General features: G+C 54.8%; 4 protein-coding genes across 7 annotated transcripts in view; 1 reads left to right on the plus strand and 3 right to left on the minus strand.

Moving 5' to 3' along the window:
* Positions 1 to 701: 701 nt before the first annotated feature.
* On the plus strand, positions 702 to 22,549 carry VANGL2 (VANGL planar cell polarity protein 2). Of its 2 annotated transcripts, none has more exons than XM_090051596.1 (9): positions 702 to 873; positions 11,478 to 11,684; positions 13,442 to 13,716; positions 14,222 to 14,342; positions 15,324 to 15,931; positions 17,260 to 17,396; positions 18,569 to 18,704; positions 18,859 to 19,090; positions 19,625 to 22,549. In XM_090051596.1, exons 3-9 carry the CDS (start codon positions 13,646 to 13,648, stop codon positions 19,883 to 19,885), a joined length of 1,566 nt encoding a protein of 521 aa, XP_089907722.1. In that variant the 5' UTR covers positions 702 to 873; positions 11,478 to 11,684; positions 13,442 to 13,645; the 3' UTR covers positions 19,886 to 22,549. The 2 variants fall into 2 exon arrangements, with proteins under 2 accessions (XP_089907722.1, XP_089907721.1); XM_090051595.1 differs by lacking the exon at positions 702 to 873 and adding an exon at positions 904 to 1,100.
* Positions 22,550 to 25,872: 3,323 nt separating this feature from the next.
* LOC149861100 (uncharacterized) lies at positions 25,873 to 35,006 on the minus strand. Its single transcript, XM_090053691.1, has 7 exons — positions 34,877 to 35,006; positions 31,467 to 31,655; positions 28,757 to 28,858; positions 28,267 to 28,305; positions 27,559 to 27,641; positions 26,988 to 27,083; positions 25,873 to 26,630 (listed from the first exon to the last, which is right to left on the minus strand). Exons 1-7 carry the CDS (start codon positions 34,935 to 34,937, stop codon positions 26,568 to 26,570), a joined length of 633 nt encoding a protein of 210 aa, XP_089909817.1. The 5' UTR covers positions 34,938 to 35,006; the 3' UTR covers positions 25,873 to 26,567.
* Positions 35,007 to 38,250: 3,244 nt separating this feature from the next.
* On the minus strand, positions 38,251 to 58,345 carry LOC149861101 (SLAM family member 9-like). Of its 3 annotated transcripts, XM_090053582.1 has the most exons (10): positions 58,233 to 58,343; positions 52,170 to 52,505; positions 51,250 to 51,504; positions 49,450 to 49,479; positions 47,885 to 47,989; positions 47,165 to 47,200; positions 44,256 to 44,308; positions 43,671 to 43,760; positions 42,829 to 42,930; positions 38,251 to 41,229 (listed from the first exon to the last, which is right to left on the minus strand). In XM_090053582.1, the coding sequence occupies exons 1-10, from the start codon at positions 58,279 to 58,281 to the stop codon at positions 41,206 to 41,208; spliced, it is 1,080 nt and encodes a 359-aa protein (XP_089909708.1). In that variant the 5' UTR covers positions 58,282 to 58,343; the 3' UTR covers positions 38,251 to 41,205. The 3 variants fall into 3 exon arrangements, with proteins under 3 accessions (XP_089909708.1, XP_089909709.1, XP_089909710.1); XM_090053583.1 differs by lacking the exon at positions 49,450 to 49,479; XM_090053584.1 differs by lacking the exons at positions 38,251 to 41,229; positions 42,829 to 42,930; positions 43,671 to 43,760; positions 44,256 to 44,308 and adding an exon at positions 46,313 to 46,638 and having other exon boundaries at positions 58,233 to 58,345.
* A 6,281-nt stretch (positions 58,346 to 64,626) lies between these two features.
* Positions 64,627 to 68,049, minus strand: part of LOC149861102 (signaling lymphocytic activation molecule-like) — a 16,961-nt gene continuing 13,538 nt past the window's right edge. Inside the window, exons 6-7 of the mRNA XM_090051928.1 lie at positions 67,677 to 67,772; positions 64,627 to 66,370 (exon numbers count right to left, since the gene is read on the minus strand). Of these exons, the coding sequence (XP_089908054.1) occupies positions 66,314 to 66,370; positions 67,677 to 67,772 (153 nt within the window). The 3' untranslated portion in view covers positions 64,627 to 66,313. The remainder of the gene's footprint in view (positions 66,371 to 67,676; positions 67,773 to 68,049) is intronic.

A 68,049-nucleotide genomic window follows, 5' to 3' on the forward strand; every position in this document is an offset into this window, starting at 1 on the left:
ACTGGGTCATAAATCCATAAAGTTTGCCTATGATCCAATGGAGAGGTCATGGTTGGTCTCTCGGCCCAGAACAAGGCACCGGGGCCATTATAAATCGATAAAATTTGCCTATGATCGAATGGAGAGGTGGTGGTCAGTGTCCTGGTTTGGAGCAAGGTCTCTGGATCATAAATCCATAATATTTGCCTATGATCGAAGGGAGAGCTGGTGGTCAGTCTCTCGGCCCAGAATAAGTTTTTGGATCATAAATCGATAAAATTTGCTTATGATCGAATGCAGAGGTCGTGGTCGGTGTGGGGCGTTAGCACAAGGGACCTGGGTCAGACATCAGCGACATTTTCCTACGATCGAAAGGAGAGGTGGTGGTCAGCCTCTCGGCCCAGAACAAGGTCTCCGGGTCATAAACGGATCAAATCTGCCTACAATCCAATGGAGAGGTTGCGGTCGGTCTCCAAGGTTTTCGGCTCATAAATCCATTCAGTTCGCCTGCGATCGGACGGAGAGGTCGCGGTCGGTTCGGGGGTTTGGCACACGGTACCTGGGTCAAAAATGAATCAAGTTTGCCCGTGATCAGATGGAGAGCTGGCGGTCCAGAACAAGGTTTCTGGCTGGTGAGTCGCTCCAGCCGCCCCCGAGGGAAGGGGAAGGCGGCGGTGGGTTTGGCACAAGTACCTGGGTCATAAATCAGTACCATTTGCCTGTGCCCGAGAGGAGAGGTGGTGGTCGGCCTACCGGCCCGGAACAAGGGGCGGCATCGACCGGGCGGCGGGGCCGGCGTCCCGTCACGCCGCCGGGAGCAGGCGCCTGGGTCGCCCGCGGGCGGCCGGGCCGGGCCGGGGGCCGGGCCGGGCCGGGCCGGCGGGGCGGGGGCAGGTAGGCGCCGCGGGGCCGCCCCCTCGGCCGGCCGGGCTCGGGGCGGAGGGCCCGGCGCGGCGCGGCGCGGCGCGGCGCGGAGCAGACAATGGGAGGCGGGCGGGAGGCGGCGGCGGCGGCCGCCGGGAGGAGCCGGGGAGCGCTCGGGCTCGGGGCGGCGGGCGCGCAGGCGGCGGCGGGCGGACAATAGCCGGGCCCGGCCCGCGGCGGCGCCGCCCGGAGCTGAGGTGAGTGGCGGGACAAAGGGGCCGCCCAGGCCCGGGACTCTGCTGGGAGGGCGGCCTGGCAGCGCCCGGGGTCCCCTGAGGGGCAGGCTCGGGGTGGCGTGGCCACGGCCCCCCCTCGGGACGAGGACCCACCAGGTGTCGGGGACCGCGCCGGCGGGGATGCCTTGCCAGCGGGCACCGGGCGAGGTCTTCGTGGCCCGGCGGTGGAGGAGGACAGCTGGACGCGTCCAACAAAGCCGTCCCTCGGGGCGCCGCGGCGGGTTTCCACGCCGGAGAAGTTGCACCGTGCCGGGCGGCTGTGCCACCTGGAGCCGCGCGGCGTGGCCCGGGCAGGTGGCAGGGGTGCGGCATCAGCCCTGGGCCAGGCCGCCTTTCGCAGGAGAGGGCGTGCGTGCGAGGCCGCAGGCCCCGGGGGAATCGCTGAAGAGGCGGCGGGGAAGGTGGCGTCCCTGGGGTGGGCGATTGCTTCATTGCAGCCAGGCTGGGTTGGGTTGGGACCCGCTCGGCGCAGAGGCAGACGGGGCCCGGCCTGCGCTCGGCGCACGGGCACGGTTTCTCCCCGCCCGGGGCCGGGGCGAGCGCGCTGGGGATCGTACCCGCTGACTTAATTAGCAGATGACTTCATTTCAAGCAGGAGATGGCTCCGTGCCTGGCTGCCATGCGGTGGGGGCCTGGCGTGGCGGGGGCGTGGTGCCTCGGCCCAGCAAGGCCAGCGGCTTTCTCTTTCCAACCCTCTTCCTGACGGGGCTTGACTCGGTGCCCTTGGCCTTGGCACAGGACCACAGGCCCGTGGCGACCGTCTGACCCTGTGCCCTGCCCGGGCCTGGGAACATCCCTCCAGGCCTGTTGCGTGGCTCTTGCCGGCAAGATCTGGTTTCGAGTCCGTCATTTTTAGGCTCTGTGTGGTCTCTTCCCCTTGCAAAACACAGCTCGCTCTGGGGTGGGCTGCTGGGCCAGACCCTCGCTTTGCTGGGTGTTTGGGCTCAAGTGAGGGGCACAAGGCTGCCAGGGGCCTTGCCTTGGAAAGGGGACGTGTCTGAGTTGCCTCTGCTGGGATTTGAACTGGGGAAGCTAGGGAACTGTCATGCACCAGACTTGAATGCTGGGGTTGTGTGGGAGGCCCCAAACTCAGGAAAGAAAGCGGGTGGCAGGTCGCTCCCCTCTCTCCCTCTCCATCTCTTCTCCCCCTGCCTCAGTTGCCAGCTCAGTTGAGTGGGGCAAGCTCTTTGGGGCAGAGGCCTGTCTCAGCTGGGAGCCCCGAGCGCTGTGATCTTGCTAGCAATACAGAAGAGTTGGGGACAGGCATCGATTTGGGGCCAGAATGACCTAGGCCAGGCCGTGCTGAGGCTGGTGGACACCAGGCTGGGAGGGGGTTGTGGCTGTGGGAGGCTGGAGAAGGTCTGTTGCAAGGGTGCTGAATGGCGATCAGACCCGGCGAGCCTGATTTTTGCCTTCTCCGGAGCTGGAAGCGTTTGGCCAGGTGCTTGCTGTAGATGCCCCGGTCTGCCCTGGCTGTGCCCCTCCAACGGGATGCTGCAGGCAGGAGGGGCCTGGCAGGTCTGGCCCGGTGCTGGACAGAAGTGGGGCTGGAGCTGCTTTCATTGTGGTGTCGGGCATTTGGCCCTGGGCCTGTCCCTTATCCCCCCACCACTGGCTCCCTGCGTGACCTCAGTCATGTCACTTCAGTCCTCTGGGCCTCCATTCTACCGGTAGGGACGGTAGCTTAGCCCCGGTCTGGGGGCTGTGATGCTGGGAGCCAGGTCGGTACACTGAAGTTATTCCCAGTTCAACAGGCGAAGTGACTTATCCAGCGTCCCGTGGTGACAGAGAGGCAGAGCTGGGAGGGGACCCCAGAAATTCTGGCTGCTCTGGGGTTTGCTGCTCAAATGTGCTTGTTGGGGCCAGCAGCCAGAGACCTGATGGGGCACCTTGGGTGCACCGAGGTCGCACCATTTGCACCATCTCTGCTCCTTTCCTGCCAGGAGTCCCCCTCATGCTGCCTTAGCCCTGTGTTTTGATCTCCTCGGAGGCAGGAAGGCAGGCAGGGGTGGAGAAGATGCACACAAAGGGCCAGGGGCTGTGGGTGGTGGGGGAGGAGTCAGGACACTGCTGACACTTCAGGAAGGCCTTTGACACGGTATCCCACCCCATACTGGTGAACAAGTTAAGGGGCTGTGACTTGGATGACTGCACAGTCCGGTGGGTGGAGAATGGCTGGAGGGTCGCACCCAGAGAGTTGTGGTGGATGGGTCGGTTTCGACCTGGAAGAGTGTGGGCAGTGGGGTCCCGCAGGGCTCGGTGCTTGGACCGATACTCTTTAATGTCTTCATCAGCGACTTGGACGAGGGGGTGAAATGTACTCTGTCCAAGTTTGCAGATGACACTAAGCTATGGGGCGAAGTGGACACGCCGGAGGGCAGGGAACAGCTGCAAGCAGACCTGGACAGGTTAGACAAGTGGGCAGAAAACAACAGAATGCAGTTCAACAAGGAGAAATGCAAAGTGCTGCATCTAGGGAGGAAAAATGTCCAGCACACCTACAGCCTAGGAAATGACCTGCTGGGTGGCACGGAAGTGGAAAGGGATCTTGGAGTCCTAGTGGACTCCAAGATGAACATGAGTCGGCAGTGTGACGAAACCATCAGAAAAGCCAATGGCACTTTATCGTGCATCAGCAGATGCATGACAAATAGGTCCAAGGAGGTGATACTTCCCCTCTATCGGGTGCTGGTCAGACCGCAGCTGGAGTACTGCGTGCAATTCTGGGCGCCGCACTTCAAGAAAGATGCGGATAACCTGGAGAGGGTCCAGAGAAGGGCCACTCGTATGGTTAAGGGCCTGCAGGCCAAGCCCTATGAGGAGAGATTAGAGAAACTGGACCTTTTCAGCCTCCGCAAGAGAAGGTTGAGAGGCGACCTGGTGGCCGCCTATAAGTTCGTCAGGGGGGCACAGAAAGGAATTGGTGAGTATTTATTCACCAAGGCGCCCCCGGGGGTTACAAGAAATAATGGCCACAAGCTGGAGGAGAGCAGATTTAGATTAGATATTAGGAGGAACTTCTTCACAGTTCGAGTGGCCAAGGTCTGGAACGGGCTCCCAAGGGAGGTGGTGCTCTCCCCTACCCTGGGGGTATTCAAGAGAAGGTTGGATGTGTATCTAGCTGGGGTAATGTAGGCCCAGCACTCTTTCCTGCTTATGCAGGGGGTCGGACTCGATGATCTATTGAGGTCCCTTCCGACCCTAGCGTCTATGAATCTATGAATCTATGAAAGTGGGGGAATTTAGGGGCCAAGATCCCAGGGCAGGGGGCAGGGAGGAGCCAGCTCAGGACCTGGGGCTTTCCTGCCCTGCCCTGCCAGGCCTTGGAGCATGGCTCTGCCTGGTAGGATAGGTGGGACTGGGCCATGCTCTGTGGCTGAGAGCACTCCCCAGCTCAGATACCAGGGCCTAGGATCCCTGTGCAGAGCCAGGGACTGGGCATCACGGGTCCCCAGCGATGCTGGGTGTAGGTAGGGACTCGGCACTGTGGGTCCCCAGCGATGCTTTGGCAGGGATCCCCCACCAAAGCTTCAGGCTTTGCACACCTCTGGGTGGTCAAGGCCTGATGGGGAGGCCGGAACGGGCCTGTGTGCCTGCATGGGAGGTTAGATGCTTTTCTGCAGTATCTGGCGGCTGTCAGAGTTGGGATCTGCCCCGGCTGGGCTGTGCAGAAAGCCCCTAAACACCCCAGGATTGTGACCAGACTTTTATCAGCCTTTCCTCCCCGGTGCACCGTGCGTCAGAGCCTGAGCTGGGGGCTTGGTTTCAAAGCCGTGCTCTCTGGACTGCACCCTGAAAGCTGGCTTGTATGAAGGTGCAGGAAGTCTCCCCCCATACTGGCCATGGTATGAGCCCCGTCTTCTTCCTGAACTCCTCCAAGCACTGAGCTCAGCTCCCCAGAGGAGACCCAGGGGGTGGGGAAGAAAATGTCAGTGTTTGCACTTGGAGGAGGGAGCTTGCAAACAATAGCTGCTCGGCAGATTGCCTTGGTGGCCTCTTCGCAGCGTCTCAGCTGTCGAGGGGGTGAGGACGCTGCTTTCCAGGGTAGGGGCAAGCTTCTCCGTGACCTAGTTCCCACTGGTCTTACCTGGAAAGAGCTGGAGGGGGTCTGGCCTCCCCCCTCATCCCATCTCTCCTGGGATTGCTGGGCTGGAGCAGGCAATCTCAGCACCCTTGCAGCTCATCACGGTGGGTGCATGCGTGTGCGTAGTTGAATGGGCTCTGTATGGCCTTGCAGCAGGCCATGGCTTGGCTCTACAGGCACTGGAGCTCAGCCCCTGGCACCGCTGCAGCATTGGGCACATCCCGGCCTGTGTATCCCATGCACACCCCCTCTTTCCTCCACCCCGGCGTCTCCTGGTTCAGCTTCCAGGCCCTGGGGTTGGGGGTGGAGGCAGCACCCATGGGCTCCCTCCTCTTGTCAAGACCTATTTGCTGATCAATGGATCAGCTTCGGCAGGGGCCTCTTGCTCCAGGTGAACTGGGCGCCTGTTCCTGAAAAGCCTTTGTCAGACACTCTACGCAGGGATCCCCAGGCAAGATCCTTTGCTCTTGCTCCTGGCCCCTACCAAAGACCTACATACCTCAGCAGCTGCTGCTGGTCACTGGACTGGGAGGGAGGAGAGGCCAGTGGTTAGGGCCTTAAGAAACTGGGGTTTGGTTACCTGCTTTGCCCCATACAGCCCGCCTGGCACATGGTGGCTTCCTGCCTCAGTTTCCCCATCTGTCTCGTGGAAAGAGAGAAGCACATCCCTGCTTTCTGGGGCTGACCATTAGGGTAAATGCATGTACTGGGGTGCTGTGGTTATGGGCACGTGTGGTCCTTCCTGAACAGTGTCGCTCAGATGAGAATGCAGCTTGCCTTATCCCTCCCCCCAAAACCACCCTCAAGCCCCAATTTATGGGATTGAGCTGGTAGCATTCGCCTGCTGGGACAGGATACCCTGGCTGGGGTTTCTGAGGAAGCAAAGGGCCCAGATTCATGGAGATCTGGGCACCTTGGCCCTTGGGAAATCCTGGCTTGAATACCTGGTGGCTGCAGCATGTAACGGGGACTGGTATCAACTTGCTGTGGTGCATGCCCAAGGGAGACAGTCCTGGCTCCCAGGGTTCAGGACATGAATAGAGGAGACCAATGTAGCCCCACAACTGGCTTTGAGCAGACAAGGGGCAGGAGGTGATGGGAAGAAGTGTGGCACCCAGCTCCTCCTGCCTCCCAGCCTGATGCCATCCTTGCATTCGCATCCCACCGCCTTTCCCAGGCTGCCTGGCCATGCACTTCCCGACTGACCCCCTGAGCAGGATAATCCTTTGAGAGACAACTTGAGTGCTTCCGAGAGGAGGAAACACACTATTGTATCTTGGCAAGAAGCACCGGCTCACTCCTCCTTGACACAAAGGGACCCGAGCCACTTGGGCAGGGGAAGGGGCCTGAGAGTGGGTGTGAGTTACACCCTCCTTTCCAGCGGACAGTCCTCCTTCCTGCTCTTCCTCCTTGCTGGAAAGCTGGATCCTTGCAGGCACTTTGCAAAATCCTCGCAGGTGCCTTCTCCTTGCTGGGATCAGCTCTCTCTTCCTGGCTCCACTTGGCCGGTGGGGAGATGGGTCCCAAAGCATTTCCTGCATCATCTCACCTCCCCATTGCAATGCTGTGATTTCTCTCTGATGCTTATTTAGGGAGTCTGGATTCACGGAGGCGCTGACCTGATGCTGGGGGCAGAAAGCACCTGGTTCTTGTCAGTGCAGAAGGTGGGGAGAATGGGATGCACCCGTGGGCACTGCCGGTGTCCCAGCCTCCTCCAAGGGACCTGCTCTGATGCAGTTCCCACAAAGCTGCAGCACGCGTGTCGGCTTCCCATGTTCCTGCCGGCATCAATGAACCACCGTGCAGTGCCAAAAACATCCCACCTCCAGCTGGATCCTGGGCGGAGTTTCCTCATATCCAGATTTACTACTTAGCCAAGGGCCAGGGCCTAGGCTCAGTGCCTGTGGGGGTGGGCACAGCCTTGCCCCTGTGGGAGGGGGGGAGGAGGGGTCAGCAGGTCCCACTTGGTGATGGCTGGGCCTGCGCTGCCCCGTATGCCGGCGTGCTGAGGTCATGCCCAGCTCCTTGCAAGCTCTGATGTTAATTAGGCCAGAGGGGGGGAGGGAGCCCTTACTAAATAAAACCCATTGTGTGGGTTTCTAGGCCAAGCCAGGCCTGCCTGCGTCTGGTCATTATTATTTGCGTGACCCGCCGAGCTCTACCAGGCTCTGCCCAGCCGTAGAGAGAGGACCCTGGCCCCAGATTGCTTCCAGCATGTCTTCTCTGGAAAATCAAGCCTTTTTATCCAGGGCACTTCCCTGCCATGGGAGGGCACAGCCGGCCATGCAGCCTCGAGCTCTGCCGTCTTGCGCTGGCCACCCTGAGGCTTTTAACTTCAAATCGAAAGGAAAAGATATTGCTTTGTGCAATGTGCCTCAGTCCGAAGCTGCTGGGAGCTTCACAGCTGCCTGACCCCTCCCTGGGCCCATCTACACATGCGCATTTACTGCGTAGTCACTAAAATTACTGTGCTGGCAGGCACACGTCTACATGTGCACACTGGTACTGTGCAGCAAATATGGCGACTTACACCGACTTGAGCATAAATTTGATACCTGCATCATGCAGGTATCAGATTTACGCCAGATTAGTTACTGTGTAGTAACACATGTGTAGGCGCCTTACTACATAGTAACATTGTGTGTGCGGACTGACTTGGGGCTAACTTTAGTTCCAAATCAGTCCATACAGGGTTAATGTGCTTTAATGCCTGCACATGTAGACACCAGCCTATTCCTGCTTACTGCGCAGTAAATTTATGCCGGTGTAAATGCATGTGTAGACACAACTCCTGAGAGGGTGCTGGGCAGAGCCCTGGAGCCCAGCAGCCCCTGCCTTCCTCTTGCATTATTGCATTATTACCCCAGGAAGCTCCCTGGCCTAGCAGGGCAGGTGCAGGGGGGACGTGTGGGGAAGGAAATTGCCAGCTGGCTGCTTTGTTTGCAAACAGAGCTGGCAGGAGCTGATGGATTGGTCTCCGCCCTCCTGCCACCTCTGCCCCTCCTTGCCCAGCAGTTGGCTTTGCTCCCTTGTTTGCAGCTCTGGGGTTGGGAGTGGCTGCAGCCACCTTCGCTGCCTCCCAAAGCAGCTCTGCTGGCTCTCTTAGGCCTGAGGCCAGAGCTCTAGTGTGGCCATAAAAGCCACCCCGGCCCCCTGTGCTCCTCGATCAGGGCCTTCAGCTTGGGGGTGCCCTGGCTCAGACAATTGGGACTCTCAGAGGAGACCCCAGATCTTTTGTTGCTCTTGAAATCTGCCCTTGTGTTTGGCAGGGAGGTTTTTTGGGAGGAACTCAGAGCTATGTGGCTGCAAAGTGGCAGGTGCCATTGTAACTACCCCTCACTTGGAGGTGGCACCGTGTCTCCCACCTGCTTTTCTCTACGTGCGAGCAGGTGTTCAGTGTCAGGCAGACAGGCATGCTGTAGGGTTGGCTTTGTTTCTCCAGGCCCTGAGCCGCAGAAGAGCTTGCCTGTGTTCAGAGCCCATTCTGGGGGTGGCCCCTGGTGTCAGTCCCCAGGAGAAGGCTGCGTGTAGCTGTGAGCCTCTGTCCCAGGACCAGCTTGTGTAAGGTGGCAGCACCGGTTGCACTCCAAGCAGACCTGGCCTCCACATAATTGATTTCCCTTCTGCTAGGAGCCTGACCTGCAAAACCACACACATCTGCTGCATGTAACAGAGATGCCACAGCTTTGTGTGCGTGCTAGCATCTCCCCATCATAGACAGGCAGAGCCTGGTCCTGGTGAACCCCAGGGGGATCCCTGCTTGGGCTCAGTGCTGTAGGTTCGATCCTGGTGGCCGGTGTGTCGTGGTAAGCTTGTCTCCCAGCTGCGCTTTCTTCGCTTGAAGAGGGCAGGCTCACTGGGTCATGTGAACACGCAGGGGGAGACTCACAGCAGGGGGCCAGTTTGCAAGCTGAGAAATGATACCCCCTCTCAATATCCAGGGCTGCCGACTCCCCCAGGACTGACCTCTGGGTAACCCGCCTTGCAACCGAGACCGTAGCAGCAGGGAGGCTGGGGGGCGAAGCCAGCTTGGTTTGGCTGGTGTGGGGGGGCAGTAATGCTTCACTTCATTTCTGCAGTCGTGTCTTAATAGAGCAAACCCCTCTGCCCTGGGAGTGGCTTGTGCCCCCCTTGGAGTTTTGCTGGGTGTCGTGCTGTGTTGTGGACCGGGGGACAGCCCCGGGACACAGGTAACAAGCTGGGGTAAGCCCCATATCCTCTGCTTAAACCTAGCAAGCCCCCTTGAGAGGTCCCCCATGCCCTGATGTCCTCAGTAAGAGAGGCCAGCAGAAGAGCTAGGAACATGTGAGATGCAGGCACCCCCCTGGCACAAGCGAGGCTGAGACCTGTCAGAACTCATCTCAGAGGTGGTGAGATGCAGAGATCCCAGTGCCCAGCCTGAAAGCATCCTGGCCAGGTCTTTGCAGATGCCCTTGTATACCTGAGCACCCTTTGCACCCAGTGGGGAGCCTTGAGGGGTTGGGAATTACCACTGGCAGGCCCTTTCACCATGCAACAGGTGCTTTGAGATCAGCGCGAATTGTTACCTCCCTTTGGGAGCTGGGTGCCGGAGCAGGGACAGGCCTGGTGCCCACCTGTGTCTGCTCCCTTCCCCAAAGGATTGGGGGATACACCGAATAGACAGTCCTGGTTCTGCTGTGACGTGAGGCTGCCGGGTTCTCACGCTGCCTGGCTGCCACTCGCTGCCTCGGGTGCTGTGAAGCTCACTGCTGTCTGCCACCCCGGCCCTGCGAAATGCGCAGTGGAGGCAGCGAAGGAGCCAACTCTGAGCTCAGGGAGGGCTGCACTTATGTGGGTCCTTGTCCCAGCTCCACTGTCACCTCCGTGTCTCTGCCTGAAACAGGGACGATCCCTTGCCCTTGCCTCGAATGGGATTCCCAGAGCAGAGGCTTTGCTGGGTCTACGCAGCGCCCAATGCCATGGAGACTCCGGATGCAGAAGAGCAGAAATAACAGCTCCTTTGCACCTCACCACATCCAAACTTCCTTGTTCTGGGGGTCAATAAAGCAGCTACAGCATCGCCAGCACCTTTGTGCCTATGTACGTGCCTCCATCTCTGGGGGTGCATCCTACCTTGGCTGTCCCTAGGTAATTATAGCAACACTGCATTTGCACGTAGCAAAACCTACACGATGAGCAAGGCTGGCTGCAAAACAGAGGACTCAAAGGGAAAATCCTGTGGACTGGGCTTTTTCTCCCCTCTGCCCACCCTGCAAAATCCCTGTCAAAAAACGGGAGGGGTGCTGTTTTCAGACCCACACAAAAGATTGGCACATGAAGTCTGGTCCCATTTAAAAACATACGTTTTAGAAACATTTTGAACAGAGCTTTTCTTTTCGGCCTGGAAAGCTCAGGGGGAAATAGTACTGGTGGGGATGGAGATGTCAGAGCCGGTCTGCTTCAGGCGCAAGGGTGCAGGATGAGCGATGCCGGCATCTTGCCCTCGAATGACCCAACGTTAGAGGGTAAAGGCCCATCCCTTGTGCTGCGGGCAGGTGAGAGTCTACAGTGTCTCCAATGCAAGGATTTTGGCTACATAGTTGATGGTGATGGGGTGTTGCATTCAAGCTTTCCCTCTTTCTTGCACCTTCTGACACGGGGCACGTGAGACTGGGAGGCATCTGAACCCCAAAGCCTCTGGGCTTGGAGCTTGCATGTAAGTACATCCATGGATTTGGGAGCATTTGAAGCCCCAAGGTGAAGAGTCTGGGAGGGAAGAGACTGGCCGGTGGTAGCACCACACACTTGAATGATGGAGCTCTGCTCACTCGAAATGTGGAACTTAATTCGGACCGGATTTGTCCTGGAAACAGAATTAAAAAGAAAAGATGAGTGCTTTGGCTGGGAGCACTGGCAGAGGCCGGCAGTCCTCTGAGGGGCTGGCTGAAGCAGGTCTTTTGGCTTGATCAATGCTATAGGCTAATCAGAAAGACCAAGCTGGATGGTCCCGGGGTTGATCCTGGGCTGGAGGTTCTTGTTCTAGACCCCAGGTGCCACTGTCCATTCAAAGCCCCTGTCTGGAGTCATTGTCCAAGAGTCTGGCCATGCACTGGTGGGTCGGTGGCCTGTGTTGCGATGTGGCTGATGGGTTTCAGTGGAGCTGGGCTGGGGTTGGGGAGGAGGGTGCTGGCACGATCTACCCTTTTGAGCCCTGGGACCCTTCCTGGACACCCCAGCACTGCACTGGCTGCAGCAGGAGACCTCGTGCACTCATCTCCTTTCTCCCTCTGCAGCTTCCCCGTGGGAACCCAAAGCAGATGCCCCACGCCTGAGCTACTCCAGATGTGGAGGCTTGTCGCCTGCTGCACCCATGAGGATCTGGCTGCCAGTTGCCACCAAGAGCACAGGATGCACAGAGGTCTTGGTGACTGATTCGCCGTAGGGGGGACCAGCCCTTCTGCATCACCGCTGCCACCCCTGCTCCTTCCTGAGTTGAGCCGGTGAGTTCCCACCACGCGTGCAGGGTGTGAGGCCAGGACTCCTGGTTCCCAGGCGTGCAGAGCAGGGAGGTCACCTCTTCCTTCCCTTGGGGCCAGTCTTGGACTCGCAGCAGGGTGAAGGTCACAGATTCCATAGCAACATGTAACAGGTGGCAGGATTGAATTTAGTTTGCACTAGGGCAGGCGGGAGGAAATGCACGGTTGCACATGCGTGTTGGCAAACATGAGCATGCCAGAAGGCATGTAAATGTGCAAGGTACTACCATGTGGGGAGCTGTGTGCAAAGGGGTGACAAGGGGGAACTTGGAATCAGGAGGTTCAAGCGCTTGGGTGGGGTGTGCCTATAGGCATGACCTGGAGAGTGCAAAGAGGGAGCCTGTGTGTGCAAGGGGGGGGAGTGGCTGTGTCCACATGAGGCTGCGTGTGTGCAGCTGTGCCTCTGTGGGGGCATGCACTGATGTATACACGCATGCATGCACACAGCTGGGAGCCGGCGGTAGACGGAGGGCCTGCCCGGGTGCTCTGCACAGAGGGGCCAGCCGGGCCACAGGCTGCTGGCGGGGCCACCCCCTCCCCGCTCCGGCTGGCTGCTGGGAGCAGAGCAGCAGGGAACGCAGCCCGGTGTAAATCTCCTAATGGCGCTAATGAATAGGCCAGGGACAAAGCGCGCCCGGCCCCCTGCCCAGGGAGGGCTGCTTGCCCGCCCGCCCCGGCCCGGTCCCGTATTGTTCCCGGCAGAAATCCGATCCTTCCTTTCAGACCAAACCCAGAGATGAGGGGGGCTGCAAAGGGGGGGGCTTTCTCTTTCTGCTTGTGTTTCTTCGAGCTCCCAGGCCTTGTTGCCATCTCCTAGACAACCAGGGTGGGGGGGCTTTTGTTTCCATAGTGATAAATGTGAGAGAATCTAGCATCATGGACAAAAGGATGCCCACCCCACCCCGGCCCCCTCCCCGAGGCAGGGGAGCCTTGGAAGAGGCCAAAAGACATTTGGGTTTTCTTTTCTGGAAATGGCATTTCCGTGGTAACACGCCGCGTTGCATCGGGCCCACCGTGGCCCTGGCCGCCTCTTCCCTGTGGTGCACCCTGCGTGGCGAGGACAGAGGGGTGTCACTGGGCACTGGGTGCAGCAGGGTTTGTGGCTCTGGGCTGAATGGTGCTTATTCCTGCGGGGAGGATGGCGGGGATCGGGGGAAGCAGGGCTGGGATGTAAAGGATGCTGCTTGCCCCTGAATTGGCGGGGGGGTGGCAAGTCTGCTCTCCCCTGGGAGGAGGTGGCATCTGTGCTGCCCTGAGGCCTCCCTTTTGTGCCCAGCTGCTCCTCTGAGCTGGCTGCTTAGAGCCACAAACTTTCTAGGCTATTTCCAGCTGTTAAAAATGCAGCCTTTTGCCTGGAGATTGCCACCTCCAGATGTGCTAGGAGCTGTGCAAACACACAGCAAAGCAAGTGCTGGGTGCGACTGAGCATGACAGGGATGGAAAGCACCACCCTTGCCGTGGCAGTTGGCTCTAGTGGGGGAAGTGATGGGAACAACCTTCCCCCTCTCTGTAGCATTTGAGAAGAAAGTCATCGTCTCCCTGAATGCACGGGCTCTGGGCAAGAGCATGCCTCTCTGACCATGCTGGCAGAGACCGGTGTGCTGGGGGGAGTTTAACTGGGGAGAATAGCAATGCACACCCTTTGGGGTGCATTGGGGTTAGGTGGGTTGCAGCCGGCTCCATGGGTCTAATTGCACCCTTCTCCATCTCTCCCCCTGCAGCAGGGCATCATTTTCTTTTGAGAGGAGGCCCACCAGCTGATCAAAATAGAGTCCCTCCGGGTGAAAGTCGACTTCCTGAAGGCGCCCCTGGGCCTGAAGAAGCCCGCTTTCAAGGAGGCTGCGGCCGCCTTGGCGGCCGTCCCCGGGCCCGGACGGGCCAAGTCCGTCAACGTGGAGCGCTACAAGGCGCGGCGCTCCGACAACATGGACAACGAGTCGCAGTACTCAGGCTACTCCTACAAGTCGGGGCATTCACGGAGCTCCCGCAAGCATCGGTGAGGCCAGGGTGGGAGGTTGGATTGCGGAGGGGGGTTGATCTAGTCATGCCCTTCGGGGTTGGGAGAGATCCCCTGGAGAAGAGGAGAGGCATGAGGGGTGGAAGGGTCCCCACACAGCTCTGGTAGTGCCTCAGGAGGGGTCTCCTCATCTCCCTCCATCGTGTGTGTCTTTGAATGAAGCACCGCAGATGTCCCCCTTGCTCCAACCCTTCACCGCTCCTTGAGGAGCAAGGGGCAGGGTCCCTGGCATTGGCTGGGGGTACCTGAGGAAGGGAAGTGGATGTGCCCAAAGACCCCCAACACATGCGTACGGAGCTTTGCTTTCATGGCAATATCCACTGCCAGGGGGTGGCAGTGGCAGGGCCCCCTATTACCTGAGGTCTTCCCGTGGGCATCCATGCAGATTATGCAGCTTGTTCCTGCCGACATCCACCCCCTGCCCTAGCTAAGCTGGTCTGGTAGCCCCCTCTTCACTCCATGTGGGGTCTTCTCTCTCCCCCAGAGACCGGCGGGACCGGCACCGCTCCAAAAGCCGAGATGGGAGCCGCGGTGACAAGTCAGTGACCATCCAGGCCCCTGGCGAGCCCCTTCTGGACAACGAGTCAACCCGAGGGGATGAGAGGGTGAGAAGGGGCTGAAGGGGAGGGAGGGAGCACTTCCCCTGGGGCTCTTCAACCCACGCCTATGTAAGCTTAATGCCAAGCATGAACGGCTGCAGCCTGCCGCCTGCTAGACCCAATCTCACAAAGCCTCTTGGAAGGCCAGGGGCTCCATGAAAACATCACCTCGCAGTTCAGCTTGCGTGGCATTGCTGAATACCTCGGAGAGGCCCTGCCACACCTTGCCTCGGCTCTGCGTGGCTCAGGAGCAGGTCTGGGGCGTGGAGCCCAGCAGCTCACCTGGTATCCGTTGCCCTTTGTGTGACAGTTCCTGGCATTTCACAAGGAGAAAATAAACCAGCCCCTGGAGGAAGAAAGCTGGCGGCAAGTCAGTTTGCCAGGGCTGGCGGGAGCTGAGGTTTCCGGGCATCTCTCATGCTAGCAGGCATCCAGTCCTGGGCTGGTGTGTGCCCTCTAGCCTGGCTACAGGGGCCGTCAGGAGGGAGAACAGAGTGGTGGGGCTATCTCTCTGGCTCCTGGTGAGCTTGGGTGGTCGCTGGATATCGCCAGAGCTGCATCACAGGGCAACGTGCAGGCTCTGTTCTGCCCGGGTTTGGGTTGGCAGGGGCATCACCAAGGAAGGAGGGGCATGGGGCCAAATGTGCTCGTGCTGCCCAGGACAAAACAGGGCCCGGCCTCCTGCATCCCATTCCTGCTTGGCCACTGCCCTGCTGGTTGACCTGAGGCAAGTTGCTTAGCCACTTTGTGCCTCAGTTTTGCTCTCTGTGGAATGGGAATAACGATCCTGGCCTCCATGGATAGGGCTTGGCGATGAAAATGGAGAGCCTGCAGTTCAGGTCTGGGTTGGATCTGGGGACCTGGACAAGGTTAGCTGCACCCACGCTGGCTGGTGGTAGTGGGTAGCTGGGCAGGACAGTGGGTCTGACCCCACTTGCCGCCCCCAACAAAACCCAGGGTCATTAACCCTTTCCTCGTCCCCTGCAGGACGACAACTGGGGCGAGACCACGACGGTGGTGACAGGGACTTCAGAGCACAGCATCTCTCACGATGACATCACGCGCATCACCAAGGACATGGAGGACAGTGCCCACCTGGACTGCTCGCGCCACCTGGGCGTCTCGCTGGGCGGGGCGCTGGCACTGCTGTCCTTCCTCACCCCACTGGCCTTCATGCTGCTGCCCCAGCTGCTGTGGCGGGAGGAGCTGGAGCCCTGTGGCACACCCTGCGAGGGGCTCTTCATCTCTGTGGCCTTCAAGCTGCTCATCCTGCTGCTGGGCAGTTGGGCCCTCTTCTTCCGGCGCCCCAAGGCTTTCTTCCCCCGCGTCTTTGTCTTCCGGGCCCTGCTGATGGTGCTCGTCTTCCTGCTGGTCGTCTCCTACTGGCTCTTCTATGGCGTGCGCATCCTAGACTCGCGGGACCGCGACTACCAGGGCATCGTGCAGTACGCCGTGTCACTGGTGGACGCCCTGCTCTTTGTCCACTACCTGGCCGTGGTGCTGCTGGAGCTGCGCCAGCTCCAGCCCCAGTTCACGCTCAAGGTGGTGCGCTCCACCGATGGGGCCAGCCGCTTCTACAACGTCGGCCACCTCAGGTGAGGGGAAGCCACGAGGCCCGGGGATTCATTTCTCACAGAGGGAAATGCTGCGTGTGTGGGCACGTGCATGTGCACATGTGCTCACGTGTACTGCCATCCCCTGCAGCTTGGGATTGTGGCTGTGTGTGCATGCACATGTGTTTGCATGTGCTACTAGCCCCTACAGCATGGGATCGTTGCTCTGTGTACATGCACATGCACGTGTGTTTGCATGTGCTACTAGCCCCTGCCGTATGGAATCATTGCTCTGTGCACGTGCATGTGCACATGTGTTAACATGTGCTGCTAGCCCCTGCAGCATGGAATCATTTCTGTATGTGTGCATGTGCATGTGTGTTTGCATGTGCTACTAGTCTTGGCAGCATGGGATCGTTGCTTTGTGTGTATGTATGTTCATGTGTGTTTGCATGCACTACTAACCTCTGCAGCACTGGATTACTGCTCTGTGCATGAGGTGTATGCATGTGCTTGTGTGTTTGCATGTGCTACCAGTCTCTGCAGTATTGGATTGTTCCTCTGTACACATGTGAGGCTGTGCATGTGTATTTACATGCCTGTGTGCACACATGTTCAAGCTCACCACTAAGCCTCTGCTGCATGGGATTGGCTCTCTGTGTGCCTGCATTGGTGTTCACACATGCCACCAGCCTCTGCTACACAGGATCATGTGTATGTATGCATGTGTGTGTGCACACATGTACATGTGTGTGTAAAATGCTGCCCTCTGCATTTTACCAAATCTCTGTGTGCGCATGTGTAAGTGCATGGGTGTGTATGTGTGTGTGTAAAATTCTGCCCTCTGCATTTTACAGATTTCTGTGTGCGTATGTGTGTGTATCTGTGCATGTGTAAAATGCTGCCTTCTGCATTTTACCAAACCTCTGAGTGCACACGTGTGCGTCCACGGGTGTATATGTGTGCATGATTGTGTGCATGAGTGCGCATGTGTATGTGTGACATGGCCCAGCCAGCATTTTTACATGTTTGCTGCTGCTCCCTGCTGGATAACTCTGAAGCTGCAGGCAGGATGCAGGAGGTCCCTGCGGAGTCCCTGCCAGGCTGGGGGCTGGGGAGGGGTTCCTCCAGGCTCCATGTCTGTACTGTGGCAGCTGGGACGGGGCAGCAGTAGGGCACCCAGGGCAGTGCCACTGCCATGTCCTCAGGGAGGGCTGTCCGGAGAGGCCCCGCAGTGCTGAGCACGGGGTTGCCAGGTCCAGCACGCCGCCACCTTCCTCTCGTGTCCCCCTCTGTGCGCCCTGCCGCATGGCTCTAACCGGTTGTTTTGTGTCCCTGCCCCCCCTGGCCCCGGCTGGGTCTCTCTGCAGCATCCAGCGAGTGGCTGTGTGGATCCTGGAGAACTATTACCATGATTTCCCCGTCTACAACCCCGCCCTCCTCAACCTGCCAAAATCCGTCCTGTCCAAGAAAATGTCCGGGTTCAAGGTGTATTCCCTCGGCGAGGGTGAGCTCGCGGCTTCTCGTCTCTCCCCACCCATCGCTGTCTGTTCTCTCTGTGTTGACGGTGTCCCTATCACCCCTTGCTTTCTATCCTAACCCATCCCAGCCCTGCCGTCGCTGCACAGACCTGCCAGCCTGGAGGCACCACCTGCTCCTGTGATTTCTATTTGCTTTGGTACCTTGGGGATTAGGGTTAGGGTTAGGGTTAGGGTCACCTTGGGGTCTGGAGCAGACACACAACCTACTCTCCCAGGGTGGCCATGTGCAATGCCATACCCTAAAGTGGAGGGGGAATAGGTAACGACTCATTTGCCTTGAGCTAACAGCCATCCTGCACAGACACTATTTATTCCAGGGTAGAGCTATACTTGATTTCCCCTGGGTAATTCCCCCTGGGGTTTACAGCAGCACAGGGCTGTTGGCCATGTATCTGCTCCAATTTTATACCAGTAGAAGGACCAAGTACTCTTGTGAAACTGTGTTGGGTGCTTGGGGTCTGAGCTGAGTTATAAGGAGGAATGAACCCATCTGTTGTCTTTATAGATGGCTCTCCCATCCCTTCCAGCCTCAGCACGGAAGCTTGGTTTATTTTTTAACAACCCTTTCTGTCCAGGCAGCATCTTAGAAATCACAGAGCCATGAGGCTAGAGGGACTTTCTGAGGTCCCATCTGGTCCAAGCCCCTGCCTGAGGCAGGATCAGCCCTGTCCAAACCACCCATCATCTAAGCTCTTAGTAAAACTACCATCAACCCTGACACAGCACAAGTGTCACACCTGAATTTGCCCCAGGGAAAGCAGGGGGGCCACTGCAACCAACTGGAAAAGTTCTTTAATATATTTTCAATGATCCCATGCCCCTGCTCCTGGTGAAGGCAGCTTCTCTGCTGCCTTTCCTGCTGGATTATCCTCTTTTTCTGAGCAATCACTGTGTATACCAATGCATTTGCCGTCCCCAGTGCTAATACATTACCTTTACCCTCTGTGTGCCACACATGGGTTTCTGGCTGCACCAGCTTGTGCATGTGGCCCTGTTAACAGGCACCCCAGGTAGGGCAGGGGTCCCGGGTCATGTCTACACCATGGCTGCAGAGAGCTGCGTCATGGCTGGGGTTGGGAAATGTGGATCCTGGCTGCCAGACCACCCCCCTGTATTTAACCCTCTACTCCCCTTCCAGAGAATTCAACGAATAACTCCACAGGCCAGTCGCGGGCCGTGATCGCCGCGGCCGCCCGGCGGCGTGACAACAGCCACAACGAATACTACTATGAAGAGGCAGAGCACGAGCGGCGGGTGCGAAAGCGGCGTGCCAGGTATGGGAGGTGGGGGCAGGCCACCAGTGATGGCAGTGAGGGCCCTGCGGTGCCCTGCAGCCCTCCACCTGGGCAGCCGGGATCCATGCCTGTGTCTCCCATGGGACCAGCTGGCCAGGTCACAGTGCCATCATGGGATCCCTTCCCTCCACAGGTTGGTGGTGGCTGTGGAAGAAGCCTTCACCCACATCAAGCGACTGCAAGAGGAGGACCAGAAGAACCCTCGAGAGATCATGGACCCGCGGGAAGCAGCCCAGGCCATCTTTGCCTCCATGGCCCGCGCTATGCAGAAGTACCTGCGCACCACCAAGCAGCAGCCCTACCACACCATGGAGAGCATCCTGCAGCACCTGGAGTTCTGCATCACCCACGACATGACTCCCAAGGTACAAGGGGGCTGCGGGGAAAAGCCCCCTCCTCCCCTACAGCAGCTGGCACTCCATCTGGCTTGCTCCCTGCTTGCTTGGCCCATCTCCAGGGACACCCCAGCCAGAAGAGGCCTCTGCAGAGCTGGGTGCTGGATTGTTACGCCCTGCAGGATTAGTCTCTGCAGAGTGTTGCAACCTCTGGTGCAGGCTTCGGGATAGCAGGTGGATTAGCAGGCATGGAGATCTCATGATGGGGGCCAGGCTCCTAGCACCTTCCCCAGCTCTTCCACCAAGGGCCTGCTGCATGCTCTGGGAGCTGCCATGTACCCCGTCCCTTGGAGAAAGGTCCCCTCTGGCATCTGGGTTCGCATTTCCAGCTGTGGGGAGAGCTGAGGGCAGCAGGTCCAGTCACCAAGGGTGGCTTCTGAGCCATTGCTGTGGCCAGGTGGGCATTTCTGTGGCTGGAGCTGGCTTGTTCCCATGGCCATTAGGCAAGCTGACCACAGACTTGCCCCTGCTGAGACCAGCCCCCATCTCCTCTCTCTCCCCCAGGCATTCTTGGAGCGGTACCTGAGCGCTGGGCCCACCATCCAGTACCACAAGGACCGCTGGCTGGCCAAGCAGTGGACTCTGGTCAGCGAGGAGCCCGTGACCAATGGCCTGAAGGACGGCATTGTCTTCCTTCTCAAGCGCCACGACTTCAGCCTGGTGGTGAGCACCAAGAAGATCCCCTGCTTCAAGCTCTCCGAGGAGTTCGTGGACCCCAAGTCACACAAGTTTGTCATGAGGCTGCAGTCAGAGACCTCGGTGTGAACTGAAAAGGGCGTGGGGTGGGGGGAGAGGGGCAGGATGCACCCTGGACCCTTTGCCGCAGTCCCCGGCGAGCGTCAGGGGAAGCGCTTCCAACCAGCACACGAGCCTGTTGCCTCCCCAAGGCCTCGCCGTGACCCCTCTGTCTCTCATCGTCTCCACTTGGGGCTCAGAGCCTTTCTCCGTCCCCCCCGTCCCCACTCCCCACCAAACCCAGATTCTTGTAGCAATCTCCCCAGGGGTGCAGGCAGCATCTCAGCCAAGCCAGGACCCTGCGTTTAGTGCCAGATTTCAAGGGCTACTTCCGTGAACTTTCTCACCAGCATCTCCAAGTGCCCGGGCTCCGTTCCTCTCGGGGCTGTCCCAGCTCTGGCCTTTCACAGCCTCCCTGGAGGTTTCGGATTTGGGGCTGGCGATGCCCTCATTGGAAGCCGCAGGAAGCTGGCCGGCACCTCCGAAATGCCACAGCAGCTATGCCAACCTCCCCTGGCCCACCACGGGCAGGAAGAAACCACCCTGTTGGCCCTCCTGCTGAGAGGCCTGGTGCAGAAAGATCTCCCGCGGAGCTTCCCGTAGCAGCAGCAACAACACAGAACAGGTTTTTGAAGAGTAAGAGGTTTTTTAAGTGGTAACTCCCTCTTCACCCCCATCCAACACCTGATCTGTGTCTTCTAAGCAGTGACCGCCACCCACAAGCCTGTCCTGTCCCCCTTCAGTGTCCTGGTTTGATTCTTCCTCTCAGCCAAGCCCCTATTGCATGGATCCCAGCACCAGCAAAGGGCTTTCATGCAGGCATCAGCTATAAGCAATGCAAAGGGCTTTCCAGGCATCCAGTCCCCGGTCTGTGCAGGCACGTGGCTGGCGATAGTGGCACCTATGGCCGTGCTTGCTCCTGTCTGTAGCTGAGCCCTCTCCATCTCCATTGCCTTGAGGACCCGAAGGTTTCCCCCTCCCCACCCCATCTCCCTTGATTTTTTTCCCCAGAGAACAGGCTCAGTCACTCACTGTCCGTGTCGTGCCCTGGGCCAGGCCCCTGCTTGTGTGTGCATCTCTGGTTGTCCCCGCGGTGTAGTCGTCGTCCCAGCCCATCACTCCGATGGGACCCCCCCGCTCATGGGCCTGTATGAATTGTGCCTATGCCATGGTCTGCACCGGGGTGGGAGCAGAGTGGGCACTGCCCTCTGCCCACCCCAGCACAGCCAGGCAAACATTACGATGGGCTCTCCCCGGGCGGGCGGGGGTCCTCTCTCTGGTCGTTTCTGCTCTCGGACCTGGCCGCGGCATCTCTCTCTCTAGGGCTGCAAATACCTCACACGTTTTCTACGGGGTTCTTCGTGCCGGCTGGGCCGCGGGGGGGGTGGGGGGGGCTGTCATTGTGCTGCCGTCTGTGCTGTGCGAGGTGCTCACGTGTGTCGTCCCGGTGTGGGGTTGTTTTTCGGTAGGACCTGCCAGGTTTCCTCACTGTGATTTTGTTTTCGTCTGTCGGGTTTTTGAAGCACTGCGAGGATTTGAGGATTGATTTTCCAGGAGGGGGGTGGGAGGGTGGCAGAGTTTTGCCCTAGGAAGTCAGGACTGTGATGTTTAAGCTTCTTGTTCCTTTTAGTTTTAAGACTAGATTCCTTCCCTGTCCCCCTTGACGCTGTTGCGAGGGGGTTTCCACTCATGTGACCTCCTGGAGAAGCCGGCTAAGAGCCCTCCAGGCTGGAGCTGCCAACCCTGTCGATGCCTGTCTGTCCCCAGCGCAGGGCGGTACATCACTGCCGATCACCGCGGTCTCTGGGGTTCTTCCGTGTGAAGCCTGTAGCAATAGTGGGGACTTCAGGGAGCTTCTCTAACTCTTACCCTTTGTAGCACCATGTCCCTGGGGTAGGGCACCTCTGTTAGTGGGCACCTCCATTAGTGCCCTGCCATGTCCCTGGTGTAGGGCACCTCCTTTAACCCCAGCTAAGGGTTCAGCCTTTGTGCCCACACTGATTTCACCCCTTCCTACCCCAGGTCACCTCACTGCTTGAAGCCGCTGGGTCTGACCGCGACTTCAGAGGCTTTGTACCTGCCAGCTGTGGGACAGCCACCCCCTGCACCGTGACCTGCCAAATCCCAGATCCCAAGAGCAAGCCAAACCTCTGGCTTGCAGAGGATGCTGCATGCCCCCATCTGTCTCCAGGATGTCCTCCACCACTTGCACCCTGATACCATCCCACCTGCCTTTTTGTGCTCTCCTTCACCAAGCCCCTGGGGGGTTGTTTTTGCCAATACTGCTCTTGGCTCAGTCCCGGACTCCATGGGCTCCTTTCTGTCACATTTGCAGGGATAGGAATTTTGTTGGGTTTTTTTTAACTGCAAAAAAGAAGAAAAAACAAACCTGGCTCTTGGCTGAAGTGAGGTTGTAAACGTAGACTCCTTTGGTTTTCCTTTTCCCCAGTTCTGAGTTTAAGGAGAACATCCCCCCCCTTTTTTTTTTACAGAGCCAACCTGTTGTGCATGCGTGTAGAAAGTTGTAAAATGTAAAATTGTTTTTTAATATATAAAAAGCTTGTTTTTACAGTTTGCAGTGGATCGAGGCCTTGCCGCCGCCAATGTAGGACCTTCATTTTTTCATGAATAGAGGAATTAAAATTGTACAATTTCTTTTTTTTTTTTTATAAAATAAATACATTTGACATTTTGCTTCTTTCTCCCCTTGCTTGTTGCTTCGCTCAAGGGTGGAAGCTGTGACCGTGACTGGAGCAGTTGGTTTACACCTGACCAGAGGGAGCGCTTTTTCACACAGCGAGTTATTAACTTGTGGATTCGTTGCTGCAAGAACTGGTGGGGGTTATTGGCTTAATCTACTCTCAGAGGTAATTGGGCCAGTTCATAGGATCATGGACAATGAGGGCAGGAAGGGACCTCAGGAGGTCACATCTAGTCCAGCCCCTGCTCCAAGCAGGACTATCCCCAGCTACATCATCCCAGCCAAAGCTTTGTCTAGCCGGGTCTTAAACACCTCCAAGGATGGAGACTCCACCACCTCTCAAAGGAACCTGTTCCAATGCTTCACTACTCTCCTAGTGAGAAAACTTTTCCTAATATCCAACCTAAACCTCCTTTGCTGCAACTTGAGCCCATTGCTCCTTGTCTTGCCATCTGCCACCACTGAGAACAGTCCAGCTTCGTTCTTTTTGCAACCCCGCTGCAGGGAATTGAAGGCTGCTATTCAATCCCCCTCAGTCTTCTCTTCCGCAGACTAAATCAGCCCAGGTCCCCCAGCCACTCCTCACAAGTCCTGTGCCCCAATCCCTGAATTGTTTTCATTGCCCTCTGCTGGACTCTCTCCAACTCATCCACATCCTGTCTGTAGTGGGGGCCCACAACTGGACACAGCACTCCAGATGTGGCCTCCCCAGTACTGAACAGAGGGGAAGAATCACTTCCCTTGAACTACTGGCAGTGGCAACACTCCTGCTGATGCAGCCTAGGATGTCATTAGGCTTCTTGGCAACAAGGGCACAGTTTGTTCCTATTCAGCTTCTTGTTCCCAGTCACTCCCACGGGTTTTTAGAGAAAAGGACCGTTGGTAGGTATTGAACGTGGTAGGTAAAGAGACTGCCTCTAAGTCAGACCTTCCTAAACCTTTGACTGCTGGAAGTTGCAGCAGGAGAGAGGCAAGTTGCACATGCCCTGGGCACTTTCCCCCTTAGCCTCTGCTCTCTCCCTTACACTGCTCTGGCCCAGTAAATGGCATTTCTGATGTCTTTGATATCACCTTCTTACAGATCTTGCTCCACAGGTGAGTCTCAGCCTAGGTCAGCCAGACACTGCAATTCTGCAGCTCCGACTCTCTCCTTCCAGCTGTGTGGGAAGAGAAGAGTGGTCCTGAGCTTAGCAATCATCCCATCAGAGACCTGCAGGCTGTGGAGAGGGAATGAAACATCTGGGACAGTGTGTGGCCCGGCAGATGGAGCAAGAGGAGGGCATGTCCTGCGTCCCTTGTGTGTTGTGGTGCCGGAAGCAGGAGATAGTCAGTGGAGGGACTGCAGCCTGCGAGGGGCAGGGAATGGGTGAGATGCTGGATGTGGGAACGGTGCAGATGTGCAGCAGCTGGAAGTCAGGGAGCAGGTGAGTGGAAGGGGTGAACGGTGCTGGGAGGAGAGTCCTTGGGAGTGGAGAGGAGCCGGGGAGGCTCAGAGGGGAGAGGGCAGCAGCAGGTGCTGGGATGGACTCAGTGATCTAATAGGTCCCTTCTGACCTAGAAATCTATGAAAACTATGGACCAGACTGCGCCCAAAAGGGAGCAGGTGGCACCCTGTCATTCCCCAGTGTAGCCACCAGGTGTCCTGCTCCCCCAGGGAGTGGCTGCAGAGGGACACCAGCAAGGCAGCAGTTCCCCTGTGTATGGGGACAATGGAAACCCACCGGCCTTGCTGCCCCTAGTCTGCCCCGTTTGCCAAGGAGACTTGATGACCCAGGCATAACGAATCCGGCATGCACCGCGGGGGCTCAGGGGAGCTCCTGCCAGGCTGGCGAGCAGGGAGCAGAATACAGATCCACACTTGAAAGGCAGACGAAGCCCTGATGAATGCCTGATGAAGGCACAGGCTCAGGAGGCCCAATCTGCAGCTCGTTTTGCCTAACGAGCTTGTTCCAACTGGCTGGAGCAGACCAAGCCCTCCCGGACCAGCTGAGCCAGGTCAGGGTCTGGAGGACAGACACGGGAATGAATTCCCACTGTGGGGCTCTGCTGGGAGAGTCTGGATGCTGCTGGGTGTGACAGGGGAGCTGGGCAAGGGCAAGGGCAAACGGGGGGTCGGTGCCAATTTGCTGCTGGCTTGTACAGGCTGAGTGTGGTTTGGGCAGGGGCTTGTGTGGAGGTGAGGGCTGACGCAGAAGGGTTGCGGGCCTTTAGAGTACTTGGAGGCTGCTCTGATTTACCCCGGGGCTACAGCTTTTTGTTCCAAAGAGGATGGAGCTGGATGGTTCTCGGTGGTGGCCGATGACAGAACAAGGAGCAATGGGGTCAAATTGCAGCAAGGGAAATTTAGGTTGGATATTAGGGAAAACTTTCTCACCAGGAGGGTGGTGAAGCACTGGAACAAGCTGCCCGGAGAAGTGGTGGCATCTCCATCTTTGGATGTTTTTAGGACCCAGCTAGATAAAGCCTTGGCTGGGATGATGTAGTTGGGGCTGGTCCTGCTTGGAGCAGGGGGTTGAACTAGATGTGACCTCCTGGGGTCCCTTCCCACCCTCATTTTCAATGATCCTGTGATCTGGACCCACTCAAAGGACAAAGAGCTGCTTGAGTGGGAGCGCCCCCCTCGTGTACAGCTTCCAGTGGGTACAGGGATTACAGGCAGGGAGTCCTCCGGGCTGCAGCAACTCCTGTGGCCCGGCTCTGAGAAGTTGGGGCTGGGAGAGGCCGTTTCCTATCCTCCACCCTTCAGGACTTCCCCAGCGCTGAGGAGGTGTGAACCTCACCTTGTCACTGCCGAGCTGATATGAAGACACGCACAAGCACAGGAAGCCTGCGTGCTCTGAGGCAGCTCACTGCACCCGCACAAACAGCATAGGTGCATGCATGTGCTTTTGCATGTACCCATTCAGGCACATGTGTGTACATGCGTGCTACAAAACCCCTTCCTGGATCAGCAGCCAGGCCCCAGGTGGTTCCCCCAGGAGTCCGAATCCCCCCATCACTCAGACCGAAAGAGCAACAGAGCTGGAAGTCCCAGCTGGCCCCAGTGCAGTGATGCCCCCGCCCCAAATTTTGCGGCTCTTCAAAGACCTAGAGATGAAGTGGGAGGAAAAGGCAGCTCTAGCGAATGCTTCAGTGCTGCCCGAGAGGAAGCAAAGAGCTTTGGCTATAACGTGTCATTTCTCCCCGCCTGCTGACAGGTGGGAGCAGTGTCTGCGGGGGTGTTCGGGCCCCAGGAAGGCAGGGGGAGAGAGGAGCTGGGTTTGGACACAGAGCTGCAGGCCTGTAACCCCCAGCTCAGGATCATTGGGTCCCCGACATGAAATACTACTTTATTGGAGCAGCCAGCAACCTGCACACACGCTCCCCTGCCCTGCCAACATCAGGACTGTTGCAGCAGACGAAGACAAGGTCTGGATCCCAGCATAACGTATCCCCTTGCTCAGCTCAGTATCACTTATACACATGCTCAGTCTCAGTTGGAGCCGTGGGCAAAGCAAAGGCAGGGTATGTAGTCCGGTGCCAGGCTGCCTAACAGGAGTCCTGGGCTTCGCATCCCCGCTCTGCTCCAGGCCGGGCATGGGGGGCATCAATGCGGCATGCAAGGGCTGGTTTGCAACTTGAATGTAATCAAGGTGATGCTACGGGTGAAATGCAGTGGCAGGGGCTGCAACCCACCTGAGTTTGCCCAGGGCCCTGGGCATGGACCCTGGGGGCTACCATATGTTTGCTGCTATGGGAGCTCGGGCCAGTGAGGGCAAGGCAGCAGGCACATGCTAGTCATGTCTCAGACCTCATCGCTCCGTGCCTCAGTTTCCCCCTCTGTGAAATGGGGCCTCGCCACCACCCATGCAGCATGATGACCAGTGCTGTGTAAGGAGGGAGTGTCGCCTTCCCAGTTGTCCTTCTCCAGTGGGTACAAACTGGTCAAGGGTGCTGGGGCCAGTGGGCAGAGGCTGCATAAGAAGCCTTTTAGTTTCTCTATGTTCAGTCCAGGGAGAGGGCCTGGGAGGGTTAATCATCCCCTGAGGTCCTGGGACAGCTGTCAGAGACTTCAGCTGTTATGGACACGGCAGCCTGTTAAATAAGAGAAGCAAAATCAGGCCCGGCAGAAAGGAGGCACTCACCCCGCAGCAGGAGGCCCCCAGCTGCCAACTCCATGCAAGGGCTCTCTGCCACCTTGTAAGCTGCAAAACTAGCACAGAGCTAGCAATCCTGGGATGCAGAGGTGAGAACCGAACCGTGGGCATGGGATTGCCCAGACCAGAAGCCAAGTGACCCCAAGCAGAGCCGGGGGAAGGTCCCCCAGCATGGAAACCATGTGGCAGGTGTCCAGTCACTGGGACAGAGTGGGCTATGGGATAGAGGGGCTGGAAGGCTGCAACATGGAGTGATTTATGCTGGGGGACCTGCTTGTGCCAACCCACCCCTCACCTGGTGCGAGGATGAGTCTGGCTCGCAGAAGACTGACTCCATCATCTCTGCGCTTGGAGGTGTCTCTGCCACTGGCGTCCCTGTGTCCGTCGGCCTCTGGGATGAAGCAAAAGAGGAGCTGCAGCAGGACAGTCTCTGCAGCCTGGTGTAGCACAGAGGCAGTGCCAGCAGTGCTGGGTCACCACCATGCATCCACTGTCACCCCAAAGTCTCCAGGGGATGTGGGCAGCCTGCAACCCAGATCACCACTTGCATGGTTTAACCACTGAGCAATGCTTCCATGAGTGCTACGGCCCGGTCCCTGCAGGCACTTGGTGCCCATAGCAGTTAGGTACCAAAGCACCGTGTGGATCTGGGCCTGTGAATGGGGTGTGCACCCATCCCGGTCCAACGTTACCGTGATGCTGCTCCCCTGGGATCAGCTCAGGCCCTGCCTGTGTTTTTGTGCAACCCTACTCCAAAGACCCTACTCCACTTAAGGTCTCCCCTTAGGGTCTTGGAAAAGCTGTGTGCCAGCGGGTGAAGCTCCCAGCTACTTCTCAGGCGGGTGAGGAGATTTAGGAACTTGTACCTGCTTCCCTGGGAAGGGCAGTCTTTTCTCCCAGTGAGAAACACGGTGCTGGTCGGGGTCAGGAACAATGGGCATGCCGGAGTCTGCAAGGCAAGGGAGCAGCGTGGGGATATGTGCAGCGAGAGAACCAGTGAGGCCATGAAAGCAAGTGCCCCAAACCTGCTGTGTTCGCCAGCCCCGTAGCTAAGTGCCTCCATTTCAAGGGTAGTTTGAAGCACCTCTCAGGGCTTTGCCCCACATGCTGCTCTGTTTGTGCAGCTCCTGGCGCTCCTCCAGACTAAGTCAAGATGGCCCTGGGAAGCCAAAACACGTGTAGCACCTAGCACAGCAGCACCAATAGGAAAATGGGAGAGAGGAAGTCCTGAAAGACAGATGGGCTTTTCCACCCACACTCCCCACTGCAAATAGTTGAAAATCACCGAGGTCCTTAAATGCATCCGTGGTGCTTTTCATTGCACATGTTCTCTCTGACAGAGAAGCCAGGAGGGGGCTGCTATTGTCCTCTCCCCGTCAAGCACAGTAAAGGGCTGATAAGGGGGCTGGGTTTCCCCAAAGCCTATCAGGTTTAGGAGCTGGCGTTGTGTGGAGAGTCCATGAAATGCCTGCTCCTAAACCACTGGGCCCCTTCTGGGCCCCATCGTGATTCAGAGGTGGCCAGAGACCATGGAGATGGGCCTCCCCCTGCATAGGTCAAGGCCTGAATCGTACCTGAGGAGTCGGCCATTGACGCTGCGCGGCTGCTGGTGCCTGAAGAACAAAACCAAAGGAAGTGGTGAGTAAAAATAACCAGGGGAATAACAGCTCTGCATCTGTCAGCCTTGGGGCATAGAGGGGGCAGTTTTAATCTGGATTTAATTCACCCCAGGTTGTGAAACGAAGTGCAGGCACAGTGCTGCCCACTCCTGGTGGGACTGGGAGCAGCCCACCACGTCCAAGCCCCACTCGTGGCCAGCAGCAGGGGGGACTCTCCAAGTGCAGGCACTTTGGAGTGGCTGCAGTGGGAGCCGGGCAGGATCTGACCTGGGTTGTGCAAACTCCGAGTTGCCGGAGGTTAGCCTGGATTTGCACCAATGCAGCTGGGACCTGGCAGTGGTGCCAGGTTCGAGGGCGCATAGTCAGGGGCAGCCAGGGGGGAGAGGCAAAGAAAGCCCCGTGAGAGCAGCAGTGAGTCTGACCAGGTATTTTGCCCAGACCTCACCTCGCCTGCGTTTCCTCCGGTACGTGAAGAACAGGACGATCAAGGCGAGCACCACAAAGATAATGGGGGACCAGTACTTGGGGGAGAGGGAGCTGGAAACTTCTGCAAAGGAAGAGGGAAAGAAATGAGTCCCTGGGAGAGGGCAAAACCCTGCTGGAGGGCCCAGTCTTCAGCAGGTGCAGAAGTGCACAGCTCTAGCACTGCAAATCCGCGGGACTCCAGGGCAGTCCCTGGCTGTGAGCACGCAGCTGCACAGTGATCGTAGGATGAGCTGAGCCATCAACCCCACCACTGCTTTGAATTCAGGGTATGCATCAGTCCTCATCACACAGCACTGTGCAGAGAGAGGGCTGGAGAGAAAAGACTCCCCCACGCTCACTGGGTAAAGGCTCCCCCACGCAGCAGATCCAAGCAGAGTTTTGCCTAGGACCCAGGTAGCGCCAGCCCATCACTGTAACCCCTGGACCACGGAGCGATGCAGCCAAAGCTGTTGCACGTGCCAGGGCGTGCTTAACAGGAAGGGGGCATTGCAGACACCTCTGACCACCACAGTGCCCCAGCAGGGAGGTGATGGTGGAGCTCTTGCCCCCCCAAAAGCTGTGATCCCTTTGCTCAGGTACCCGCCTGCACGCCAGGACATGTTCCCACCACGTTGAGGCTTGTTAGGAGAGGAAGAGACGTTTGGAGAAGGAGCTGGGCTCCCAAACCCCATTTTCAAATGCACCTAAATCTCTTTAGTTTCCAGTGGGATTTGAGTTCCTACCTCACTCAGGTGATTCTGGGAATTTTATGTGGGGCGGCTGGCACTGAACCGTACATGTCTGAACTGCACATGTAGGAACTGTACGTGGCATGGCTGGCACTAAGCTGGACATGTATGAACTATACACGGGGTGGCTGGCACAGAACCGGACATGCATGACCTGTCCACGTATGAACTGCGCATGGGGTGGCCGGCACTGGACACAGCATTTTTCACTCTAGCTCTGCATCGGGGCACCACTTTGGGGGCCAGGTCTCCCCAGCTTGGCTCTGTGAGGGCATTCAGCTCATCCCCAGCAGCTAGAGAAGACCGCACGCCAGAGACTGGGAGGTCTGGTCCAGCATGGACGTCCTTGCAGATCCCTGCAGCCCTTAGGGAGAGCCACAGTGAAGGAAAGAGAGCTGATCGGTCCTCCCAGCTGCCAGTCTTTCAGCGATGCTCAGCCCCGAGGAGGAGTCTGGGTACTTGAGCCCCCTATAAAAGCCTTGGCTCAGGGCTAGCTGGGCAGCCACAAGGAGGGGGTCACCTGGGGAGTTGGGGGCTCTGCTTCCTAGACACCCAGCTGGGCTAAAGGACCTGCCTCATCTTCTGGAGAGGTACGTTTTAATTCGCCTATGAAGGTGTTGGATTTTCCGACGCTGGGCATGTGCGGCCAGCCCCACTACCATGTTTTCCAAGGGTGCCTTGTCTGTTTGACCACGAGATAGTGCTAAGAGGCACGTCAGAAAGCCCAGCACCAAGGGCTGGGACCCAGCTGAGGCTTGACTTGACTTGGGGATTGTCTGCTTTGAAAGCTTATGCGTCTCCTACCTGCTCATTCAATAAGGTGCATTCGTACCCTGCCTTTTGCTGGGTGAATAAACCAGCTGCAGGGTGGGACAGGTTAAAGGGCAGGCTGGGTTAGATGGTAAACTGAGGCTGTGGATGGGAACAGTGCTGCTTTAGGTGCGCCCCTGCTACTCCGGTCATCCACCCTGGCTCCTGGCTCTCTGTATGCTTGACCCTGGCTGGGCAGCGAGCAGAGCTCTCGCTGGTGGCTCATGGTGGGATTTGAGTCTTTCTCTGCAGTAGCTGCAGTTAATACAATTAAGGGGTTTACCTGAGCAAACTCCCAGGGGAGCAGAGGACCCTCCATGCTCGCTCCCCAGCTCAGGAAGGGCTGTATAACACACCGACCCTGTGTGTCCCTGGATTTTCCCTTGGTTTCTTTATGCAATCAGCATGGTCCCAGAGACCCATCGCTGGGAAATTGTTGCAGCTGCCCCTTGTCTCTTGGCAAAGCTTTGCATTTCATCTGCTGTGCCATCGGTCTCTGCTTGGGCCCCGGTTTTGCAAATGGTTTCTCTGCAAGCTCCACCTGAGAGCAGCCGAGTGAGTAATTCCCAGGGTGCATCCCATGGAAAAGGCATCGGCACAGCAGAGATCCTCTCTGGTTTTAGGGGCGAGAACAGATCAAACCCATTTGGGAGGAGCCATCTGGGGGTCCGCCTGCTGCACGGAAGAAACTGTAACATGTTCCTTGTTAGCTGGGTAATATTGACACATGCTGCAAGGGGCCAGGCTGTTTCCTGTGCTCTGCATCCCGTTGCCACCGACACTCATGCAAAGTACCATCGTCTCAGATGTGGGCCCTGCTACCCCAACCGTCTTGAGCGTGTCAGGATTGAAACCAGCCGTCACCTGGCACCAGTTAATGAGCAACAGAGCAGAGCCTAGATCTGAAACCAGCCCAAATGGGTGCAGCTGGGAGGGGGGGGTTGGTATCTGGGTTACAGCTGCTAGGGGCAGGACTCCTGGTTCTCTCCCTGGCTGGGCAGGCAGGTAGTTGTGCAGTGTTAAGTAGGTCCTTGCTTTTCTGCTTCCCAAAGGGTGCTGGGGAGGTTCGCCCAACCCCTTTTGCAAAGATACAGGTGGCTGAGACCCACCCCACCCCTTCCCAGGACTTACTGGCATTGTCTGCAGTCGTGTCTGTCCTGTTCGTAGTGTGGGCGGCCGTGGGGCCCTCTGTAGGGCCAGCCAAAGTGGTTGGGATCCACGTTGTGTTTCTGGCTGTTTCCCTTGTCGTCCCGAAGAAGTCTCCCTCTAGTTCTGGCATGTGTTTGACTTGCCCAGTATTTAGGGGTGATGCTTTTGTAACTAAAAAAAATAGCCGGTGACAAGTGAGCAGGCAGCAGTGCCAGCGCCGGGTCAGGAGACTGAGACCCTGTTTAAATGCAGTGTCAGCCCACAGTCCCTCTCCATCACTGAGGTTATTAATCCCCAGACCCGAATTTAATGAGTAACAGCACAAACGTGTCCATGGTCACCTAGGAGGTTTGCATAAAATCACAGGATCGCAGCAGAATTGCGCTGGCAGGGTCTTCCCGAGGTCCTGTCCAGTCCAACTCCTGCTCAAAGCTACATCTGACCCTCCTGTACAAGCACTTACATATGTCTTGTGACAGCAAGCATCTGGTGTATCCCAGGCTGCTCCCTCACCGGTCACCAGCTGAGCTTTGTCCTGGCCATGGAGGTGCTGCAGGCTGGCAAGGAGCTGGCACAGCCCCTGGCATCTCCCTCTAGCCCTGTACCATCCAGCCGACTGCCAAATCTAAGCTAACCTGCTGTGCTATCCAGCAGGCTCTGGTTGTAAATACTGTTGACTGCCCTGGGTCTCGGGGTCTGTGCATAACAGAAGAAATGGAAGTGTGAGGAAAATGCTTGGCTCTGTGCAAGTGTGCAAAGGGCTCATGTGAGAATTGATAGACGGGGAAAGCCAAAGCTTGCAGCCTTGAGGACTCAGGGTTTCAAGTGCAAAATAACAGGTGGGATCATTAGACATGTGCTTGGTCTCTTGAGGGTCAGAGCTCAATTCCCCTCTTCCTTGCTCCACTATAAATTGGATGTGCTCCGTAACAGGCAGCAAGGGCACCATTGTGCAGACTGAGATCAGTGCTAGGCTGGATTGGTGGGTGAGCAGAACCAGCCTGTGCTCCTGGGCCCTGAACACTCTTGCTCAGCCCTCAGCTGCTGCGGTTACTCCTCAAAGCCACTCTGTGATGCTCCTGGTTGAGCCTCTAAATATCAGGTCCACAATGGCAGCATGGGGAGCGGTGGCTTTGCACATCTCTCCTGTGCTCCCATATCCCTTGGGACACTGGTGGCACGTTCTTAGGGGCTGGAACACATCAGAATCTGTGCACATGTGGGTGTGCCCGTGTGTGTATGGGCATGCATGTGTGCATGCATGCACACGGGCATATGTGCGTGTCCACACATCATTGGTACAACAGGAATCACCTACCCCACCTGCTGTGTAAGGAGAGGAGGGGTTATTGGCCTGAGCCCTTAGCATCCTGCCTGGTGCTGGGCATCCCCAGGACCCCGCTGAGCTGGGCTGGGCTGGGCAGCAGCTCCCCAGGATGTGGGGTGAGCCAGCCCTGGGTGTATGGCATCTGCCCTAGCATGTGCTTGTCTCATGGGGGCTCTGATACCATCTGGTGCTTCATCACATGCATGTTATCATGTGTCTTCCTGTTGGAGGTGGAAGGGAGCTGAGCACATCGTGATATGTGCTCCTGATTATTGCTTGTGCCCTGATCTCTTTGTACTGCCCTGGCAAGGGTGCAAGGGGAAGAGCCCTGGGGTGCTGCAGTTACTTTGGACCCTGGCACCTGGCACCCAGACAAGTTCCACCTCATGGAGAGGGTGGAGAGACATGGGCAACGAGCTTGTGTCATTACAGCCCAGCTAACGCCATGTCCTCACTCCCCCAAGTTCATGTGCAAGCTGGGTACCACTGTAAAATCCCAGCAGGGACCTGCCCAGATGGCTTCTATCTCCACACGATCGCTGGGATCAGCCTTTTCCTGCACCTGGGGCTGACCATGACCCACTGCAAGAGGGTAGGGGCTAGCAGCATCTGGGCAGGGTAAGAGCTAAGACATTGCAGCAAGACAGCTGTCCTTCACCGGTGATGGTGAAAGCTATGGGGTGTAGTGCTGTGGGGACCCCCTGCATCTACCCCAGGAGCCCAGCTAGATGCAAGATTATGCTCTAGAGCAGCAGGGGCCAACCTTTTTGGCAGGTGTGCCACAAATGAACCTTCCCGGAATCTGATCTGCTGCTTTGCTTTCAGCTCCCTACCCCATCTGCCTGTCCCCTGCTGCATGCCACACACAGAGGCTGCCCATGCTACTTCTGGCACAGATATGGCAGGCTGGCCTATCCCTGCTCCAAACAAGCAGAGTGATGGATGCCTCTTGGGTGTAAGGCTGGATCATCTGGCTTGGACGCTGCCAGGGCAGGATAGGTTCCCACCACCCATCAGGGATGCAGCACTGTGTGTTCACCAAACTAAGCTGCCCCTAGGATTTCCCCATCCTGCCTTCAGTTTCTCTGCGTGGAGCCGCTTGGCCAGGCCCTGCCAGAAGCCTGCGAGGGAGGACTCATGCCCTGTCACTCAGTCTAGCCGCCTCTGCACAAACACCACTCTGTGACGTTTAGCACAAAACCATCTTCAAGAAGTTTCCCAACCCAAATTGCAGCTCAGCCGCACCGTCGTGACCCTTCCCCGCCCTTCCGGCGGTTCCTTTGGATTACAAAAGCCAACCCGTAAGCTTCTGCTTTGCTAGGTCATGGTCACCAGTGGCAACTGTGTGGGGCTTATGGCTCCAGTGGGAAGTTGGGCAATTTTCTCAACGGCGCTAATGCAAGGGCAGGATGTGCCGCAATCCCCAGCTGAAGCAAGGGGACAGCACAGGTCCAGGCCCAAGGTTGGAGGACGGGCGTTGAGGTTAGGGAGCCTGGGAGCGAGCCAGAGGCAATGCTCAGCTCTTATCTCCCTGTTGCAGGAGAGCAGGAAATGTAGACAGGATGGGCATTAGAGGTGAACTGAATCCCCACTGCCAGGGCCCGCGCTAGTGAAGGGGGTTCAAGCAGCCGACCCAGATGTGCACAGGTTCACACAGAGCTTGGATAGCTTCACCCTCTCCCAGAGCAGCATTCAGCGGAAAGAGGCCTGGTATCAGGGAGCAGAGATCTCCTCTTTGGGCTCAGCCCTGCAGTCACCACTGCTCCCCATCCCCTCCCAGGGCTGCCAATACCCCCCTCTCTAACCACTAGCCCACTCTTCCCTTCCAGACTGTGTACCACATGCATTTCCCAGAGCTGGAATGGGGGACTCGGGCCCCTGCCCCACTCAAATTTTATCGCAGGTGTCTTTTGCCAGAAAGCACTAGCTTGCATTGAGGACCCGCAGCGCAGCTGCATCCTGTGAGACCATGCACGCTGGGGAATTCGGGGAACGGGCCGCTGCTTAACCCGTTGGCCACAAAACGGCCCCCGTGCTCCCACCCAGTCCCCAGCTTTGGACTCACCGGCCCCAGCGCACAGCACCGCAATGCAGACCTGCCATATCCTTCTCCCCCTGGGCTCCATGCCTTGCCGGCCTCATCCGCGGAGGCACTCACAAAATCTTCCTTCCCCTTTTTGGCTGCAAGCCGTCAGCATCCTCCAAAGGAGTCCAGTGAGGGAGAGGAGGCACTGAGACGGGGCTGTAGTCCGTGGCAGTCTGGCTGAGGATGTTCCTTATGGCAGCCACTGAGAGAAGGGCTGCATTGTGCTAGGCACTGTACAAATAGATTAGACAGGCTCTATCCTGTGGACCGGGCCCTCTTAAATAGCCCAAAGGGATGGGGCAGCAAGAGAGCAGTCAGGGTGATGGTAGCATTTGTCATGAGTGCCATGGTGTCTTCTGGGGTTAGCATGGGGGGGGGTGAGCTGGCTGGGCACAAGAGGGGCGGGAGAAGAGGCTTGTCAGGGTGCCCAGTCATCAGGCCCATCTTGGGGATGTTGCTCACTGAATGTCTCAGGCTCGTTTGGGAAGGGGAGGAACGGCTCGGGCACCATCCGTCAGGGAGCACATGAGTCACGAAGAGGCCATGTACCACAGTTAGTTCATTCGGGGCAATGCACGGGAAGCAATCCTCCGCCCCGGCTCCAGCCCCGGCTGTCGGGCTGCAGCACCCATCTCCCCCGGGCTCGGCTGGGCGCTCTGGGCTCCCCCCACTGGTTGCGGCTGCCTCGTCCTGCCATCTGCATCTGCACCTGCTGGGAGCGGGTGCTGCGCCGGCCCCGGGAGCCCTGTCCCTGCCGTGGCCCCCGCAGGCTTTCAGCCCAGGCGGGGGGCTCTGGCTTTATGCTGCCAGGAGGCAGCCCTGTGAAAACGGGGAGATGATGGGACTACTGCCAGGGGCTGTGGGCTAGAGGGTCCCATCCCTCTGCTCACAGGCAGGCTGAGGCCGGATTTGGGATCAGGAGGGGAGTTTTACCTCCCTGGTCAAACTGACACAGACTCTGGGGGGTTTTGCCTTCCTCTGTAGCGGGACGTGTGACCTCTGCCTGGGATCTCCTGAGCCTGCAGCGAGCGTGACAACCTTTCAGAGAAGCAGGACATCAACTGCTGCAGTTCCCTTGCTTCCCCATGGCAGGGGAGGGTGTTAGGTCTGCGTTGTGTCGTCTTATGTAGAGTTTAGGTGACGAACAGGAGCAGTGCGCTGGTTGCTGCGGTCCCCCTGCTCTACCCGCGGCACGTGAGGGTGCTATGTCTTGTGTTGTGTCAGGGTTGACAGCAGTTTTACTAAGGGCTAGATTATGGATTTGTATGGGATGGTGTAGATAGGGGTGATCCTGCCTCAGGCAGGGGCTGGACGAGATTATCTCTGGGGGTCCCTTCCAGCCCAACTTCTCTATGACTATTCCCTGCGAGTGGCAGGGATACATCCATTCCTGGCAGTCTGGGGCTACCAGGGTTAATTGCTTTTGCTTTTTTTAATGGGGCACCTCATTGCTAGCCTCCCACCCTCAGACCCCATTACAGCTTTGTCTCCTAGATTAGATCCCGTACCCACACACCTCCCCATGTATGGGCCCAGGAGGGCTCTAAGGCAGGGCATTGATTATGCCAGCTGGAAGTCTTTCCTTTGCTAACACTCTTGCTAACATACATGGGGTCTTTGCAGCTCCAGTATCATCTGATTAACACATTACAAAGACAATTTAAACAACACAATTTCACTTTTACTGTTAGCCCTGAATGCAGAAATTGGTCTCCAAGTTATAGTGTAAACCTAGGGACCCCCGTGATATAGGAGCACTGATGCATGTGTTGTTTTTACAAAGGTAACAAGCAAACAGGTCAAGTGCATTGGCTTATGAGTGTTTTTACTTAGATAACAGGGCTAAGATGGGGTGCTGGCAGTGCAGAGCTAGATGGTTTCAGTCCCACTGATGGTACCTAGGGGCTCTTGGGGTGCTGAGCCCTTGACATTTTGATATTCAGCACTCTGTGCAATGGGGACGCTAATATCTCTCCCCACCCACACACACACCCAAACACGATGTGTTCAGTCCATCCCAGTGCTTCCATTCAAAACAGCCAGGCAGTCAGAGATACAACCAACCAACCTTTAGCCAACCTATTAAATGGGAACTTTGCATCAGTTTTTCATCAGTCCCATGGGATGCCCATGCCCGCTACAGGACAGGGAGGTCCAGGTGAGGGAGATCCCCTGCCCTCCATCAATGCTGACCTTGTGAAGGAACACCTTGAGAAGCTGGACACCTTCAAGTCAGCCGGCCCTGACGATCTGCACCCCAGGGTACCCAAGGAGCTGGCGACTGACATAGCCCAGCCCCGGCATGGATGTTTGAAAACTCCTGGCGCTCTGATGAAGTGCCCGAAGACTGGAAGAAGTCCAATGTGGTTGCCTATCTTCAAGAAAGGGAGGAAAGTGGATCCTGCTAACTATAGGCCCATCAGCCTGACTTCTATCCCGGGGAAGATCTTAGAAAAGTTTATTAACAAGGCCATCCTTAGTGGACTGGCCAACGCCAACATCCTGAGGGATAGCCAGCACGGGTTTGTTGCGGGTTTCTTGCCTGACCAATCTCATTTCCTTCTATGACCAGGTGACCTATCACCTGGACAAGGGGAAGAGATTGATGTCATATATCTTGACTTCAAAAAAGCCTTTGATCTGGTATCCCATGGTCACCTCTTGGCGAAACTGGCCAGTTGTGGCCTTGGGTCCACCATGATCCGCTGGCTGGGAAATTGGCTCCGTGGTCAGACTCAGAGGGTAGTAATTGATGGCAGTCACTCATCGTGGTGCCCTGTGACCAGTGGGGTCCCCCAAGGCTCTGTCCTTGGACCCATATTGTTCAACATCTTCATTAATGATGTGGACATTGGAGTCAGGAGCAGACTGGCCAGTTCGCCGATGACACCAAACTTTGGGGCAAAGCATCCACGCCTGAAGACAGGAGGGCAATCCAGGCTGACCTGGACAAGCTCAGCAAATGGGCAGACGAGAACCTGATGGTGTTTAACACTGAAAAAATGCTAGGTTCTCCACCTTGGGAAGAAAAACCTGCAGCATCCTTATAGGCTCGGCAGTACTACACTGGCTAGCACTATGGAAGAAAGAGACTTGGGGGTCATTATTGACCACAAGATGAACATGAGCCTGCAGTGTGATGCTGCGGCTAGTAAAGCAACCGAAACGCTGGCTTGCATCCATAGATGCTTCTCGAGCGAATCCCGGGACGTCATTCTCCCCTTGTACTCGGCCTTGGTGAGGCCGCAGCTGGAGTACTGCGTCCAGTTTTGGGCTCCACAATTCAAAAAGGATGTGGAGAAGCTTGAGAGAGTCCAGAGGAGAGCCACGCGCATGATCAGAGGTCAGGAAAACAGATCTTACAATGACAGGCTGAGAGACATGGGACTCTTTAGCCTGGAAAAGCGTAGGCTCAGGGGTGATCTGATGGCCACCTGTAAGTTTATCAGGGTGACCACCATGATCTAGGGGAACGTTTGTTCACCAGAGCGCCCCAAGGGATGACGAGGTCGAACGGTCACAAACTCCTGCAAGACCGTTTCAGGCTGGACATAAGGAAGAATTTCTTTACTGTCCGAGCCCCCAAGGTCTGGAACAGTCTGCCAGCAGAGGTAGTTCAAGCACCTACATTGAACACCTTCAAGAGTAAATTGGATGCTTCTCTTGCTGGGATCCTATGACCCCAGCTGACTTCCTGCCCTTTGGGCAGGGGGCTGGACTCGATGATCTCCCGAGGTCCCTTCCAGCCCTGATGTCTATGAAATCTACAAATGACCAGCTTGGACAGAGGCAGCAATCAAGGGCAGGGGTCTGGGAGGGGAAACAGGTTAAGTGCAAGGACCCTAGCATCTGTTGATGAAAGAGCTGGGACCTGTGTCCTGACCACAGTGTCATTCAGTGTGTTTATTAATGATTTGGATGGTGGCATAGAAAGCTTCAAGTCTGCAGACAGCATGAAACTGGGGAGGATGGTGAACACGGTGGAGGATTTGAGTGCAATTCAGAAGGCTCTCAACCGATAGGAAAGCTAAGCTAGAGCTGACCAGATGGAGTTCAATGTGGACAAATGAAGGGGCTGCATCTCTGGGCGAGTAATTGAAAACACAGATGCAAAATGGACACTGGGCTGGATGCCAGCTCAAGGGAAAAGGACTTGAGAGTCTTGGTAGACCACAGGCTCAATATGAGTCTGCAGTACGATGCAGCTGCACAAAAGGCAAATGGGGTTTTGGGCTCCATCAATAGAAGGATTCGGTACAATTCGCAGGAGGTGATAGTGTCTCTCTACCCAGCCTCATTCATGTTCGGCGTGCAGTTCAGGGCACTGCATTTTAAAAAGGACGTGGCAAAGTTTGAGAGAGTCCAGAGGCAGCAACAAAGATGATCAAAATGATCAAGGCCTTGGAAGATAAATCATATAAGGAGAGGCCAAAGGTGCTAGGCAGATTCAGCTGCTGGAAAGGCACTTAAGAAGGGACCTGATACCAGTCTTCAAGTACTTGAAGGGGTGCTATAGAGAAGAGGGAAAGCAGCTTTTTCTCTCTGGTTGCAGAGATGACATAAGCTAATGGCTTGAAACTGCAGCAAGGTGGGGTTAGATGGGATAGCTGGAAACTTCTTCACTGCTAGAAGAGACACCTAGGGAAGGGGTGGACTCTGCATCACTGGAGGTGTTCAAGCAGACATTGCACAGCTGGGGATGTTCTCGGCCTATTTGTACCATGGGTATTTCCCAGGTTTCTGGGCTTTGCTGGGTGGTCCCATCCCACCTCCTTCCTTCTTCTGCTATATGTGTCAGGGTGTTTCTTAAGCCACCCCAGAGGCATTGGGTGTTGGCTACTGCTAAGGCTGGGAACTTCAACTGGGCTGTGCCAATAATCCTGCTAGAAGCAAAGCTGGAGGGTCCTGGCTAAAGGTCTTGCCCCTCTACTCAGGGTCAGACCCACACCATATTTGGGGTCAGGAAGGAATCCGACTCCCTGGTCAGACTGAGGGGTTTTGCCTTCCTCTGGACTCTACCTGGGACCCCTTGAGCATATACTGGCAAGACGTTGGCTGCTGCGATCCCCCTGCTTTACCTGTGGCACGTTCGGGTGTTAGGTCTGTTTGTGCCAGGGTTGAGGGCAGTCTTATGTTCATTTGACATTATGGTTGTCTGGGATGGTTTGGACAAGCCTGATCCTGCCTCAATCAGAGGGTTGGACTAGATGTGACCTCTGGAGTTCCCTTCCAGCCCCACTTCTGTGACCACTGATGCTCACGGCTTCTTCCTGAGTGCTGGATGCAGCAAGCTGGTTTCTGGGTATGCGGGCAGCTGGCACGCAGAGTCTGTGCAGGGATCAGGGGCTGGTATAACAAGTCATGGGGGCCTGAGCCACAGCTCGAGTGATACGGCACTGGGGGTGCAGATAACATGGCAGCAAAACTACCACACACGGGCACCAGGTTGTGCTCCTGGTAGTGGCTTGCCAACTGTGTGCAAGGGAAGATGAGGCCGCATGTCAGCTGGAGCTCTCCTGGGTGAGAAGGGCCTGCTGACATGTCTCGCATCCATCCTGCCCTGCATCTCAGAGCTTGAAACCAGGATCTCAAAACATTTTTCCTGCTTTACTTCCACTGGCATCTGCTAAGGGTTTCTTCCCAGCAGCCAGATTTATCAACAAATTAATACAAATTTTAAAAAGTCTCCATAAAGAAGAGCAGAGTCCTCCTGTACCTCTTGTCCATTGTACTGCTGTCGCACATGGCTTTTGTGGCTTGCATGGAGGAATATTGTCTTTCCTCCACACATCTTTTTTCTCATTCCTTCAGTCTCTCTGCCCCAGTAACGGTCCCTCTTCTGGCGACAGTCGGAGAATACAAACCCGGGAAGATTTCATCTGCTTCCATCCGGACCATCCTACACCTTCCCTTCCCAGGCCTGCTCTCCGCTCAGTGACGGTAACATGGGACACCTGAGTAAAAGCTGTGTAACCATTTTTTTTTTTTTCATACAAAGGTCACAGGAAGGCAAAACGGATCCTGTGAAGTTCTGGATGGGTTTCCTAAACATCTCTATTGATTTGAGGTAGATCAGGCATGTAGCTGGAGATGAATTTTGGGCATAAAGATGGCTTCTTGTGAAAGGTGGCTTGCATTTAGCAAATGTTAAATGATGGAGGTGCAAATGAGTCTTGATACCGTGGTGCAAGGGTGGTGTGTATTGCTGGCCTTGTTCATTGTTGCATCATTGTTGCACGTATCCGGTTCCCCGGCTGGTATGCAGGCTTTCTTGTTCTGGTATGCTCTTGCGTGTCCAGACAGAGCTATTACAGCATTGGGAGGGTTTGCGTCTGCAGGGAAAGAAACCCCAAGAGCAGAAATATTAATGTCGGCAAAGACGCATCAAAAAGTGAAGGGTGGTGCTGGTCTGCCCACTCATTGCCCCAAAGGGGACCCACAACTTTGACATGCCTATGCTGCACTAGGTATCAAAGCCATCATATGCCAGGCTTTGTAGGACATAATACCAGCCTAGGGTCTGCCGCCCAACAAAAGCAGAGGAGTGGAAAGAATATGTAGGGATGTGTCAGGACAGCCAAGCTCTGGCAATCTCCAGCTGTTTCATTGGCCAGCACTACTTTGAGCTCCCCCGAAATGTGAGAGTCATTGACCCTGTGACTTGAAGGCCTCAGAGAGAAGGAGAAGGTCTCTGGGTTTTCAGAGATAAAGGTTGTAGCTGCATTGGTCTAAAAGTACAAGCAGCCAGTGTGGCAGAACTAATATTGTTTCTTAGACCAACAAGACAGTTGCAAACGAAGTTTTGCTTTATTTGCAAGCTTTCAGGCACATGTGCCCTTCCTCAGGCATAGGAGACTGCAAAGATTGTAACGTTTTCTCCCAGGTAGAAATGAAAATTGATATTGTACAGGAGAGCTGGAGGGTGGTGGAAAGAAGTACCATTCAACATCCTGCTTGCCATCAGACACCTCTGAGGTGAATAGACTGCTCCAACTTGTATGCAAGCCTATTTTGCATAAAATGAACTTTTCCAGCCAGGAAAATTTTCACCACCCTCCAGCTCTCCTGTACAATACCAATTTTCATTTCTACCTGGGAGAAATGTTACAATCTTTGCATTCTCCTGTGCCTGAGGAAAGGCATGTATGCTTGAAAACTTGCAAATAAAGTAAGTTTTCTTTGCAACTGTCTAGCTGGTCTAAGAAAAGATATTGCCTCTACCATGCTGAATCTGGGTTTCCAGTGCACCTAAAAATTGACTTCTGTCACTGCCAGGCAGACTGACTTGCAACTGGGGGTCTCCTGCACTGCCAAGTGCAGGTGATTTGTAGTGTATCCTAGCTGGCACAGAGAAGGCATGAGGGCAGGGGTCTGGATTTTAGTTCCTCCTATAGGCTAAGCTCTGTGTTGCCACATCTTTATCACTGCTGCTATGGGGGCTGGCATGTGCTACGTTCAGCCTTTCCATCGGCTGTGCAGACATAACCCAAGTGCTTCCTGCTGAGAGACAGGCAAGCCCTGGCTTTGCTGTCTAATAATTCATGGTCTAACAGGCCACTTCCGACATTGTGCATGTTGGTGGCTGATTTGCACGCAGGAAAAAGAGCCCTGTGAGATAAAGAATTGCCCCATGCTCCAGTGGGTTGGGGAAGTGGGAAAATGAGCAGATCCCACAAGCTATCTGCTGCTCCATGAGACATTGTCATGCATGTGAGCTGGCCCCTGGGTCTCAAGGGTTATCCTAGCCATGACTTGAAACCCAGCTTGTTTCCATGAAACGTGGGGCCTGGATTTTCCGACATCAGGGCACTTCCACGTCCAGCCCCCGCCTCCCCTGCACTCTCCTCCCAGGGCCTTGCTGGCTCAAGCACGCCACAGGGTTGCTGTTCTTGGAGTGTGCAAGGCCATAATGAGATGCAAACGCCTCTCACCCCGGGGGGCATTTCTTTGGCGCTGTCCACGTGCTTCTGATTTTGATGCGGGGACATTGTGGTTTCCTTGCACATCTTCTCATCGTCTGTCTGCATGGCAGCCTGCAGGGAAAGGAGTGGGGCAGTCAGGAGCCATGGCACTGAGCAGCCTGGAGGAGGGCGCATGGCTCTCTCAAGTTCTCCGGTCCTCACCAAAGTTGCTGTTGCTAGGGCTAGGATGTCACCCTAGTCTAGTCATTGCTGCCTCCCTGCTTCCCAGGTCAGGAAAAGGAGTGGGTGCTTTCACATGCAAGGAGCTGGGGTCATCCCCTGCCACTTTGCATGCCGTACTCTCCTGTGGAGCTGGTGGCCTCCTCCCCACTGGCTGCGCACCTCGGGCCAAGAGGATTTGGCCACCCATGAATGCAAGGGAAGCCTGACCCTTGTTTAGTGATCTGGTAGGATGGAGGGAATATGCTAGCTCCTTGGCAGACCCTCCCAGTGCGTGCGTCTGTGTGTGTGTCTGTGCATGCTGGGGTGCCGTTCCTGGGTGGTGCAGTTGCCCCTGGACCCCTGGTAGAGGGCACAGCTGTGCTGTAGGCATGCTGTCCCAGGCCCTGGGGTGCCCAGATTTGCTCTGTGGGGCTGATGCTCTGCCCTTTGCAGTCTCCTTGATGCTCTTGGCATGGAGCTGGCCTGCCGTGTTGAAGAACCAGTGGCTGCGGTCACAGCGCTGCCCGGTTAATTGTTATTCCCTCCCAAATCAGCAATCCCGTCCTCCCCCAATTCTGAGTTTACCCCCACCAGTCTGGAGAAGGAGGCATGGATCAGATACATATGCAGCCCAAGGGCTTGGGTCCTACCTGGCTCTGGTGTTGGACAGTGGCATAGATGGTCCTGGGGTTCTCGTGCACAGCGCCATTCCCTGGTGACCTTTCTGGCTTCTTGGGAGCCTAAAGAAGAACCAGAATCCCCCCACCCCAGCCAAAACACCCATTAATGATGATCTTTGGGGAAGTTTGCAGCACAGGATTGAGGATGGGATGGGCCATGGTACTAATGAAGGAGGCCAAGGCCTGGGGGAAGGCTGGCCAGGGTGCCGGGGTGGATGCTGGGTGCGAGACCCCATGCAGCTCAGGTAGAGGCCTGGTTCTGTTAGCTTGGGCCCTTTGCAATGGGAAAGCAGGGTGGTAGCAAAACATGACATCATGTTCAAGAGCCCCAGGCTTTTCCATCGCTGGGGCCAAGGGCTACCTGCTGCTCTGCCCAGGAATTTTCCAAAAAGGAGCTCATGAAAGCTTCCCCGAGGCTGCCACCACCAGGGAAAGCTCTGGCGTGGCTGGCATCTCCACCCAGGTTCATGGCTGGCATCAGCCCATCCTTGCCATTGCTCCGGCTGTGTCTCCCCAACCTGTTCGCCTGGTCTTGATTCCCCTGCAAAGACTCACCGAAGGTTGAAAGCCGACTTGAGCATACAGCGTGGAGTTTTGACGCTCTTCCTCTGCAAAGAGAAAGAAAGCAAAGTATGAGTGGAGCAGGCTCTGCTGCAGGTGGGTGCAAGGGAAGGGGCACTAGCTTCCTTGCGTGGGTTGGATTTGCTGTCCTCCCTGGGCCCAGCTCTGCCCACCAGCTCTTGCAGTCGGGCTGGGGGTGGAAGTGAGGAGAGGAAGTGTGCCTCACCACAGGTAACTGTTTTGCTCCAATACCTGCTGCACTGCGCATGCGTTCCTGCATGGCCACGTGACACAGCACACGTGAGCAGCAGTTTTCACGCTCATGCGTGACCTGGCTAGGTCTTGACCCCAGCGTCTGCCTCCTTCATTTTTCTTTGCATTTTCAGTTTGACATCTAAGGGCTTTTATCTTTTCTCTCTCACTTTCGGCCCTAAACAGTTGTGCTGTGAAAACGGTTGTGGGGCTGGCCACGCAGATGGGAACACAGTTTCCCCTGGGTGCGGTCTTCCTTCTGGGCTGCTCTGCAGTTGCGAGTAGCAGCCACATCCCCCCTCTGAGGTAGCTGAATGACAGTAGTGGGGGAAGAAATGCCTGGGGTGTAGCTAGCCTGGGTCAACTGGCTGTAGTTCACACTGAAAGCCTTCATCTATTCAAGGATACATGCTGGTCTGCAGGCAAAAGTAATCAAAACTCTTGGGGAGGTGATATCTTTTATTAGACCAATTAGATATTGCAAAAAAAATGTTTTTATTTGCAAGCTTTCAGGGACATGCACCCTTCCTCAGGCATAGGGGAGTGCAAAGATTGTAAAATTTCTCTTCCAGGTGGAAGGGCACATGTGCTCAAAAGCCTGCAAATAGATAGTTGCAAAACAATTTTTTTATTTGCAAGCTCTTGGGCACATGCACACTTCTGCCTGGGAGAAATTTTACAGTCCTTGCATTCTCCTATGCCTGAGGAAGGGTGCATGAGCCCAAAAGCTTGCAAATATATATACTTAGTTTTTGCAACTATCTAGTTAGTCTAATAAAAGAGATCACCTGCTCAGGAGTTCTGGCTATTTTCACCTATTCGAATAACCCAAGTCAACTGTGCATGAAAGCAGCTTTTTATTGTAGGAAATGTCAGTTTTGTTTGGTGCCCAACTACAAGACTTGGTTTAAAAAGGGTGTGGAAGAGGAAACAAGATATACATTTTATTATCTACAGAGACAGCCTGATAATGCATAGTGGGTTAAAAATGCGGCAACAGTTTCTTCCTTGCTCTGCTCTTCGTCCATTTAGCTTCTCAGATGCTCGTGGAATCAGGGAAGAATCAGACTAGCCAGACCCTCAGGAACTCACGTCTAGTCTAACTCAGAATCAGCCCCGTCTAAACCGCCCTAGACAAAGCTTTGTCTCCTCTCATCTATTCTTAAAAATACCATGAACAAGCACAATTACCCTGCGCAGTGCCAGGAACATCATCTTGCTCCAGGTATAACAGGGAACAAGGGCACTGCCAATGTCCTGCCCCTCTAGGACAAGGGATTGTGTCCAGAATGGCTGGAAATTGGAAAACTGCCCACTTGGCCCCTGCTGATAGCAGGTGTCTGACCCAGAGGCTTCTCCAAAGTGGGAGCCACATGTGTGAAGCAGCTATGTTTCCTCTGATGCTCCATGCCTCCCCTTCTGCCTTGCAAGACCGAGGCGAAGGGGTCAGCTTTGCTCTTGTCTTCAGAAGCAGCCTCATGAAAACACTTGTTCCTGGTGCAAGCCGAGTGGTTCTGATTCTTCCGTGGCTCCACGAAACCCACCCTTGGTTTCCAGTAAGTCATTGTGCATGGAACAAGCCTGCTGTGTAAATCTCCGTTGCATCTCTCCAGTCTTTCCCTTTAGTCAGGAGGGGGGAAAAAAACCCAAAACCCCTCTCCCTAGTCCCTTTGCTGTCTGTAAACTCCTTGTGGCTTCCCAGTCCTGTCCTCTGACGGCTTTTTTTTTTTGTCCGTGAGAGCTGTCTCTTTTCAGTTGGTGCCTTTTATACCAGATGGAAAAAAAATAGAAAGCAAGAAGAGATGAAGAGCCTTGGTGGGAGGATGCTGTGCAACATGCTGCAGTCTCCTGTGCAGGCAGGTTGTCCGCTGAGCTGTGCGGTTTTGCAGAAACAGAACAGCACCTGCTTCATAACCAGCTCCACCTGGGTGTTAGCTCAGGGCCCTGCCTTCCTGGCCTGGCCACAGCTTTTGCATTCATCTCTCTAGCACTGAGCAGGGCTGGTAGCTTAGGCCCCACAGCTCACTCTTCAGGCCTCTGTGTGTCTGGTGAAAGCTGGGAGGTTGGAGCTGAGGGCTGTCGGTGGGGAGGAGTGCCTGGCAGGGAAAGCAGGGAGTCTCCAGGCCTTGGGTGGGGCAAAGCAGAATAAGAAGAGTTGCAAGGGGGCACAGCCAGTGGGTGCCAGCTGACATGGGGGAGCTGATGGGGGCAGTGTCATCTCCACACAGAAGCAAATGCACCCTGGAACGAGAAACCTTCAAGCACTGAGAGCATTTTTCATCTACAAGATGCTCCAAGCCTGTTATAGCTCATGGGACAAGGCTGAGCTGCTGGCTCCAGCTGTGCCCAAGCAGGGAGTTGCTGGGCACGGTTCCCTGGGTGGAAGTTTGTGCAGCACCTGACACTGCCCGACCTTGACTGGAGCTGTGGGGGCTACTGCAACGGCAGCTGGTAAGGCTAGAGGGCCACAACACTCCCGTCCAGCCTCAGACTCTGTTTCTTCCAAATTTGCACAGGGACAAGGGCTTGAACATTAGATTTTGACAGTAAAACATGCTGTGTGTGTGGTTGGGGGGGGGCGGGGTTGGGGAGGAGAAGGGTCCATGGAGAGGGTTTTGGGCGGGGCAAGGGGAAGAGGGATATAATCTTACCTTTTTCATTCCCCGCTTCCAAGGTCAGACATTCAGCTAGATGGAAAGAAAAGGCAGAGGTTAGTTAGAGCACAGACAGCCCAAAGCGAAGCCACCTTTCTTCAGGGTCAGATATTCGGGACCATCTTCAATTCCACCCTGCACTACCCCTTGCCTAGTCACCCTCCCCTCCCCTCCCCCCCAACCTTGAGCTAAAGGGGAAGATGTGGGTGGCAATAAGGGAAGTGGAAGAGGCCCAGCTGCAGCTATTCTGCTCAAGGATAACTTAGACCAATGCTGAAAGGCACTGGAGATCAGCAGCAGTCTCTTCTGGGATTGCAAAGCCCAGCCCAGGACTTACTAGCCTGGCTCTTGGTGTCCTGGGCTTTTGCTTCTGGTCCTAAAGGAGATGCAAACAGTTCCTTCATCCCCGTGCTTCGCTCTAGGACCAGCAGAACGAGCCTCCCCACATGGGAGCAAAGGGGCAGCGGGGTTGGGGCTCTGGCTGAAATGTCTTGTCTGCTGCTGGTGAGTGGAGGGGGGCCACATAGGATGCTGCTGCCCTTTGCAAGCATAGCAGCGGCATTGCTTGGTCACAAGCCCTGCTGGAGCGCTGGGCCTTTGCAGTGACAAGGCAGCCCAGCAAGGCCCCAGGGGCAAGGGCTTGCCCTTTGTTAACAAGTCTGCGCAGTCATGGGCACTCGTGCTAACCACCTGCACCGCACCTGGGTAGTTCCTTACCTTTCTTCTTCCTCCTGTACCATATGAGACCGCCGATCACTAGGATGACAGCAGCAATTGCAAAGATTGATAACCAGACAGTGCCAGCGATGGAAGACGAACTCTCTTAAAACAGAAAACCCGTAGTTCAGCGACACAGAAGAAAATGGTCCTGATCTGCAGCAGAAAAGCACATTCCCCAGCCCCCAAGCAGGATAGCGGTGGGGCTGCAAGCTGGCTTTCGACACCCTGTCCCCGGGAGCCATCAGTAACCTGCAGAATCCCTTCCCCTGCCTACAGAGACCCAAGCGGCCGGTGGCTGAGTCACGGGGCTGGAGAGGTCTACAAATGCCATGTGCACTTCCATCGTTAGTGGACAGGGCATGGTTAGCTGAAGGGAAAGCTCGCCTTTATTGCACAAACTTTTTTTTTTAAAGAAATGTTTCCTGTTCCAAGCCAAATCAGCCAAATAAAGTCCAAACCTTTGGGTCAGTTCAGAACCATAAGTGGCCCTACAACCAGCAAACATCCTCCACCCCCCAGCAGGGGCTTCAGATATTTCTAATGCCTTTTGGCAGGCATCCTATGTGCAGGCCCAAGCCTGGAGGCTTGGGGTTCAGATGCCCCCAAGTTTCGCCTGCCCTCAGCCATATGGCTGAAGGAGCAAGCTAGGGAGGCGCCTCCCATTTCCATAAAGTGGGCATTAAGCCCCAACACCTCAGTGAGTACTAAACTATGCCAGATGAACAGTTATCCCTGGGAACGCTTAAGGAAAACTGCCTTCTTGACCCAGATACATGGTGTTTCCCCTGCCAAGTAAGAGCCAACCAAAAGTGCCTTTATTGGATGAACAAGTTTAACGCCATAATTTGAACCTCTGACTGTTGGGGCCAATGCATGTTTGAACATACTGGTGTCATGCAGGTGTTAGTGGGCTTAGGGTGAGCAGTGATGGGGAAAGCACACAGCGCTGGGGGTACTTCGTTCTGAGCTTTGCAGACATGAGCAAGGAGTCAGTGCAGCAATGCAGGTCATCCCCCCCCAGGATCACGTCCCTATACTTTATGCTACTCCCAGGCCTTTCAGTGCTCTGGCTCTGTAGTGGATCACGCCAATAGCTGGAATCATTTTTCCCTTTATATAACAAGGTTTCTGTCTTAGCCATTATATTTTCTAGTGGATCAAAGGGTTTTCTTCCTTTGTACTTGATTTCATCCCCAGCTGTTGGAAATCAGGACAGTCAGCACTAAAGTCAGTGAAGCTATTTTATGCATGCCAGAATTAGGCCCTTTTGTATTACCAACCCAAATATCCAGGTACCATGTGGTGTGAATAAGAAGGGTCTATTTTCTTCTGCCATCAGAGTCTTAAGCTCTTTAATGGTCACGTTTGTAAGCTTTTATCCACAGCCCCAGGGGCTGGGAGCTGATTTCAGGTGGGATTCTTGCTTAAGTCCAGGCTGTCGAGGGCTTGGGCTGCGGGTGGCACTCTACATAGTGTGCTGATATTATGAGAGTTGATAATACTTGGATCCGGACCATTGAGAGAGCAAGAGACAATTGAAAGCAAATGAGATGGTAGCTCACCAGTAGTTTGTGTGGAGCTCGTGGAATTTTCTGTCGTTCGTATGGTAAAGGGAGACATGGGGAAAGAACAGGGATAATGGAGTGAGTGTTTCTGCAAGGGGGCTGTTCCGTAAATGGGTCCATGTGACTCCCCCACCCACACTTCCACACCAAAATAGAGAAACAGGCAGAGGAAGAGAACTGATGGCAGTCAGTTTGTTCCCCCCTGGTTCCGAGTAAAGGAGGGGAAGCCTGTGGCTGGCTCTTCCTCCTGCGGTGGGGAGAGAGCACTGCCAGGCACCATCTCCTCTTGCTGGAGCCTCGATCTCCAGCCTTGGTGACTCTTTGCTTCATTTGCAAACAGTCTCCATTGCAGTTACCCCCATGTGATTGGCACCCAGGTCTCAGCCTGGGCCAGGGTGTGAGCAAAGCTTTCCCTATGCTACTGTGTCCATCTGCATTTCCACCCACCCATCTGTGCCCCAGCAGAGGTATGCACCCTGGTGCTTTTGCTACCCACTCTCACTGTGAGCTTTGGGTAGGGCACAGAGGGCTGTCTGCTTTCCAGTCTTGCATAAACGGCCCCGGGTCCAATCTGTAGCGCCAAAAGGATGAACCAAGCCAGCTTACAGCCCCTCCAAACCCAAGACCGAGGTTTTTCTGCATGATGGTAGATTCTGTGGGCCAAAGCTTGGGTTAATTGATTTACATGCTCTGGGCGGAGGCAGAGGAGGGAGGAGAGCCATGCAATGCCTGGTTCTGGAAAAGCTTGAAGTGTTAATAGCCAGCAAAGAGAAGAATGCCCCTCAGGCAGGAAATCTGTTTGCTTTCATCCCACAGCTGGATGAAAGGCCGCCATGCCCAAACCTCACGGCACCCAAAGAAAGTTGCATTCTGTGATGGAGCAGTGTTGATGTTTTTTGGATCCAAAGGGAATCTCCTGACTTGCCCTGAAGCACGAATTGTGGTGCCTTGGACACTAAATTGCATCTGCCCATGGGTGCTGAAATGCCCCCGGGGGTTGCAGTCCCAGGGCCTCAAGCCCTCTGTACTCACAGTGAAGTCAGCTCCCTATTTGAAGGTCACTTGCTATGATGCACCCCAGCTGTGTTACTCCCATAATGCATCAGTCGGGTCCATCAGCAGTGCATTATAGGAGAAGTGATCCAGGTCATACAGGAGAACAGGTCATATGAAGCTTTCCAGCTGTGACCTCACAAGATATCATAGTGCCCAGTTGCACTTTGACATCAGGCTGATTTAACACCCCATCTGGGTTTCCCCCAATAAAAAATGAATCATCACAGAAAACCCCCAGATCTATCATAAACCTTCAATTTTGCAGAAACTGCATTTTTGGCCAGGTTGATTTTGATTGAAAACTCCAGGCCAGCGGTGCCAGACACCTTGAGAAACACGACCTTTGCAACCCAGTCAGAATGAGGAAGGGCCAGACTTGAGCTCCAGCTGCTTCTCTGCAAGTCCAGCCTTGGCCCCTGGGTCCAATCAAGTCCTGAGGCCTGAACATTTGAATCATGGGCATACATTGAACCTCCTGCTTCCTCAAGGTGTAAAGAAGTCTGTCTGCTTGTTTAGTCCCTGTTAAAGAAGCTGCTACCAAGTTAGCTTCTTAGGATAATAGTGAGCTCTTAGGGAAACATTTCCATTGCCTCCTTAGTGATAACTGATGTTATTATGGGCCTGACTCTGCTATTGCCTGGGAAGATCTGAGCATGGCAGCTTGGAGATTGGGCTTTTGACTTTGTGGGTGCTTCTGTGGATGTCCTGCACTTTAAAAAAGAAAAAAGAAGTCTGATATACCTGCACAAAGGGCCTTGACCGAGGCCGTCGTGGAGTTGTTGCTGGCAGGGTTGTGCGCTGTGCACGTGACATTTATCAGAGGATCTGGATGAGAGATGACCGCTGTGGATCCTTGAGGGGTCGTACTGTGGGGCTGTGGGGGGCTCCAGCTGTAGTTCACGTTGCTGCTGGGGACGGTGCAGCTGAGGGTGGTGTTACAGAGCCCATTCGCACAGCTCTGGGCATCGCAGTGAATCGTGGGCTGGGGCAGCCGCTCTGCAGGGAGCGGGAAGGAACCGAAATGGGAGGATACAGGTGTGAATTGAAGAAAAGAGCACCCTGCCGTCCTGCCAGCATCTCCCTGAGTCACTCCCGGGAGAGCAGCGTCCCCGAGAGCACCAGGCGACAGAGCAGACAGGAGCAAGGCCTCTCAGCCCCCTGGCGATGCCGGATGGGCCCTGTGGGAGCCCCTGGGGGTGCAAGGCCCCCGCAGGGATGTGTCCGGCGTGAGATGCCCGAGGACTGAGATTTCTATGCGGGACTCCTTGCTCAGAGATATCCACGCTCGGGAGCCCTTGGATCGGAGGTGACGAGGGCGCTGCACACCGCGCATTCACTCCGGCCGCGGCTGCAAGGCTCAGAGCCCGGGTCTGCCCGGTGCCCCGCTCGGCTGAGGGGCGCGCGGCAGAGACCGCTCCCGGAGCGGGCACAAGCACGAGTGCTCGTCCTGCCCCTCCGCGGAGCGGGGTTCACATCCCTGCCGGGGTATCCCCCCATCCCTGGGCCCGCCCAGACAGGTAGCATAACTAGGCTGCTGCATTTCAGCCGTAGGGGAGAGAGACACGGAGACTCCGCCGGCAAAGACCGTTTCACTCTGACACTGTCAGGTTACCTTTGAGAGAGATAAAAAAGCAAACAAAGGAACAAAAACCAGCACTCACCGTAGACCCGCAGTGTGAAGACCCGGGTGAACTGGCTTTTATCCGTGTGGACTTTAGCTGTGTAGGACCCCGCGTCCTCCGGGCTCAGGGCCGTGATGAGCAGCGAGACGCCGTCGGTGAGGACACGCAGGCGGCCCCTGTAGCGCCTGTCTGACACAACCACTCCCGAGGGGGCTCCTGGTGCCACAATTGCTAGATTCCCTGTGCCGATCGTCCAGCCAACGTTATCCAGCGTCTCCCCTGCCGGGATCTCGAGAGGAAACGTGACCTCGTCCCCTGAGGTCCGGACCAGCTCTGCTGGGGCTGCCTTTGAACCTGCTCCCCACCATCCTGCACCTTGAAAAGGAACAAAGTAGCATTTAGGATGACTGAGGTCAACCCCATCACAGACAAAAGCATTTCCTCAACCCAAACCCAGTGAAACCTGCCCCAGAGACCATGAGCAACATTTTATTCCTTCTGCTCGCAACAGAGCATCCTCTCTGACCTCCTTCCATGCACATACAACTCCTTACTGTGCTACATGTGATGCAATGTAGGATTGGTTATTAACTTCTATTATTGCAATGCCAAGCATTGTGGCCCCCGGTCTGCTAGAGCCCTGCCCCAGAGCTTTTGCAATCCAAGTACAAGACAAGAGGCAAGGAGACAGGGCAGCACAAGGCGGCAGCAAGACCTTGATCAGTGGTGTGGGCAGCCGTGACGGGATGTCAGCAGCCTGAGAGTTTCACTGGCATCAGGGTGGAGGCAGGCAGCAAGGAGGGATGTGAAAGGGTGCGTTTGTGGGTGTTTAGGGGAGCAGCTTCGAAGTGTCAGAGCAGCAGCTTGAATATTTGCCAAGTGATGCTAGAATCTGGCATTATGGGTTACTTAGTTGGACCCAGCCCTTCAAACTGGAACGAGGGCGGATGGACAGATGGAGCAGGTACTCTCCTAATGCACTATTACCTCTTTCCCTCCATGCCCCTGTCTCCCCAAAAGCTTCCCTCTTCCTCAACACCTCTTTAGAGCCTGGGGCACATTTTCTGCTGTCCTGGTCGCTGAGGGCTTCGTAGGCGAGCAGGGACACACCTCACATTGCATCTGGAAACAGATGGTGAATATATAAAGGTCTAACGAAGCGCTCAGATGGGAACATAGGCAGACAAGGTCCTTTGGAGAAATGTGATGTCTTGTATTGGTCCAACTACACATTTGGAAAAATTGTTCTTTGCAAGCTTTCAGGTACAAACACCCTTCTTCAGGCAAAGGGGAAGTTTGCAGTTGTATTGTGCTCTTGTGGATGGGATAGAGAATATTGCCAGATGGGAACGGGCATTTTGCAATTAGAGCAAGAAGCCTGGAGCCTCGGGCACTCCAGATGACCTGGGAGGGGATTGTGGATCCCTGGGGCATGGTAAAAGCCTGGGCACTGCCAGGAACTGGGCTAGATTCCCCAGTCTGCCAAGTTCACTTCTGTGCTGTGCACATGGGAACCACAGAAGCCCCTTGGAGAAGCCCCCCTGAATTGGGCAAATCCCTGCTGGTACCAAGTTGCAGATGGCTGTCATCCTTGCTGCACCAGCAGTGGGAGAGGTGGGACAAGCCAGGGCTGGAGGTGGGTCAGGGGAGGTGAGGAGGCATGTCAAGGACAGAGGGTAGTGCAAGGCTCTGGCATGGCTGATCCCCCACCTGCCCTGGGCAGTTTTATCCTCCCCTCACTCTGACTGCTTTAAAATCTGGGATCAGCCCCTGCCCCTGCTCCAGATGAATCCCCATGAAGTTGTCCGGATGTGAGAGGCAAGTAGATCTGGTGAGGATGAATGACCCGTTGCCTCTGTTCTCAACACACACGTAGCAACACAGTTGGCCTTGCAAAGCTCTTAAATTGTCTTCAGAGCTGCACAGGAGATACTCAAGAGTCCAAAACTTCCTGTGGTCTGTGCGCATTTTGATGAGAAACTTCAGATTATAACCTTTCACGGGAGTGACTAACAAGAAAACCCACAGTCTGTTTCTCAGCAAAGACAAATATGTTTGATCTCCTGTGCTTTTATCATGTAGGTCATAAACCCTGCCATAACTGGAAATATGAAACTGAACCCTTTTCTTCTCTAGCTGCTTGTAGCTTCTGCAGTTCTGCAAGCTGTAAACAGATGGTTGTTAACAGCAGCAATTGCTCCCAGCATCTGGTCACAGGGGTATTCTCATAGTAAGATGCTTTATGAATAAAAGTATCAGCATCCATCCAGCTGGTTATGTCAGTGCAATGGTCCTGATCCTGAATGGTTTGCTAAGATCAGAGGCAGAGTTATTTCATGCCTTGCCCTCTCCCTTCTGCATCCATCTCACCTTCTCGTTCCCTACCTGCACTTAGGAGTTTGATGGTTATTCACAGCAGGAGCGATCATTCAGATCAGATCTCAGATTAACTTAGACCCTGCATCTTGCAGGGAGGGATATGAAAATAAGAGGGTGGGAAGTCAGAGCCTGGTTTTCCCCTGTTTCACACCAAGCCTGACAGGTAGCCTGAAACCTTCCTGCTTTGCATCTATTTTGTTAAGGGGAGTAGAGCAACTTCTCTTCAGAGAAGCAGGAACAGGAACTAATCCTCAGCATTTCTGCTGAAACAGCTGAGAGACCCCCCCGGGAGAAACACCAGAGAAGTGGTCCTGGTGAGAAAACCCAGGGTAATAGAGGCCACAGCTAAGTCCTTCCTCTGGCTATTTTCTCTACAAAGCACGAGTGCATGGGCCAGAGAGTTGTAGAGGTATAAGAAGACCCTAGAAACATCCTTGCCGATAAATGCTGGAGCAATGGCTTTGTCTCCATCCCTTGGGTACCAACTCTCCTTTGCCTGGTCTGCTTGGAGCCTAAAGTCTTCAGGGTAGATGTTGTCTTTGTGAGATCTGAGCAGAGTACTAGTGCTTGTGGGATGCAGATAAATGCCTTCAACCATCACAGCAGGCATCAGTTGGTGCTGATGTCATCAAGCCCTGATGTGATGTCATGGTGCAGTGATTCCCCATGTAATGGCAGGGCCTCTGGACTAGCATTTGGAGCAAATTAAGGGCAAGTGGATGCTAATGATGATGTGACTGGAGTCAGAGGGAAGAGATGGAAGCTTTGATCCTGCCCTGACTTCCACCTTGGATGAAGCACAACCCTTTGTCCTCAGACGCGTTTAGGTGCCCAAATACCTGCGGGCATTGGGGTTTGTGTGACGGCAATGTGCTAGCATGCCTTATTCACCAGCGTTACTCTGCTGACACTTGCCCCCCTCCCCCACGTGTTATGCCTGTTTCACACTTCATACCTATGAATGACAACCCAAAGCGGGGTGGAAAATTTTGTTCAGATGAGAAATAACTTGCGGGTGTAAGGAGCAGTGGTCACCACTAAGGGTGGTGAACAGTCAGTGTTGCGTCCCGAAGAACATCAGCATCAGCCTCTTAGGAAAAAGAAAGGCAGGGTGCGTGCCCTGACTACGATGGTTTTCTTTCCTCTTCAGCTATGACGACAGTTCTTCCTTTTCTATCGGACTTTCTGGAACTGCACAAAGCTTCCATCGGGGGTTGCACCCACAGCCTCATCCATGACTCAGGTGGAGCTACGCTCACCCCCCGGGCTGCATCCAGCTGGAACCACTGCTGAGTCCCTCTCTGCTTTCAAATAGTATCATTGCTGAGCCTGTCCATGGCTTCAGGGATCTCCATCCCTTAAGGCAGCAGTTAAGGCCCCTCAGTTCCCATAGACCCCAGTAGCTGCCATGGGGCTGTATGACATGGGGCCACAATTTGGATGGGAGCATTAATACCATACCAGGTATGGTTAGGAAGATGGAGCCAGAATGATTTGGAGGAGGGCACTGGCCCATGGACAGCCCAGGTCATAGGACAGATCTGGCCAGGCAGCAGGGCTGGGTGCCCCTTTAGGGACTGACTGGGTCAGCAAAGGGCTCAGGCGGGAGAAAGTATACAATATATAACTGTACAACTACATGTACACCACACAACTGGACAACTATATATACACTGTACAACTGGACAACTATATAATATCTGTGCCTTCTGCAGACCCAATCCCCCTTCCTCTGGTGTCAGGGACAGTCTCTCCACTGGACTGGCTGCACAGGCAGTGGCTCAGGCCTGCTGGTCAATCTGCGATAAGTGCTGTGGCAGAGCACAGGCTGTGGCAGGGTTTCCGCAGAAAGAACAAGTTGCTATTTTAATACACGGTTCTTCCCCTGAGAATTTTTTGTGAAATTGTTCTTCAAATGTGGCAGCATACAGACGCATATACTAGCCTTCCTCTGCTCTGAAACCTGCAACATTTGAAGCTATCCAGACAGCTGCAGTCCCTACAACGGCAAACTCATTGTTACTGTGACAGCCGCGCCGTCCAGTATAATTCAACAGGGAAAACCCTAAACCTTGTCCCCTCTTGCAGAAAGCTAAAAAAGCTAAAATATCTCCCCCACCCCCTCCCATGGTCAAAACTCATCAGCCAGATAACGTCTGGAAACAATTAGATAGATAGATAGATAGATAGATCTATTGATTATATTGATTTATATCTATCTAGATATTTTAAATAAATATAAAACCTGGCTTACATATGTATGTATGTGTGTGTGTGTGTGTGTGTGTGTGTGTATACACACACATATACATACATACATACACATGCATATACATATACATAAGCCAGCTTTGCCACTGAATTCCCTGCCTGATCTAGTGACCTATTTGTCTCAATTCCTGGTCCATGATGCAGGGCCAACAATGCTGCAGATTCCCAGATCACAGATTCTGTAATAGCTGAATATTTTAGGCACAAGGTGATCAGAGCAGCCTGGTGTACAAGGGATATATTTCCAAAAGTTTTGTTAGGATGATGCTGCATAAATTACCTAATGGCTTAAACAGCAGTCTGTATAATGAACTCAGTCAATCATAGTAATCAAAAATCAATCATCCGCTGCCACAGGATATAGCTGATGTCTCTCATTAATAATCTAGGGTTGGGCTAGGTCCTGGCATTGGCTGTAGCCTCGCACAATCCACACCCCTGGCAAACTCCAAATTAAAAAGCAGGTTGGATTTTTGCCCATGTGCCTGTTCCAGAACCCTGCTCCTCTCGGAGAAACCCCCTGCTAATTTCCAGCCAGATTTATTCACAACCACTTTATGCCCCTTCCCAGCCCCAACTACATAATCCTGGTTAAGGATATGTCTATCTGGGCCTTAAAAACCTCCAAGGATGGGGACGCTACCACCTCGCTAGGTAGCCTGTTCCAGTGCTTCACCATCCTCTTAGTGAGAGTTTTTCCTAATATCCAACCTCAATTTTCCTTGCTGCAATTTGAGCCCATTGCTCCTTGTTCTGTCATCTGCCCCCACTGAGATCAGTCCAGCTCCATCCTTTTTGTAACCGTCCTGCAGGGAGTTGAAGGCTGCTGTGAAATCCCCCCTCAGTCTCCTCTTCTCCAGACTAATTAAACCCAGTTCTCTCAGCCTCTCCTCACAAGACATGTGCGTCAGCCCCACTAACTATGTTCCTTACCCTCTGCTGGAGTCTCTCCAAAGTGTCCACATCCTTTCTGCAGTGGAGGCCCAAAACTGGACACGGGACTCTAGATGTTGCCTTCCCAGTGCTAATAGAGGGGAGAATCACTTCCCTTTATCTGCTGGCAACGCTCCTACCAATGCAGCCTAGGACACAGTCTTCTTTGCAACAAGGGCACACTGCTGGCTCCTATTCAGCTTCTTGTCCACTGTCAACCCCAGACCCCTTTCTGCAGAGTTGTTACCCAGCCAGTTTGCCCCCAGCCTGTCCCAGTGCATGGGATTGTTTCATCCCAAACAAAATTTCATGCATTTGGCTTAGTGGGGCCAATTGACATTGTAGTCCAAACCCGCTCCGTGGAGAGGTGAAGTACTTGCTGGAAGGGAGGTTTGTCATCCAATACAGGCAACACTGAGCTGTCTGCCCAGGGTTGTCCAGCCCAGATCAGTGCCAATTAACCATGTAAAATACACTGAAAAGAAAAACCTCTCCCATCCCCTTGAGCTCCATGCTTACCTGCTATGCATAATAGAAAGCCAAACCAGAAATGCCGGCACAGCTCCATTGCTGCGTGCTCCGTGCTGTGTGCTTGTAATTCTCACTTCCTCCCACCACAGTATCGTGAATAGTCATAGATTTGTCCCCTCCCACAAATTCTGCCCACTCCCCTGACCTTTCAGTTTACACAACCCCATCCGTCGCCCCACCAAGGCCTGGGACCTTCTGGTCCACCTCCTCCTGGCGCTGGCCAAGCTTGTCATTTGGTGGTCCAGGAAGGAGGCTGTGGCCGGGAAGGCTCCTGGAGACCTCGGTGGTGAGCTCCGTTGGTTTGCGAGCCAGTGGGCGCTGTCCAGGGTGCTCTGCTCGGTGTCCCCCGGGGGAGCACTGGTTTTGACACTATGACCCGCACGGGCACACCCTGTTTTCTCTTTTGTTGTCCCCCGTAATTGATTGGTGTTTTTAAGGTGCTGGTTGCCCTACCCAGTGGTGGCCCCATTGCAGTTTTAGGCTTTTAGCTTTTTACGCTTTTAAGCTTTTAGCCTTTTAGACAACCGCCAACAACATCAAGCGCCGGACACCAATGCGTTATCCTGACCTGGACTGTTTTAATTGATGTCTTCTGGTGCTGATTGTCCCTCGCCCCAGCAGCAAACGCAACAGTGACAGCGGCAACCAGTGGGACCCACCCCTTCGGGGGTGTTTTTAACATCGGATCCATCCCCGCACCCCATCAGGGGTGCAGGGTCCACGTTCACTGCTGGCCACCATCCGCAGGCAGCCTACAGAGACTGGTGGTCCACGCCACGTGACTATGAGGACATCAGATAGTCCCACAACTTGTCAGTGCAGAGGCAGAAAAGGATCTTGGATTCATCACTGATGCCAAGATGAACATCTGTCAGCGTGGGGACGCGGTCAGGAAGGCCAACTGCACCTTGTCGTGTATCCACAGATGCGTCTCGAGCAGGTCCAGGGAGGTGATCCTCCCCCTCTATGCGGCACTGGTCAGGCCGCAGTTGGAGTACTGTGTCCAGTTCTGGGCACCGCACTTCAAGAGGGATGTGGACAGCATGGAGAGGGTCCAGAGGAGGCCACTGGCATGATCCGGGGGGCAGCAGGGCAGGCCCGATGAGGAGAGGCTACGGGACCTGAACCTGTTCAGCCTCTACAGGAGAAGGCTGAGGGGGGAGCTAGTGGCCTGTTACAAACTAGTCAGAGGGGACCAGCAGGCATTGTGACATGGGTGCTTGCACAACTGTGTTTATCTTGGGACACTGGAGAGGGACGGGTTGACTACTGCAGGCCTGGCTGCTAAGCTACTGTGGAACCAGTTACCAATAAATCATGATTCACTCAGGGACCAGGTCAATACACAGTACCTAGCTACTACATAATGAGTTAACCAGCGTGGATGAACACCTACAAAACTACAGACTACGGAGAGGAAATAATCAATACAGACAATCGACTGCCCCAAGACAGAGACAGTCAGTTGCACGAGCACTCATAGCACGAGTTTTGTCTGTCAGCAGCTAGAAGTGCAGGGCCCCAGAAGCCCTGCACTGATCTCCTCCACAGCTGGCAGGCATCTTGGCCACAGCAGGGGCCACCATCCCTGCAGCCTTCACCCCGCTGCTCCTTAACACACACGGTGTCACCCACGTCATGAGTTTTGCTTGTCCGCAGCTTGAGGTGCAGGTTCCCCCAAACCCCTGCACCGATCTCCTTGAAACTTAGCATGCTTTATGGCCTCAGCAGGGGCTAGCATTCCTGTTGCTTTGACCCTGCTGTGGCTTAACACATACACATGACACAAGTTTGGCTCTCAAGATTTTGGGGTGCAGTTTCTCTGAACCCCCTGCATCTATATTCTTTAAACTTGGCACACTTTATTCCCTGAGAAGGGGCTACCATTTCTGCAAGTTTTATCTAAATCTAGCCAGAAATGAGAAAGTTATAGGCTGTTTTGACCTTCCCCATTATAGCCTATGGGCAATATGTCAAAAGGACAACACTTTTCGACTTGCCTCTTTTCGTTTCAAGGCTGTTTCAACCATATCTGTTTCATTTCAATGTTGCTGTTTTTGACCTCGAGACAGGCTGAAACAGCCTCGAAACAAAACTGGTAGCGAAATTTCACACAGTCCTAATAAATACCTCCCAAGGCCCAACCCTAAGTGTCTGGCTCGTGAGCATGCAAAGCTTGGGAACAGGGAGGTGCAAGTGTCCAGCAACTATTGTTCTCTGGGTTTCCAGAGACAAGAACTTGCTTCCAATGGGAAGCTCATTTCTGCTTTGGGGTGACTCAAAGGGGCCCTCAGACCAGGCACGGACAATCCATAGTCCTACCACCCCTACAGTTTTCACTCTCCAGTGGCTTAACACACACACACGTGACACCAGTTTTGCTTTCAGGATTTTGAGGGGTGGTTTCCCAGAAACCCCTGCATCTATCACCTTGAAACTTGGCACACGTCATGCTCTCAGCAGAGGCTACCACCCCTGCAATTTTCATCTGAATCATCCATAAGACAAGATATTTCATTGATTCCCCACTATGACAACAAAGTTACAGATATTTCATTGGTTCCCTGGGACGGGCCAGTAGGGGGCACTCCTGCATTGAGCCACCCACCTCCCTGTGCCTGACTACCTTCCAGGCTCCGAGTGCCTCCCTGGGGCACCTCGCGTCTGGCTGACCCCTTCCTAGAGCACGCTCACTAGCCTGGGGGTAACGTGAGCTGCCACCACCCTGAGAAGGGACTGTCTTGGCCCTGTGTCCTCGGGGGAACACAGGCCTAATAGTCCAATGGGTATTCGGCCCAGTACAGGCACTTGGGGCACTTCCCCAAGTCGGGGGCCAAAAAGGAAAGTCCCTCTTAGTCCACAGACCTAAGGGGCCTCCTAGGCATAATTTAGACCCACCCTGCAATAAGTCTCCTACACCGGTCACAAAGGAGAGCTGTATTGATTACAGGGGTAGGGAGAAAACAGGGTACAAGATTGAGCAATATCATAGAAATCCCATTGAGCAAAACAGTCTGGCTGCGGTAGCCTTTTGATCACGCATCTGAGTTACTGCCACCTAGATATCTAACCAGATCTCAAGTAGCTTTCTCACAAGCATCATCCAGAGGCTGTTGGAGATCCCCTCTGGAGGCAGGCCGTTCCCAGCTCATAAGTTATGGGGGAGAGAGCTGGTTTCAGATGGCAAAGCTCCTCTCTGAGTCTGAGTCCCCCACATGGCTGCTGCCCCCTCCTCCTGGGCAGTCTTGACTTATATAGCCCCTTTGACCTTGTTCACCTGGTCCAGTGGAGGCCAGCACCTGTTGGCTGTCGGCCAACCAATTTGAAATACATCACTAGTTGCCGGGCAGACTCTAGCCCACCAGGTCAATGCCCCTCACCCAGGTAGCTGATACCAGTCATGTAGGCAGAGGGAGCAGGTTTCCCCCTCCCTCAGGGATGTGTCCAGCTCAGGTTACCTAAAGGGATAGGGTAAGGATGTGTCTCCTCTGCTGGGCCCATCCTAATCACATTCTCATAGCACAGAGATTTTTGGGAGAAACAAAGATGGCTTCCTGCCATACCCCCTATGGCCAAATCTCCAAAATCTTTTCCAAATAGAATCGGAAAGCCTAAAGCTTCCCACGATTCGATTCAGATCTTTAGGTTTGGCCTCTGAATCATCTCCGAATCTGAATCATGATCCAAAGCTTTGCACAGCCCTACTGAGGGTCTACCTGTGCCAGGGGCTATGTGCCATGGGTGGCATGCACACCCCACAAACCCCACCCACACCCTGCCCACCCCAGCTCAGTGCTCCCATGGCCCACTGGGCACAATGTCCATGTTTCTGTCAGCCCCAGCTCCATGTTCAAGCCCAGCCATGGCTTCCCTACATGGTACCCAGGGCGAGTGCTGCTGCAGGACGCAGGAGGAGCTGCTGGAGGCTGGGGAAGCCAAGCAGGTCCCCCCTGCAGCTGCAGCAGTGGCTGCAGCAGCCCCCCCAGAAGCTGGTTTGCTGGCCATGGCCCTCTGGCACAGGAGGTTGGGAGCAAAGTGTGGGGGCTGGGCAGGGTACAATTCATTGGCTGGATGAAACCACCTGGGCCCACGGGCCATATTTTGCCCAATCCTGCCCTACACCTTAAGATTTCCTCTATCAAAGTTGGACCTCCCCCTTGCTGCTTGTGCCAATTTCTAGCGCTGCAGGGTTGGCACAACTGCTCTCTGCTTCTGGGGAACTCCCTTGAAATAAAAATTAAATACCTGCCAGGGGATACTCCTTTAGAGCCAACACTGCTCCCTTGCACATGCTGAGGCTGCATGGGGGTATATGGCGAAGCAGGGCAAGAGCCCTGGTACAGAAAGTCAAACATGCCCCGTTCCTATGGGGCTCGTCTAACACCATCGTTAAGAATAGGTATCGTCTTGGGCCAGTCTGAAGCCCAGGGAAGGTATGATAGATGGAGCTCTATCTTCCCGGTATATGCTATGTTTTTCCAAGCTTGCTCACTTCTGTTTTTGCCCCATGACTCTGATAACACCAGTCAAGTGCTCTCTCTGGAATATGCAATAGGAAGTTAATGCTTCCTCTTCTCTGTCCATGGGCTCTTATGGCCTTTGTCATACTTTTCTGTAATCAAGGTCCGAATGAATTGTATGCTGCCACGTGCCATGATATATCCGGGGGTGGGGGTTAAGAGTGGGGAAATACATCAGGGAGTCAAGCTGGGCAGGGTCTGTTACAGCAGGTGCATGTGATGGAGGGAGAGAGTTTGAGCCATGGAGAGGGCTGAGAATGGGGCCAAAGGAGTCCTGCACCCACGAGGGGCAAAGCAGGTCTTGGAAGGGGTAGGCCTAAGAACAAGGGCAGGTGAGCCCATAGCCTGGAGAGGGGCAGGCAGAGGTCTGAAGCCATGAAAGTTGTCCAAGGTCTGGGAGCCTGGAGATCTTAACTGGCCCAGGAGCAGGACCGGAGCCCAGAGATGGGCTTAAAGGTCAGGGACCACTGCCAGGGCCTGGGAAACCAGAGATCTCAACTGGCTCAGGAGTGGGGCCAGGGGCCAAAGACAGAGGGTCATTGTCAGTGACCCAGGGAGCCAAGGAGCCCGTAGCCCAAGAGGGGTGAGGACTGGGGCTGGGAGCCCATAGCCCAGGAAGGGAACATGTTGGCAGGCATGGGAGTGGGTACCAGGGAGGAGGGAGCCCGTGTCATCCACCCTTAAGGCAATGACCATGAAGACGTGTGGTCTTGAGGGTGAGACTGGGCTTGGGAAGCCCTGTGGCAGCCTCCCTTTTTGGATAACACCATCCAGGCGTGGTGGGCAAGTGAAGGGGAGATCGCCCAAAAGAAGCCAAGTTGACAAGGGTTGAGTAGCCACCAAGGGCATCATGACCAACCCTGGGATGGGCCCTTGCTACAGGGTGCCAACGGCCTTCAGTGCAAAGGAGGGTCAGAGCCAAAGCAAAAGAGGCTACGTTCATTGGTGACATTTCGGTGACATTTCTACCAGACTCAAAAGGATGGTTATCTCACTCGCCATCACTTCAGCCTTGTCGTGATCGGCTGTCCAGAGAGAGGATGTGGTCAGCACAGGATGGGGTTTGTAAAGGTGCATCAGGGGCAGAGAGGTGTTTCAGTCCAAACCCATTTACTGTGGGGGGCTGCAGAAAAAGCATCTGCTGTTCCCAGAAGTTAACATCTAGTCCTTCCCCCACCATCCCCACAGCCACCTGGGGAAGTCAGCCCTTTGACCACAATGGGTTATTAAACCCGCATTTTTCCAAGTTCTCACTGTGGGGAAGGACGTTTCGGACCCAAAAGCTACAATTCACACGGGGCATATTTGACCGTTGTGAATGGATTTAGAGGGTTTGAGCAGGGGCCTTCTGCTGCCTTTAGGAAGGAACCTGCTCTGCCCCTGGAAAATCATCACTGCCCAGCAACTGCTGGACTAAAGGGACCTGGGCAGGACCCTGAATCCTCCCCAAGCGGTGTCGGTGACCATTGCATATGTGGGTGCATGAAGCCATAAAGGTCACAGAGGCATATATGACTCAGATCTTGCCTAGACATTGGAAAATTACCTCCCACACAGCGTGGAGAGCGGCAGGTCTGTGTCAGCATGGGGACCCCTGAGAATAGGTGTCAGGGGGGCAGGTAGCATATTCCTGCCCACCATCTCCCATCACCAGGCCAGTGCACCTGCAAGCCCTTGCACCTGCAAGCTCAGAGCACCCGGACCCTGAAACTCCTGCTAAGAGCAAAACTGAGCACTTCAGCGTTGCGGGGGAAGAAGGTATACAAATGAGGAAGCCGGTTCTTGCCCTGGATGTGAGGTTGTCTATTCCTGTTCTCCTGTAGTACTAAAAGGAAAGACTCAAATAGCCCTCTGTTGTTTTATTTCAGCTTTTTATTGGTCCTTCACTTTCTGCATGTGGGCATGCTGCACACATGAGTTGGGTTTCCAGAGCGACCCTGATTGGAGAGGCATCCAAAGTGATGTGCAGGTGTGGGTCTTCCCGGCGTGGTGCAGGTCAGCCTTGCAGTCTCTGTTTTACAGGCAGGAGGAAAACAGAGGGGTGCAGAGGCAAAGTGACCCAAAGCCGGTGGCAGAGCTGAGAGGAGAACCCAGGAGCCCGAGCACTCCAGCCTCTCACTATGCTGTGCTGCCTCTGCACAAAAGCCTTTTCCAAGCAGGCCTTGACAGGCTGTAATATCCTTGTCTGTCTTCAGAGTGAAGGATTCTGTCCCAGGCTTGGCCTTTTTTGGGTGAGGGCATGCTCTGAAGAGGTCACGGGGTAAATCTGACTTGCAGAAACAGCCAGACCCAGAGCAGTACATGGGTGGTGGGACAAGAAGAGCCACTCCCCTGAGCCAAATGTGTGGGAATGTGGAGGCTGTTCATTCAGAGCTGGAGCAAATCCCCCAAATACCCAGCTTTTTGGATAGAGAATTGCTGGGTGATTTAACATCTTGCACAGTTCCTCACAGCATGAGAGGAGGGATGCCCCATTGTCATGCTAGACCCCTGGGGAGGAGAATTTCACCCCAGTAGCAGAAGTATCCTGGGAAGAATTGACCTTTAGTAGGATGCTGGTTGACTTGGGATCAACCCTAGCCAAGCCCAGAGCAGAATCCGTGCAGTTATACTGGGACAGACAGGAAGGTCTTACCTAAAAGCAGCAGGGTGACCAAGGGACAGTTCTCCTGGTCCAAGCGCCCAGCTGGTATAAGCCTGTGTCGCTGCGGTGCCATCCCAAGAGCAAAGGAGCATCCTGAGATCGAGGCCTCTTGCTTTTGCGGCCCTTGGCACATGAACATATACCATCCTCATCTGTTTCCTGACAGCTGGCTTCTGTCCAGGCCCAGCCCTGGGCACAAAACCTGGGCCTTGACCTGCCACACAGTTCAGCTGCTGGCAGCGATTGCCTCCTCTTCTGCAGCTCCTAGCTCTCATCACTGGTCCAGTCCCACCGGCGGTCATCCTCCCTTCTGCTGCACTCATCTACCTGCCTGTCCAGCCCCCCTAAGCTTTCAAAGGTTGCCACTACCTTAGTACCTCGTGCGTGTACAATCAGTAGCAAAGACCCTTGTCGTGCATAGGAGTTGTGCTATTATGTGCTGTCTGTGACTTGCAGGCTTTGGACATCCAGCTGGATTGTGCCAAAGGGTATATTGCCTGGTCCCCTTTCTTTGGAGACCATGGAAAATGGTTCAGAAAGGATCCTTCAGATCCAACTAGTACCTTCCCCTGCCCCCAAGTCAGATCAGTTCAGCCCAGCAAAGGTTGGTCAAGCTTGCCCTTGGGCCTCCAGTGCTGAGGAGTCCAACTCCCCTCCCCTGTACTACTTTGTCTGGGGCTGAGTTATCCTGAAATTCAAAGAGTTTTCCCTTAACGTCTAATCTCAGTCTCACTGGTTGCAGTTTCAGCTTATAGCTCTGTGCATTGTGGACGTGGACAATAGTTGATAACTTCCTAGGGGACTTGGATGCCAATTCAGCAGATGAAGAAATGGGTTCCTTGGGGGGTAAGAGTGCATCTGTGTCCTCCCAGTGTCTCAGATCTTGCATGTAGCCTGGGAAGGTCTCAGCTCCTGGGATACGTCACGCTGGCATAAACAGTTGTGGGTCCCAGGGTCTGGGTCTGGGGATGGACATGGGGGGAGGGGGAGAAAAGGCAGTGAATGTGCAAATCAAGCCAGGAGCATGAATCCAGGTGTATGTATTATGGCAGCTTTCTGACTGCTGCGACTGATTTCAGCGTTGGAATAAGGAAGGTGGCATGTCCACTGCTTATCCTGGGATAGCCCATTCGGCAAAACATTTATTATCTGTCCCTGCCATCAAGTGGTACAGAGTGATAATCACAGCCTAATGCAAGCAGCTAAACTCAGATCTGTCTGCTTCCAATGCCACTGCCGTGTACGTGAGTGCACAAAGCCCGTGCATGTTACACTCGTGTTAGCATGCCACCTCTCAGGCCTTGGTGTCCTCCTGCACCCACAGCACCTGGTACCCAGATGTAAATTAGGGGTGAGTCCACTGAAGTCATTGGAGGTCTGTGGATTTGGGCCCCCTCATGTTCTGCGCAGCGCGTGTTGACTCTGGTTTCTTGCTGCATTCCCATCAACCCTGTCCGCAAAGAGCCCCTCAATGCTGCAATGAGGTGACTGGTTGCAGAAGGGTGTTGCTGATAACCAGGAATCCTGCTTTTCTCTGATTTAAAAAAACCCCAATTTTCGATTTAAAACAAGTAACCCCAAATCCACATTTTCTCGTGATTTAAATGAAACAACACTTAGACATACACACACACACACATATATACATACACATATACATATATAGAGATATATAGAGAGTGATGTTTCACTTTAATCACAGAAAAATGTGGATTTTGGGTTACTTTTTTTTTTCTTAAAACTGGGGATTTTTTTAAATCACAGAAAAGCAGGAACCTTCCTGCAGGAGCTGACTGCAGTGTCAGTATTCCCCCTCACCCCCCCGAAGAATATCAAAGCTTTTCGGGGGTGAAACAGAGCCTCATTTTTTCCTTCCCAATGAAAATGAATAGCCCAAAAGCCCAGATTGGGTGTGGGAGGAAAGGACTGCATTTCCCTAGCCCGAAAGTGGGGATATGGGGCAGACCCCTGGGCTGCTGGACACTTGGAGTATCGACATATCTGGGGAGCTGGGATAATGGGGCAGCAGGTACAGGGAGGAGGTCTGTTTCCACATCACCCACAAAGGTGCCAGTCTTGGTCACATTGAAGTGGTTCTCCCCAAAACCTGCATGGGCTCCACCAGGAGTGGACTTGAATGGCATGTGTCCTGAGAAACGGTCACGCTCCCATGGGGAATTTTCTGACCGGCGTTGCTGATGGCAGCTGTGACCTTGGAGTGGAAGATTCCCCTGCAAGACGGAAGAACGCATGCAGACGGCCTCTTACCTGGGCTGTGTCTGGAGGTAGTCCCATGGCGCAGGCATAGATGGTGGTGCAAGCGTGGTCCTCGGCAGAAGGGAAAGTGCACACCGCTTTCTGCTTCTGTAGAAAGAGCAAAAGGTATGAGCTGGGCAGAACGGCAACCTGCTGCAGCAGCATACCACATCCTGCACAGCTGGGCTGGCTGCCCAGGGTTGACTGTTGAAATACAGGCCAGGAAACCACCTGTGAGGCTGGGGGTGTCATGAGGAGACTCTTGCAGTTTGAAAGAGCAGGGTGGAGGGTTTTCAACCATTTTCCCTAAATGAAAGGCTTGATTGTGTCAGGCTGATATACAGAGGTCTGCAGGGGGGTGGCATCCTGTGTGGGACCTGGAGGG

Source organism: Crocodylus siamensis, chromosome 6 (assembly GCF_052110815.1).
Source record: "Crocodylus siamensis isolate JL-2025a chromosome 6, ASM5211081v1, whole genome shotgun sequence".
NCBI lineage: Eukaryota > Metazoa > Chordata > Crocodylia > Crocodylidae > Crocodylus > Crocodylus siamensis.

Coding starts and splice junctions, on each gene's coding strand:
- VANGL2 (XM_090051596.1), top strand. CDS start 13,646: ATGGACAACGAGTCGCAGTACTCAGGCTACTCCTACAAGTCGGGGCAT. Junction 13,717..14,221: donor CGGAGCTCCCGCAAGCATCG/GTGAGGCCAGGG, acceptor TCTCTCCCCCAG/AGACCGGCGGGACCGGCACC. Junction 19,091..19,624: donor CCCACGACATGACTCCCAAG/GTACAAGGGGGC, acceptor TCTCTCCCCCAG/GCATTCTTGGAGCGGTACCT.
- LOC149861101 (XM_090053582.1), bottom strand. CDS start 58,281: ATGGAGCTGTGCCGGCATTTCTGGTTTGGCTTTCTATTATGCATAGCA. Junction 51,505..52,169: donor CTTCACACTGCGGGTCTACG/GTGAGTGCTGGT, acceptor CGCTCCCTGCAG/AGCGGCTGCCCCAGCCCACG. Junction 42,931..43,670: donor CTGTCCAACACCAGAGCCAG/GTAGGACCCAAG, acceptor CTTTCCCTGCAG/GCTGCCATGCAGACAGACGA.
- LOC149861100 (XM_090053691.1), bottom strand. CDS start 34,937: ATGGAGCCCAGGGGGAGAAGGATATGGCAGGTCTGCATTGCGGTGCTG. Junction 28,306..28,756: donor CCGGAGGAAACGCAGGCGAG/GTGAGGTCTGGG, acceptor TTTGTTCTTCAG/GCACCAGCAGCCGCGCAGCG. Junction 27,642..28,266: donor GTCAATGGCCGACTCCTCAG/GTACGATTCAGG, acceptor CTTGCCTTGCAG/ACTCCGGCATGCCCATTGTT.